General features: G+C 37.8%; 9 protein-coding genes across 9 annotated transcripts in view; 1 reads left to right on the forward strand and 8 right to left on the reverse strand.

Annotated features, from left to right (window-relative positions):
• The window catches only part of LOC116328921 (signal-regulatory protein beta-2-like), a 2414-nt gene extending 847 nt beyond the window's left edge, over positions 1–1567 (reverse strand). The window contains exons 1-3 of the mRNA XM_039620740.1: positions 1508–1567; positions 1065–1385; positions 627–986 (exon numbers count right to left, since the gene is read on the reverse strand). Coding sequence (XP_039476674.1) covers positions 627–986; positions 1065–1385; positions 1508–1550 — 724 coding nt within the window. The 5' untranslated portion in view covers positions 1551–1567. The remainder of the gene's footprint in view (positions 1–626; positions 987–1064; positions 1386–1507) is intronic.
• Positions 1568–5308: 3741 nt separating this feature from the next.
• On the reverse strand, positions 5309–9122 carry LOC116328915. The gene is made up of 6 exons (XM_031750810.2): positions 9056–9122; positions 8597–8926; positions 7986–8318; positions 7776–7901; positions 7450–7505; positions 5309–7358 (listed from the first exon to the last, which is right to left on the reverse strand). The coding sequence occupies exons 1-6, from the start codon at positions 9096–9098 to the stop codon at positions 7233–7235; spliced, it is 1014 nt and encodes a 337-aa protein (XP_031606670.2). The 5' UTR covers positions 9099–9122; the 3' UTR covers positions 5309–7232.
• Positions 9123–17882: 8760 nt separating this feature from the next.
• Positions 17883–19627, reverse strand: LOC116328927. Its single transcript, XM_031750821.2, has 6 exons — positions 19578–19627; positions 19167–19496; positions 18702–19055; positions 18461–18592; positions 18289–18326; positions 17883–18184 (listed from the first exon to the last, which is right to left on the reverse strand). The coding sequence occupies exons 1-6, from the start codon at positions 19618–19620 to the stop codon at positions 18059–18061; spliced, it is 1023 nt and encodes a 340-aa protein (XP_031606681.2). The 5' UTR covers positions 19621–19627; the 3' UTR covers positions 17883–18058.
• Positions 19628–24157: 4530 nt separating this feature from the next.
• Positions 24158–26239, reverse strand: LOC116328916. The gene is made up of 5 exons (XM_039598382.1): positions 26190–26239; positions 25767–26075; positions 25225–25576; positions 24792–25053; positions 24158–24706 (listed from the first exon to the last, which is right to left on the reverse strand). Exons 1-4 carry the CDS (start codon positions 26230–26232, stop codon positions 24933–24935), a joined length of 825 nt encoding a protein of 274 aa, XP_039454316.1. The 5' UTR covers positions 26233–26239; the 3' UTR covers positions 24158–24706; positions 24792–24932.
• Positions 26240–36085: 9846 nt separating this feature from the next.
• Positions 36086–37803, reverse strand: LOC116328922. Its single transcript, XM_031750816.2, has 6 exons — positions 37762–37803; positions 37346–37675; positions 36897–37253; positions 36651–36770; positions 36415–36458; positions 36086–36323 (listed from the first exon to the last, which is right to left on the reverse strand). Exons 2-6 carry the CDS (start codon positions 37575–37577, stop codon positions 36189–36191), a joined length of 888 nt encoding a protein of 295 aa, XP_031606676.2. The 5' UTR covers positions 37578–37675; positions 37762–37803; the 3' UTR covers positions 36086–36188.
• A 9639-nt stretch (positions 37804–47442) lies between these two features.
• Positions 47443–49968, forward strand: LOC116328926. The gene is made up of 6 exons (XM_031750820.2): positions 47443–47485; positions 47665–47988; positions 48286–48630; positions 48737–48859; positions 49185–49240; positions 49338–49968. Exons 1-6 carry the CDS (start codon positions 47443–47445, stop codon positions 49458–49460), a joined length of 1014 nt encoding a protein of 337 aa, XP_031606680.2. The 3' UTR covers positions 49461–49968.
• Positions 49969–57065: 7097 nt separating this feature from the next.
• LOC116328929 lies at positions 57066–59177 on the reverse strand. The gene is made up of 6 exons (XM_031750822.2): positions 59071–59177; positions 58622–58951; positions 58033–58371; positions 57810–57935; positions 57340–57395; positions 57066–57256 (listed from the first exon to the last, which is right to left on the reverse strand). The coding sequence occupies exons 1-6, from the start codon at positions 59138–59140 to the stop codon at positions 57125–57127; spliced, it is 1053 nt and encodes a 350-aa protein (XP_031606682.2). The 5' UTR covers positions 59141–59177; the 3' UTR covers positions 57066–57124.
• A 4656-nt stretch (positions 59178–63833) lies between these two features.
• On the reverse strand, positions 63834–66198 carry LOC116328923. Its single transcript, XM_039598175.1, has 6 exons — positions 66126–66198; positions 65674–65997; positions 65032–65376; positions 64738–64860; positions 64602–64645; positions 63834–64497 (listed from the first exon to the last, which is right to left on the reverse strand). Exons 1-6 carry the CDS (start codon positions 66196–66198, stop codon positions 64372–64374), a joined length of 1035 nt encoding a protein of 344 aa, XP_039454109.1. The 3' UTR covers positions 63834–64371.
• A 3077-nt stretch (positions 66199–69275) lies between these two features.
• LOC120443065 overlaps positions 69276–70210 on the reverse strand; it is a 1765-nt gene continuing 830 nt past the window's right edge. Inside the window, exons 3-6 of the mRNA XM_039620774.1 lie at positions 69972–70210; positions 69759–69881; positions 69581–69636; positions 69276–69492 (exon numbers count right to left, since the gene is read on the reverse strand). The exon at positions 69972–70210 is cut by the window's right edge and continues 106 nt beyond it. Coding sequence (XP_039476708.1) covers positions 69358–69492; positions 69581–69636; positions 69759–69881; positions 69972–70210 — 553 coding nt within the window. The 3' untranslated portion in view covers positions 69276–69357. The remainder of the gene's footprint in view (positions 69493–69580; positions 69637–69758; positions 69882–69971) is intronic.

Raw genomic sequence — 70210 nt, forward strand, 5'->3', positions numbered from 1 at the left:
AAAACAAACAGAAAAATAATTTTCAGCCTTGCTCCTGTTGTTCACAATCTGTCACATTATTACATTATAGAGGTCCCCAAATGCAAATGTGTGGAAAAACTAAACAAACAAAAGACATGCCTTTATTTTTGGGTGACAGAAATATATGTAAAAAAATAAATAAAAAGTCCACATACAAAAGGCAAACAGAACTCAAACAGACAGTTCGACAAAGGACAAGAGAAGACATCACTATTTTTACTCACAGACGCACCAAACACTAATCGGGGGAATGAGACACAGAAGGGGAAAACAAGGAACAGGTGAACGTAAGAAGACAGTAAATAACATTTAGTTATAACTACACGGAACACAAAGGGAACAAATAAACACTAACTATTAACAGAGAATATAAACAGAACATACAAAGAATAGACTAATAATGAAAAATTAAAAATATATACAATAAACACATCTCTTAAAAGTCAAAAATAAACAAAACATTAACAAATATTTACACATTACATTATCAACATATTTGGCATATAACTTCCAGTACTGAACAGCAATGTCACCCAATGATGACATTGCTGTGAATGTTCAATAAAAATTAGTAATAGTTAATTATGATTGATTGATAGAGCTACCTTGAATATCCAGTTTAGCTCCATTTCCAAATAATATCTCCCCACATGTGGCCACAGCACAGTAGTAAGTCCCAGCATCGGAGGAGCTGACATTCTTAGAGAAGCGATAAACACATGTCTTCTGATTGTCAGATCTTTTCTCACATTCATTACTTCTGTTTCTGTCAGTGTAGATGATGTTTGGTTGAGATTTATTTGATCCACCTCTGAACCAGAGAATATTGAGATCTTCTTGACATGTCTTGTTGAGTGGGTCAGAGAAGACTGAACACTGGAGCGTCATTGTGTCTCCTGGACGGACTGGATTTGATTCTATCAGCAACTTACTAACTGCATAGTTTGATGTCCTCTGAGTGTTTCCTGTGCAATTACAAAGACATTCTTCAAAACATGCTTGGACAAATTTTCAAAGTTTGTAAAGGTAGGTTGGCTTATTACCTTTTACTAACAAATACGTCCCACTCCATGTAGTTCCAATCCATTCTGTGTTTGCACAGTGATAGAGTCCCTCATCCTCTTGAACTGTCTTTAAAATGGTCAAGCTGGTAAAATTCTTACCATCGTATACTCCAAATCTTAAGCTCGAAAATCCAGGACCATAATCAGCTGTAGATTTATACAGTGTAACTATTAATTTAAGAGTATCCCCGACACTCTGCTTGTACCAGTTGACTCCTCTAATGCTTAGCTCATTGGGTATAGCACATGTCAAGGTTGCTGGTTCACCAAGCTGAACAGTTTTAACTGGAACTAGAGAATCTGAATTAAGGAAAAGAAAGAAAGTAAAACATTTTTTTACATGGTAACTGTCAATCGCAAATCTATTGGTGTGTAAACTGTTAACATATAAATTTTTTAGACAAAATAAAAAAAGCACTTACATCCTTCATGAAGACAAAACAATGTAACCCATAAGACGATCATCCTGACACTGCTTCTTGTCGTGGACCTTACTGGTATTTCAGTGAGTGAAGGAGGTGAGATGATCGTTTCAGGTCAGATGGAAAATTGTACCTGATTGGTTAAGCCAGAATACATTCAAATGTACACTTCCTGTCACATTTAACTCCTCCGGTGCTTTGTAAAATGTATTACCTCTCTTTCATCTTCTATTGCAATTGATTGTTCAATTATTACTTTTCACTCAATTTATGTCAATAAAATAAATATTATACTGGGTCTTATGTTACTAATACTTCAAATACATCATAGTTTGCATTTCAGAGAAAATCTTAATGCATTTCCATGACATTTTGTCTCCTGTAGAGCTCAAAGGCATCTTGAACCAATGCCCCTTACCCAAAGAAGATCAGAACTAATTAATATAGGTATTTTTCTGTAGCAAATTTAATCAGCATTAATGAGATATGTTAATAGAAATCACATATGTCAACTCCATAGTGGAGCTAGAGGTAAATCCAGAATGATGGCGAACTACAAAATTTTAGCCATGATTTGCTTTCTAAATAAAAATAGTCATTCTTTCGTTGCATCCGCTAGCTTGGCAAAACCTAAAATCCCAGTCAGGGATAATGGGTCATTTAATGGTCAAGACAGGCTTTCTTTATCTGACTTGTTGAAAAATTTCATGCATCGTTTTAAAATCTGAGTCACAGTGAAATGAAAGATTGAAATTTTGTTTTAAGATTTCTACATACAAAGAAAAGAGAAATGCCGTTTAAGCAGAGTGTGTAATATCTCACCGCTAGAGGTCAATAGACTGCAGTGAATTGAATGTTGTTTTCTTACTCCTATGAATTCAAGTGCATAATCAAAGCTACAGTGGCCACAATAGAACAAACACATTTTAGTGAGGCAATAGAGATCAAACTCTTAAACTGTTCTTCATAACACCCACACTTAGTGGGCCCTGTTCATGTTATAACCCCTGAGTCACCACAAAAACAAAAACTGGGCTAAGCTTACTCAGATCTAGACATGCTGGGTCTCCATGTCTGTAAAACTTTGTGAAAGGGCTTCAATATCCGTTGATAAGTCAGTAAAGCTCACTTTTATCCAAAGACTGGGATGTTGAGGCGAGTTGTTGAAGATATCCTGAGCTTTTCTGTTGGTAGGCTGCTGTTTCACCAGTCTCTAGCTACATACATAAAATGTGATTAGGCAGAATAGTGTTTTTAATTTCGGCCACTGTATTCAAGATGGTAAGGCAACAGGGCAGTTTCTAAAAATCCGCACTTAAATAATTCTAATCTATTTTCTACCTATGGAAATACATCAGTTTGCTGTAAGATCTATTAATACAGTTATGTTTTTTTGTTTAGAGTAGAATATTGTTTTTTCTTCTATGAAATAATTTTAAAAATGACACTATCAGTTTAATTATGAAAATAGAACAGTGGAGACCAAGTACGGTTGTAACACTTTTTGCTTCAGTAACTGTAACTTGATAAATTTTCACGCTGGAGTTCTCAAACTTTTACACAAAATACCCACTTTTGTTTCTTATAAATAGCATGTGTGAAAAAGATTTAGCTCTGTGTGATGGGGTGTGGTCTGTGGCGTGGCTGCAGGTTATGGGTGGACTAGTGGGTTTGTAGTGTCGTGGGAGACTGGCTGACACAGGTGGGTCCTGTCATTATAATCATGCATCCCCTATTTTTACAGTAGCTGCCAGGGAAGAGAGGAAACTGGGAGCTAAGCGTGAGTCGTACTTGCTACAGTCTTATTTCAAGCCTATATATTATTGGGGAAAAAAGAAAAAAAGTGTGCAAATTCACAATGTTGACAAATGTTGGTAGCCCTGGAATGCAGGCTTGGCGGGCCCAAAGACTGCACAGGATACATTTTACCCAAACTTCCTTTGGCTTTGATTTGCCAGATGGCTCCATACAGACAATGCAAATGTTTTCATCTGAGGTCTCAGAATCTTCAGCGTTAGTTTTCAACATTTTTTGGTAGGTTTCTCTTCTCTTTTTTTTGTGCTTGCCTTTCTTTTTTCCTCAGAAAAAAGAAGCAACAATGCGAAAATAATATCTGTTACTCTTCCATCAGCTTTTGCAGTGATTTGTAGTATCGGCTCAGTGTTACATGAGTTCATTTGCCACTGATCTGACTGATTCGTCCTTCTTTGAGACCCCATTGGATGCTCTTTTTTTAAATATCAGCAGGCATACCTCTAACAGTCTTTTTTTCCCATTATCTAGGCATGCTGTAAAAGTCCATGTATAAGTATATGTAAAAACAATAAACTATTCATACTTTAATGGGAAAGGAATGGTTGTAACACTTTTAAAATATTTGTTACAACCCACCCCACTCCTGTCAGGCATTGTTTAACTAACTGTATTAGCATAGTGGGTTAAAATCAGCAGGGAGGAAATGCATTGCAGTTTGCATAAGAAAGTACAATTTAATATACTGTGATATTATTTTATCTGCAGTTGTTTAAATACCAAACATTAAAAAGTCACCAGTTAGTTCTGCTCAAAAATTACAATTCTGACACATCAAAATCAGTTTTTTTCAGGGCAGCATATTTAAAAACCTTTTTCCTTTTTCTGTTCTGACTCTATCACGTGAGTTAGTTTTATGGTGTGTTGCTTTCAGCCATGATAAAACCAACCTGTGATGCGGGGCTCACAGGCCCATCATGCCAAAATGGGGCCATGTTCACTGAGGATGGGAACGCGTGGGGCACCGCCAGCCAGAGGTTTGGACCAGCTGCGGGTGCGCCTGCGGAGGAGGGGAACAGCCGGGTGAAGGGCTGCTCCTACCAGGAGGTTGAGGTGCCAGTTGGCCCTGCGCGACGGTTGCCAGCCCAGCCGCCTGTGAGGGCAGCCACCAGACTGGACACTGCCCTGTCACCTGGTCCGTGCTGACAGCTGATAGCCGAGAGCTGCAGCCAGAATAAATACAGTGGATCTAACATTGAATCTGTGGTCCCGCCATGTCTCAGTCACGCCACACATTTGTATAACGTTTTGAGAGCGTAGGCTATATTGGCCGTGGTTTTTACACATATAGACACACAGATAAGATGGAACTAGCCTAAGCAGAGATTTATAGATAAAAGCCAACTAACAGGAAAGTCTGCAGATATACAGAGAGGGCCATTTAGCAGCACCATACAGAGAACATAGATGCACATGATTTCCACAGCCGGCCATAAACCAGAAAGCACAATGAGTAGACAGTATCCAATCTCTGTAAGCACTGGCCAGGTGCAATTACACAGCAAAATAGATCACAGATCATAAAAAAGGATGTATAAATCAAGTGTTTCCTAACAGAGAAGAGAAACAAGATTTATTTCTAAAAAAGAAGCTTAGTTTAAGTCTTCGCTTGGACACAAGTATTTCACTTTTAGTTTTAAATGTAGATTACACCAGAATCCAAAGTTTTGCTTTTGCTATCAGCTCTCTATTAATATCAATATACACTGACCACAAATCACAAATCTCATGGTCTCCGTGTTTCCTTTGCTGACCTAGTTTCGGGCCACATGTTGTTTTGTCTGTATATAGTTTCACCTGGTGTTATTGTAAATAAACTTGTGACTTCTATTCTGACTTCAGCTTGTCTGCCCTGGGTCTGTTCTGCCCTTGTGACAACAAATTTTTGATTTGCAGTCACACAAATCCATCTCTCAGTGTCCCATTCCCCTTTTGCCCTTCTTGGAAACATCAGCAGATAGAAATACATTTCAAATTGATCTAGTTTTGTTTTATTTCCAGACATGTGGATACAAGATAGTAGTAAGTCTCATCATCAGAGGAGCTGAAATTCTTGCAATAAACACATTTCAGAATCAATAATTTTTATTCGGCCAAGGCCAAGTTTGTGCATACAAACAAGGAATTTGACAGCTCACTTTGCTCTCTGCGTGTGTGTGTGTGTGTTTAAGAAAACAAGTCACAGATGGTCTTTGACTAGTTCCATTAACTGCAACTAGGCTTGCCCCCTAGTTCCAGTTAATGGTGGAGTTAATGCTTCAGTTTACCAAGATATTTTGGACAATTTAATCCTCCCAATTTGTGGTAACAGGTTGAAGTTGGCTCCCTCGAACATGACAGCACACCAGTGGAAGAATTTGACGGACCTGCACAGAGTCCTGATCTCAACCCTATAGAACATTGTTAGGATGATCAAAGCAGAGGCTGCGAGCTGGAATGTCTTGTCCAACATCAAAGTCGGACCTCACAAATGCAGAGAAAAAAAATCCCCATAAACACACTCCTAAACATGTGGAAAACCTTCCCAAAAGAGTTGAAGCTGTTACAGCTGTAAAGCCTGACATTATATTAAATAATAATATAATAATAATAACTTTATTTATATAGCAGTCTTCACAGGATAAGTTCTTCACAATAATATAAATGTACGCAAAACAACACAATCATACAGCACAACTCTAGCTAAAAGCCAGTCTAAATAAATCAGTCTTTAGCTGCAACGTAAAGACGGAGGCAAAGCATTCCACAACCTGGGGGCCACCCTGTAAAAGATCCATCTGCTCTGGTCTTAAAACGTGTTTATGGTACTACCAAAAGCCTTTGATTAGATGATCTCAGGCTGCGAGAGGGAGCGTGGGGATCTAAAAGATCAGAGATGTAGGCAGGAGCATCACGATGCAGAGCTTTAGAAAGTCAGTACTAAGAACCCTGTAGATTAAAAATGACATGTCACTTCATATCTGTGTGAAAGCAGAAAAGTGAATGCTATTGGCAATTTAGTGTATGTAGTACAAGAAATATCTAATGTTAATTTTATGGAGCAAATCCTATGGCAAATCATTTAACAGACTGGGTTCATTTATTCAGAATCAAACATCTCAACCTCATGATTGTGCTCAGGGAGAAGTTAGATGGCAAATAGGCTGATTCGTATATAGCGCTTTTCTACTGTCCTGGAGCACTCAAAAACAATTATACAACATGCTTCATTCACCCATTCATACTCTAATGGATGGATCGGAGAACAACTTGGGGTTAGCACCTTGCCCAAGGATATTTGACATGCAGATTAGTAGATGTCCTGCTTTGCTTCCGGAGCTGCAGCCAGCCCCAAGTTAGAATAATACTTTACCAACTCAGTATGTAAATTTTCTATCTCAATCAACACCAATAGAAGGGCGAACTGCAAAGAATGTTCAACATATCCAGGATTACACCTGTACAAAGAGTTGCATCAGATAATGCAAACTAACAAGGACTATACAATCCATCTTTTTGTGGAAGTTAAATTGCTAAAAACTGAAATAAAAATTGTGAGCCTAAATAAATGTTGATAAGAGTAAAGTGTGAACGAAAGCTTATCCCAGCTCTTTTGTTATAGGCATTTGAATGTTGAGGTGGGGGGACTGATCGAACTATTAGGCTGAAATCACTGAATCACTGTGATGAAACCATCATGATAATATTGCACTACTGTAATACTATGTATACTCTGTATGTAATACAATGTAATACTATTCATTTGAATTGATTCATTATATTATAAACAAATAACCTGGAAAACAAGAACAGGAAAACACAATAGGAACAATGAATGTAAAGCATCATGTTTTTGGTAAAATTAGTAAAAAATTCTTTGTATTTGTTTATTTTCAATATAAAAGATCAGTGCTGTAACCCAACCGACACACTTTCACATTCTGCATTTTACTTGAGAGTACACACTTTCTTCAGTTTCCAGTTCACCCTTCTTCTTCTTTCCTCTTGTCGTTTTCCTTCCAGAGAATTGCAGTGCAGCATAGTTCAGTTCACCTTCAATCTATGTGAAATAATAAAATTCTTATAATCACATCAAGCTGTTAGAAATCATTTTAGTGAAGTAAAACATATGATGCCATCTTATTACTTACACTGTCATCCACAGCTTGGCTCAAGTCATCTTGCCTTGCTTGTGACGAGCTGTTTTCTGTGCATAATGGTGATGAAAGAGGAATATTATCTACTTGATTTTTATTTTTTAAAATTAGGTTTCTAACCTGGCTAAGTCAATAATAACTTATTGACCTTGATGGAGTCATATATAATGAGATGTGCATAATGTCAGCAATATTAATAAAAAAAAATGTATACAAAGATATGTAAATTTACTTTTACTAATCCTATTTCTTTGAAAGTTACTTTTAATGTTAAGAAGAGTGATATTATTATGATTTTTCATTTATTTTAAACCACTTACTTTTAATTTGTTCACATGCTGCTCCTGGAGTTCGGCAACAGATGAAAATAACATTAAGAACTAGAGAAATAACCAAGCAGATTATTGCTATCACCAGTGCAATAAATGCAGAACCTGCCGTTTGCGCTGCAAAACAAAGAAAACAAATTAAGAGTGATTCTAAAAGAGATTAATATTTATCTGATATGATATATTTCTATATAGTCATACCCATTTCTTGTTTAGTTCCATTTCCAAATAATATCAGCCCACATGTGGCCACAGCACAATAGTAAGTTGTAGCGTCAGAGGAGCTGACATTTTTAGAAGAGCGAAAAACACAACTCTGCTGAGCCTCAGATCTTTTCTCACATTCATGATGTCTGTTTCCTTCAGTGTAAATGATATCAGGATGAGATCCTTCTCTGAACCAGAACACATGGTGACCTCCTGGACATGTCTTATTTTCAGCGTCAGAAAATAGTGAACATTGAAGAGTCACTGAATTTCCTGCATGGACTGTCTTCTCCTGAACTACAGTGTAGTTTACTGTCTGGGTGTTTCCTGTTTAATACAAATGTGTTGACAAATGTGACAATAAAGCACCTTTTGAAAGCCTGAGAAAAATGGGTGTAATGCATGCTAGTCATAAAACTATTAAGAATATATTTCACTTAAAAGAATCATAAAGATCACTGCAAACATCTTAAATATAAATTGAAAGTTTAGTAGGTTTTCCAAAAATGCTTATTGGCATTTTAATTGTTTTTTTTTTTCACATATACAAGAGACAGCTTTAGCTGCTGAGAAAAAAAAATCACAAAAGAAGATCACATTATTACCTTTTACTAACAAATATGTTCCGGTCCATGTAGTATCTTGGAGCCACTCTGTGAACCCACAGTGATAGATTCCCTCGTCGTCTTGATTTGTTTTCAGAATGGTCAGGTTGCTGACATTTTTATCATAATTAGCTTTCCATCTTGAGTTATCAAACGCAGGTGCAAACTTAGGTGTTGCCGATTCTTTCAGTGTCCAGATAATTTTCAGTGTGTCACCAGCTCTCTGCTGGTACCAGTGGATATCTCTACGGCCGGTCTCAGTTTTGGGCAGAACACATGTAAAGGTGACAGGTCCCCCAAGTTGAGCTGTAGTTATTGGAATGAGTGCAGCTAAATTGAAACGAAAAATATAAAATCTAAAGCAGTCAACAACAATAAAAAAAAAAAAACTGAAAAAAGAAATGTAAGACCATCATACATATATGGAGAAAATACTTGATAGAATAAGAAAGCACTTACATACTCGATGAAGAAGAATCAGTGTAACCCAGAACAAAAGCATTTTGACAGTGTCCTCTGTTAGGGATCTAATAAGTATTTCTTTGAGTGTGTAGGAGGTGGAGGAGGTAACATGGACCCTCCATGTCATACTGTCACATACATCTGATTGGTTATCACAAAACATAGACTCAGAAGGCCACTTCCTGTGACATTGATCTTGCACAACAAGTCCTCAAACTAAGCTGATGCATCGCCCATTTCTTCCTATTATTGGAAACAATTCATTAAAATGCTCCTGAATTGCCAGATTGAGCAAAAATGTTTACTTTAGAAAGTGAATGTAGGATGGTGGCACAAACATGTATAACTACACCAGAGACGGGAGTTTGAGTCTTCTTTGAAGCAAATTTTATGCTTTAAACACATTTTCCACTTTCTAGGTCATTAGGTGTTCCACATTCTACACCATATCAAAGCAAAGACTCAATGTTTATTTCCAATGGCATTAGAGCGCATTAACTTTCAAACATAAATACAGCTCATAATAACCACTTGTCCAAGCAGACAAGCAAATAGTGACTCATCACACGCATTGCAAACAAACTAAAGTGACAAATTGGGATCTCTAACACGGGTAACTGGTTAAAACATTATTATGGAATTATTTCTAAAACTTTTAATATATTTACTATTTATATTATATTTTGGTGTGGTCTTGATTTGTGGAGATGTGTAGCGTTTCATTTGGTCTTGTTACCCCAAGAGTTAAGCTATTCCAGGTACTCACCCATGGCAGGTGTAAAAGAAGGTAGCTGATGAGTGTTGCTGTATTCATAAAGTCCTGCTGTAACAATTACGGATGCAAATAGGTAGATTAATTTTAGGTTACCCTTATATCTTTTTATTTAAACCTGATACCACCACCGGTCAAAGTGACATCTTGAAATGCAGTTTTTGGGAAAAGCTACAAATATTTTGCAGATTTGTCAAACACATCTTCAGCCCAGCAGGACAGAACATCTAAATAACTGCAGCAGGTTAGGTGGACTAGCTTAAAATTTGATCAAATCTGAACTTTGATTCCAATATCCTTTTGGATTTTTTAATTTTTGTCATTAAATAATGGGCACAAAAATATTTCTTAGACCTGTATACTTTAAATTGGCTCTTGAAATTTTTAGCATAAACTGTCATATCATCCTTTTATCCTATGAAACATTTGTGACACAGGGCAGGAAAAGCCAATCAAAGATGCAGACTGAGAGTTCCAGCTGTAATGCCATAAAGAACAGCCTGTTTGGCAATGGGCTTTTTATTTACTTACAATGAAATGTGCTATATAATGTCAATGTGCTTAACATAAAAGATGAAAACATTAAAATCTATTTAGGTCTACAACTCAACTCTTTAAAGCAATAAAAATAACCAAATAAACTTTACAAAGAAATAAAATTCAAGTTAACACACAAAATAAGTGTAAGCCTTTGGGAAAAAACAGGTTTTAAATAAGTTTTTGAAATTAGATCCATTAAAAAATACCCTCAACAGACTCTTGGAAAACATCTCCCTGTTCTCTAGGTGTGGCACTTTCTATTTTTCTCTGCTTCTTGCTACTCTGTCTTTCTTTTCCATTTCTGTGCAAGTGTTCAGCTGGGAGATATATGATTGGCTGGGTAGCTTTCTTTCATTAATGTAGCAGTGATGTCCATTTTCACATTTAAAATGAAGAAAACTGATATGATTGGTCATTATTATACAGAATAGATATATAAAATTGATTAGTAAACCAACACAGATGTACAACTAAATATGTTTTCATAACAACAGTGATCAGTGAGGTTTTACCATAAGGGTAATCATTTATGAATAACATACACTGTGAGTGGGAATTGATCTATATGCGTATTAAATGAAAACAATTCAAAAATCCAATACAGTTTGATGTCTTTACATTAAAAATTAAAATTAGCAAAGATAAATAAAAGAAATTATACTTGCATGTAAGTCTAAATGCTTTAACATTTAAGGAAACATAAAGTTACAAATGTAACTTTTGTGAATTTAGCTTGGTTTTTGCTGTGTCACATTTGTATTAAATTTGTCTGAAATTTTTGTTGAAAGAAGTTTTAACTTTTCAACCTTTGATTAAAAAAAAATCACATTTCAACTTCCTCTCAGCCAGTCTTATATTTTCAGTTTTTCCAGCTTCTTATAGTTCTTGAACTGCCTCTTTAAAGTTACTACTGCAATTCAGCCTCCAGCTGTCCATCAGAGAGGTACATCTCTAAGCTATACAGGATATCAAGCAATATATTTCAGCAGTTTTGTTCACTTGTTGTATGTCTTCTTTGATCTGACCCTGCCATCAGGTGCATGGCAGTCTTGGCCACAGAATCTTCACCCTGAATCACGTGTCTGTACCATCAGAGTCTGGCTTTGCACTTTGTGTATGAACCTGGATTCTGTGATACATAGGACTCTGGAAACTGTGGGTTTTATGAAAAAAGGGAACCTCAATTCAGAAGGGCCTGACTGGTATAAGTCACAAATGCACATCTCAAAACTGATAACCCATAAGCTGGACAGAAAATGGGGGAACACCAAGGCGTTTCCAGGCCAGCCGAGAGATATAATCTCTCCAGCATGTCCTGGGTCTGCCCCGGGGCCTCCTCCCGATGGGACATGCCCAGAACACCTCACCCAGGAGGCATCCTTAGATGTCCGAACCACCTTAATTGGCTCCTTTTGATGTGGAGGAGCAGCAGCTCTACTCTGAGCCCCTTCCGGATGCTGAACTTCTCACCCTATCTCTAAGGGAGAGGCCAGCCACCCTTCGGAGGAAGCCCATTTCCGCTGCTTGTATACGCGATCTCAATCTTTCACTACCCACAGCTCGTGACGATAGGTGAGGGTAGGGAGGGTAAATTGAGAGCTTTGCTTTTACTCTCAGCTCTCTCTTCACCACAACTGACCAGTACAGCGTCCGCATGATAGCAGCCACAGCACCAATCTGTTTGTCCATCTCCGACTCCCTTCTCCCATCACTCGTGAACAAGACCCCAAGATGCTTAAACTCCTCCACTTGGGGCAAGAACTCGTCCCCAACCCAGAGTGAGTTGTGATGACTTTTATGGGAAGTAATCAGAGTACTATAGAGTACAAGGGTGGGGCACCTGCAGGTCAGCCATTGCTGTATTGATGTGCAGAATGAACTGTAGATAAAATCAGGCTGTTCCTTGGTGCATGCCTATGATAATGGGGAAAGCCAGCAAGAGGAAATTTTACTGATTGGTAAAATAATTGAACTCACAGGATATTTAGTCATAGCTGAAATTATCAACACCCAGGAATTTTTCTAGAAAATGCACCTTTTCTGCCAGAAAATCGTTACAATTACAAATGTCTTCGTATATACATTTTTATTTCCTTTATGTGCAGTGTATCAACACAAAAACAGACAAAAAAAAAAGTTTCACACAGAAACTAAAAAACTGGGCTGGACAAAATTATTGGCACCCTCAACTTAATATTTGGTTGGGTGCTCTTTGGAAAAAAATAACTGCAATCAATCACTTCCAATAACCATCAACAAGCTTGCTCCATGTCTCAACTGGAATTTTCGACCATTCTTTTTTGCAAACTACTCAAGGTCTCTCAGATTTGAAGGGTGCCTTCTCCCAACAGCAAGTTTAAGATCTCTCCATAAGTGTTCAATTGGATTTAGATCTGAACTCATTGCTGGCCAGAACTCTTCAGTGCTTTGTCTTCAACCATTTCTGAGTGCTTTTAGAGGTAAGTTTGGGGTCATTGTCCTGCTGGAATACTTATGACCTTGAACCCAGCTTCCTGACACTGGGCCCTACATTGCACCCCAAGATTTCATGATGCCTTGCACACAGTCAAGGCATCCAGTAGCAGAGGCAGCAAAACATCCCCAAAACATCTGATCACCATCTTTGACTTTTCTTCATAGGCCTAATTCAATTTTCTGTAGACAGTAGAATGATGAGCTTTACCAGCTTTATCTGTCCAAAACTTGTTCTCCAAGACCGATTTTGGCATGTACATTTTGGCAAACTCCAGTCTGTCTTTTTTATGTTTCTGTCTCAGCAGTGTGGTCATTCCTTACAGATGTCAACAGATAGTTCAAGCTGACACAGTTGCACCCTGAGTCTGCAGAACAGCTTGAATTTATTTGGAAGTTAATTGAGGCTGTTTATCCATCATTCGAACTATCCTTTGTTGCAGTGTTTTATCAATTTTTCTCATCCGTCCACCTCCAGGGGGATTAGCTACAGTGGTATGTGTTGTGAACATCTTGATTATGTTGTGTACAGTGGACAAAGGGACATGAAGATCTCTGCAGATGGACTTGTAACCTTGAGATTGTTGATATTTTTTCACAATTTTTGTTCTCAAGCCCTCAGACAACTCTCTGTTCTTCTTTCTGTTTTCCGTGCTTAGTCTGGCACACTCAGGCACATTACAGAATGATAGAGTGAACTTTTCAACATTTTAACTGGCTTCAGGCCTGGTTGCTATATTGCCAGCTTCTTGAATGAAAAAAAAAAAAACTACTTTTTTTTTCATTCAAGAAGCTGGCATTTTTTTTTTTTTTACTTCAACCACAAAAGCATCAGGGAATATTGAACTACATCGTAAAAAGAAGACCCAAACCAAGATACAACAAATGGGTTTCGATTGTATTAATCAAGTTATTTACATTTCCAAGTTTGATAAAAGAATATTTATTAGTCATAGTTACTAGACATCGGTGTTAACTAGGCTGATAGCTGTCTACACCAAATAATAGAGGTACTGAACTTGACCTTTTGACTTTGACCTTTATATTTAATTCATTTATTCAAAATAGGTCTCTATGGCCTCTGGAATTGATTTTGATTAGAGCAATTTACACAACAGAAAAACATTGTTGGTATATTAAATCTAAACACTAGGTTGGAAGACATTCATATCCCCTGTAATCACAATACTATCATCATACTTGCTCTATTACTTGTCAGAGGAATGAAAGCAGCAGAATCCTAACACCAAAAAGTAATGCACTACATCTGAATTAAATGCATAGGTTTCCGAGAGACCTACTGTGCAAAAATAAAAAGGAACAAAAATCTAAAAATAAATAACTGGCACACGTGTTTACAGAACTTGAAATATTTTGCTTTGTGGCCTAATCACAGTCAACATATTCTGGACCACAAGCCATTGGTCTGACAATGAAGTTGTCACAAAAACCACAACATCACTTGTTCAACTTAAGCTGGAGGCAAGGCAGACGTTTGTGTGTTGGTTGCCACAGCCTGAGACCACGAGCCCTTTCTGCCCCTTCACTTCTTAAACTGACAAAGGAAAAAAGTTTATTTTTTTCATTATACAACCTGAACAAATGTAGAACTGATATGCGAATAAAAAAACATAATAAATCAAACAAATAAAGTGTTTAAAAACAAAACTATGCTCCCATCTCTCAAAAAGAAAGCAAGCAAAAACTGTCTTACTTTGTATAATCAGCTTTTTCTTTGCATGCAAAGCATTATTTGCAAAAAGAGACAAAGGAACATATATTCACAGTTACCAGTGATAAATGGTGGACACAAACACAGCTTTCGCTGAAAGGCCAACCGGAGAAATGCTTATGAGTACATACATACGTACATACAGTGGGATGCAAAAGTTTGGGCAACCTTGTTAATAGTCATTATTTTCCTGTATAAATCCTTGGTTGTTACATTTTAAAAAGTCAGTTAAATATATCATATAGGAGAGACACACAGTGATATTTGAGAAGTGAAATGAAGTTTATTGGATTTACAGAAAGTGTGCAATAATTGTTTAAACAAAATCAGGCAGGTGCATAAATTTGGGCACTGTTGTCATTGTATTGACTCCAAAACCTTTAGAACTAATTATTGGAACTCAAATTGGCTTGGTAAGCTCAGTGACCCCTGACCTACATACACAGGTGAATCCAATAATGAGAAAGAGTATTTAAGGGGGTCAATTGTAAGTTTCCCTCCTCTTTTAATTTTCTCTGAAGAGTAGCAACATGGGGGTCTCAAAACAACTCTCAAATGACCTGAAGACAAAGATTGTTCACCATCATGGTTTAGGGGAAGGATACAGAAAGCTGTCTCAGAGATTTAAGCTGTCTGTTTCCACAGTTAGGAACATATTGAGAAAATGGAAAACCACAGCCTCAGTTCAAGTTAAGGCTCGAAGTGGCAGACCAAGAAAAATCTCGGATAGACAGAAGCGACAAATGGTGAGAACAGCCAGTCAACCCACAGACCAGCACCAAAGACCTACAACATCATCTTGCAGCAGATGGAGTCACTGTGCATCGTTCAACCATTTGACGCACTTTACACAAGGAGATGCTGTATGCGAGAGTGATGCAGAGGAAGCCTTTTCTCCGCCCACAGCACAAACAGAGCCGCTTGAGGTCTGCTAAAGCACATTTGGACAAGCCAGCTTCATTCTGGAATAAGGTGCTGTGGACTGATGAAACTAAAATTGAGTTATTTGGGCATAACAAGGGGCGTTATGCATGGAGGAAAAAGAACACAGCATTCCAAGAAAAACACCTGCTACCTTTTTTGTGGTGCCCAAATTTATGCACCTACCTGATTTTGTTTAAACAATTATTGCACACTTTATGAAAATCCAATAAACTTCTTTTCACTTCTCAAATATCACTGTGTCTCCTATATGATATATTTAACTGACATTTTTTATTGTAACAACGAACGATTTATACAGGAAAATAATGACTATTAACAAGGTTGCCTAAACTTTTGCATCCTACTGTTTGTTTCTGTTTCACTCTCTTCTTTATTATCAGGAAGTTGGTCTTGCAGTACTTTTTTATCTACTTTAAAGAGGCAAGTGGAATAAAACTATAACTGTTGTAATAATATGTATAACTGAACAGCTTATAAGAGCTGTGAAACAGGAAGGAACAAGTGTACATCACACTGTGACAGTTTTTCCTTTTCTGTGGTTTTTGTTAGCTGCTGGTAGAAGAGGGGGGTGCTAATCATTTATCCCTTCCTGGTATCCATGGCAATGTCTTCAAATGTTTGCTATATTATTAACCATACTTTTGAAGTGTTATTTTCCTACACACCTCACTTGTATAGTTGGTGATAGGTGGTTGTAAATGCTTGTTGCTTAAAATCACAAAAAATAAACAATATTTGTGCTCTGCGTGGCATTAAAGTAAAACTAAATCATTTTGGTTGGTCTATATAAAGAGTCTTGTAGGTGCTTTGTCATGTCATATCCTGTTGAAGGGCACAGTGAGCTCTGTTCTCAGTAAACAGCTTCAGTGTTTGGTCAAAGAGTGGAGAAATGGCCCACCAAAGCCTTTGTCTGTCAGTGTAGTTGTTGCATGTGGCTTTGCTTGTTTTGTGTTTTTGTTAAGAGAACAATGCAGAGGGCCTTAGAAAGTGCTTTTAGATAGATAAAAGATACAATGTTATTCACTTGATTTTATATTTTTAAACATTTCTAAACAATGACAACCACATTAAATGTCAAACTCAAAAATGTTTCATGTGTGGAAAGTTGTGCTGGACCAAACACATTTGTCTGCCAGGAGCTGCATGCTGTTAGTTCAACACTGCCACTTCATCAGGTACACTTGTTCACTCTAGCTGAGCTCCAAAAGATATTTGGCATGCAGACTTAAGCAGCCAGGGATCTCATCACCAACCTATTGATTATTAGATCTCCTGACTACAACCACCTCTAACAATTCCCACTTTGTTATAAGGCTTTTGGATGGTGGCGTCAGAATTTGTCTTTAAAAAACAAGTGTGGATCCATCCTGCCTTGTATCATTGGTTCTGGTTGTTTAATGTTGTGAAGGATATTTTCTTAGAACTCCTAGTAATAACTGAGCATTGCTTAAACACCACACAGCCTACTTAAATATTGTTGCTGATCATGTCCACCTCTTTATGACCAGCGTATCCATTTTATGATGGATGCTTCTGGCAGAATAATCTGCTAGATTCAAACAATCTCAAACCTGTCTCTTGAAACTGTCAATGAGTTTACTGTGCTCAAATGGTCGTGACTGTCACCAGATCTTAATCCAATGAATACCTGTGGGATGGATATGGATGTACAGCTAACAAATCTCCAGTAACTGCTTCATGCTATCATGTTAATACCAAAGCACCAAAGTCTATGAGGAATGCCTGCAACAGCATCTATACGGGGTAATAAATAAGAATAACTGGAATAAAGACAGTTTGGAAAGCAACTTAGTGCTAGTAAGGTGTAACTAATTAAACCGCCAGTAAGTCCTTTGGCAAAACCACTGTCTGTCTGCAAGTTTCAGTTTCTGTTACGTTGTCTCTAACTGGACATGGTATGAAGCCAAAAATATAAAGGCTGTTCTCACAACAACTGTATCTCTTAAGCATCAGTTATTGCAGTGATATATCTCATGTGCTCTCTATACTATGACAAAAAAAATGCACAGGAGAAGTAGTAAAACTGCTAAGATTTATGTTAAGATTAAGAAGGCTCTACAACTTCCACTATTGGCCATGCTTAAAGCTGTGGTTGAGAGGAAGTCACTGAACAGTCTGCTCTACATCTTTAATAATACATAAAAATAAAATCAAAGAAATTAAAAGGGTGCTCTTTTAAGAGAGAGCATGAGAGAGAGAATGAAAAACATGGAGGACAATGTGGAAATGAACAGAAGGAGCATAGTTTTATTATTATTTATGTTATTATTAAAATGGCTGCCTAACTTTTCAGAGTTTTCTGAGATTAAAATGAAATTAAAATCACAATACTAAATACAAGGCAAAATCTGCATATTACACAATATATTGTTATAATATATTGTTCAAATATTACATTAGCATTTTCAGAAGTGAAACAGAGGCCCTGTGGTGTTTATGGTGCTACATTTTCCCACATATTTTCAGAAAAGCTCAGGTTTTAGTGATTAGCATTTTCCACAGGTGAATTGTTGATCTGCTACAAATCTCTCACACCAGTGTAGACTGTCTTTTCCTCTGCTTTCCTGGAACTCCTTTGCTCCACTTTGTCAGTTTTTCTCCAGGTGAAAGTTGTTGATGAATAAACCACTGAATCTTCAACTGTCTGTAGAAAAATTGAACATATATCAACACTAAATGTCTTGACTATAAATGTATAGAAGTATTTACCTATTAATTTCCCCATTACTTTTCTGACATACACCCTACCTGCTGACTCTGCTCCTCACCACTGACTGTTCCAACATCTGTTTGAAACACAGAAATTTTAGCTAAAAGATGCTTTAGGCTGACTGAAACAAACCAATAATATGAAACATATGACATTAGTTTTTGCTAAATACTTTTAGATCAGACTGACGAAAGGGGAAAGTTGTATTACCTTTGCAACAATTAAATTTTTTCTCCTTGATGGTATAAATGAGGAAGGCGATAACAACCAGACTTGTAACCAAAACAGCACATAACAGAAAGATGGCTGTATTGGCCTTCTGCAAATTCCATGTGGTGAGTGCTAGAAAAATACATGCACCGTGGAATATGAATTTCGGTAACATTAAAAGCTGATATCAGTGCATAATAATCTATTCAAAAATAATTAATAATAAAATTCTAAAATTTACCTGTAACGTCCAGTCTTATTCCATTACCAAAAATGATATGTCCACATGTGGCCACAGCACAGTAGTACGACCCGGCATCATCAGAGCTGACATTCTTGGAGAAGCTGTAGACACATTTCTGTGTGAAGGAAGCCTCTTGAATCTTCTCACATTTATCACTGTTTTCATTTGTATAAATTACATTAGGATGAGATTTATCAGATCTAACACTGAACCAAAACACACTGTGATTTCGAGGACATGTTTTGTTCTCAGAGTTAGAGAGAACTGAACACTGCAGAGTCACTGGGTCTCCTGGATGGACATGATCAGATGGAAACACTTGAATGGTATCATTGATAGTTGGTTCTAGTTCTGGAAAATATAAAAGAAGAAATAATTAACACATTCTACCCACTTTTTAACTAACAAAGAAAGAAAAACTAAAATTCACGTTGAAAAAAACCCCAAAGTAATTCAATTCACCTTTAATTCTCAGAAATGTTCCCTTTAAAAATGTCATAGCAAGCAGTTTAACTTTTATGCAGTAGTAAAGACCAGTATCACTTTGATTAACTTCAGTTATTTCCAGAATAAATGTTCCAGGTTCTTGTTTTGTTGTAATATGAGGAGTCTTGTTAACACCAACATAATCAAAGGCAAATGTTCCTCCCAAGAATTCAGGCCAGCTTCCAGAAACAATCCTGATCCAATACAAGGTTGCTTCATAATCAGATGTCGGGCGCGCACATGTCAGAGTCACATTTTCTCCAGCACCAATAGTCTTTGTTCCAAAGAACAGATCATCTGTGCACCCTGAAGATAAAATGAAGCAGATGAGTTAACAATAAATTTCTGGAGTTAAATTGGAAAAAAAAAAGCTGACTCTAAACTTACAACAAACTTTGAAGCTCAGTAGTATGCAAAATATGATCAGCATTTTCTGATTAATCCACTTCTAGTTCATTTCCATTTAAGCATACTATAGCAAGCGGTATCTTAATATAATCACATCAAATGGGAGGGAACAATTTCAGAACAATCCGATTGGCTGTTCGTCATGTTGGTGCTTTGCTGTACTACCACAGTGGAAATAATATCAACCATCTTTCCGGTCTAAACAACTGAAACAACACCAACAGCACAGTTTTCTTTATGGTGGGTTTCTGTAACTCACACGAAGTGAACATGAGAGATGATATAGTGACTAAAACATTATAAAACTGCCTGTAAATTTCCAAAATACTTTGACTTAATCCTAACTAATATGGTTAAGCTGTGTACCATAGATCACCTTTATTAACTTTGATAACATAAATTAGAGGCCGTAGTGTTCTAAGCTTCCAAAATGTATTTTAAGGTTGAGCCGTGATTAGCATTAAGGTTAAGCTTAAAGTTATAAAACTACTACTTACGGTACTTATACATTTATTATAATTTTATTATTTATCATTTTAAATGGTACTTCAGGACTTTAGTAATGCAAAATAAGTCATAGAAATAATTGTCAAAAACACTTCAAAAAAACATCTCAAATGCCAATTATGCTAATTTCTTTCATAAATTACATCAACATACGTATATATTTGAGTGCAATTAAGTTCAGTGTGAATGGATTACCAATGATGACCAGTTTAATTCCACTTACACATGTACTACAAAAGTAGATGTCCATGCTACAGTATTGCTTCATGCTGTTGTTAAAGCCATATGGTCAATCACAATGAGAAATGGCAAGAAATAGTGGTGGTGGATGGTCGTTATTTGATGAACATGAGTTACTCTAGCCATTTGCCAGGTGGCATGTATAATTTAAAATTATGGATATGAATGAGACTTTATCATTAAATAAAACTGACATGCTGTTTCATGAGGGGCATAAAGGCTGAAAACAGGTCAATTTTGCCCATTGGTAGGTGGTTTCCAAGCAAAGAGAGAGTTTCATAATATATCATGCATAATTTACCTTTAACAGTGACAAATCAGATGTTATTTTTGTGAAAGAAAAATGATAGCATGCTTTAAATGGTACTAAAGGTGCATAAATGCTAAAAAAAAAAAATGGTCATCTTAACAAGTTGCTAGGTAGTTGCTAGGCAACATAATGATATCATAATTTCTGATATAGTTAGGAATCTTCATGGGCAAAAGATGTACCACATTGTGAAGTTTAATTGCTGAACTCTGGATGGTCTGAAAGAAGTGGCTTACCACTTACCCAGTTCACTTTGATAAAAATACAAATAATTATTACCTATTACCTAAACTGCTATTTGATCTTTGGCACATACAGTTCAGTCAGTTAGCTCTCTGTAATTCTCTGAGACAATCCTGTGGTCACATCTTCTATGTACACATAGTCATGTGTATATTGACTGCTACAAACACAAAAGGTAATAACTTACAATTATAGATTGTGACTTTTTCATGCCTTACATCTTCTTTTTGCATGTTCTCACAACAGTACTTGCACCGGAAACACACAACGATACCAATAAACAGGAGTGCTGGTGAAACACTTCTGTGTCTGAGAGTTCAAACAAGGCCATGAATACAAAGGGGGTTTTCATCTCATCTCTGTTTGAGTCTCAAGTAACTGATCTTGTACCACTGGTGGAAGGTTGAATAAAACTGTATAATTAATATGAATAATTATTTCAAAACAACTCACAGGAGCTGCCAGGGGGTATGTGAGAAAGGGAAATACACAGAGACCTGCTCAGTCATGCTGTGATCTCTTTTAATCACATGTCACTGTGGGCAATGAGGGAAGGTGTTCATCATTCACTTGTCTTAACTTTGTGTTTCCTTTTCGTTCTTTTAGAAATTGACTTTTAATTGGTTGCCAAACTATAAACTATACAGTAAGTTTGGCAACTATAAAGCCTCACCAGAGATCATTGCAGTGTGCTTAACCCAGAGCTGTAACAGACATCCATCCAGTTTAAATCAATTATCAATTAAAAATAAAACACGAACTAACATCACGTTTGGACACACAGTTGAATGTGTTTTTTAAACAATGTTCCAAATCAGCAAACACGTACAACTGAAATGATCTATTCCAGCTGTTCAACTCAAACTGGCCTGCTGAAGAGCAGCTCTTCCCTCACTTCATGTCTTGTGAAAGATCATACTGAGATCTGTTCTGAGTAAACAACTTCAGTAGTTGGTCAAAGAGCACAGAAACAGCCCACCACAACTTTTGTCTGTCAGTGTAGCTGCTGACTGTGTATCTGCTCATTGTTCTCTGAACATGTAGGAGGGCAATCAAAGAAACCATAGCTAAACAATATTTAAATGGAAGATATCAGATAGTGGCATTATTATAGAATAGAATAAATAGAATAGAATAGCCCTTTATTGTCATTGTTAATGTACAACAAAATTGTGTGTGCAACTGTGCAAGAATAAAATATAAATAGTAAGCTGGCAGGAATGAATAACAAACGGGAGAAATCCATACAATCAAGAGGAATATATAGAAAACACACATTAGACAGCAGGTTGCAAAGTGCTTGGAAGTAGTGCAAAGGACTTGGTCTGACTAAAGTCTTTGTGTGAATGGCCTGAATGATGAGGTTACTTAGACCATGGCTCAGATTGGTCAGGTGGGTGGGAAGGGGTGGGGTGTATATGTGGAGGGAGGATGGGGTGGGTTGGGTGGATAGTGTTTGGTGGGTCCAAATGTTTGTAAATCTGGAGGTGTGGGACCTGATTGACCTGAGGTGCCTACCAAAAGGCACTAGGTCAAACAGGTGGTGAAGGATCGCCTGTGATGGCTCAGACAGATCTGAACGTGTCCTCCAGGGAGGCCAGTTCTCTTTTGAGCGGCGTTAATTACCTTCCGCCAGGCTTCCTGGTGTCAGTTGCAGCCCTGTGTACCAAGCACCCAGGCAGAGGGAGAGCACGCTCTCCACCAGCGACTTCTGGGCCAGGTTATTCTTCCACAGGACAGGGAGGATGAGCAGCTGCTGCTGGGCCTTCTTAATTAGAGCTTTGGTTGTTGTGGGTCCAGGTGAAATGATTGGAGATGTGGTTGGATTGGTGTACAGTCATTTGTGTACAACACGTAGAGGAGGGGGCAGAGAATAGAGCCGTGTGGTTATCCAGTGCTGAGTAACAGTGGGGTAAGAGATGTGGGGGCCTGGGAGTCTGACTGATTGAGACCAGTGATTAGGAAATCTTTGACCCAGGAGATGCAGGGACAATCTGAAACTGATCCAGTTTGGTGGTAAGGATGTCTGGGATTAAAGTGTTGAATGCTGAGCTGTCATCCATGAAGAGCATCCTTACATAGCTCTTCGTGTTCTCCAGATGGCTCAGTGATCTGTGAAGGGTGATGGAGACAGTGACAGCATCCTCTGTGGGCCGGTTTGCTCTATAAGCAAACTGGTGGGGGTCGAGGGAGGGGGCTAGGCAGGCTCTGATGTGCTGAGCAGTGTCGGTTCAAAACATTTCATAGCTAATCTTCTCCAGACTTCATGTTTGTAGAGGGAGGGTGGGTTGAGCTGAGGAAGAAGGTGTGTGTGTGTGTGTGTGTGTGTGTGTGTGTGTGTGTGTGTGTGTGTGTGTTGGATGCTTGGATGAATGTCTACACCTGATAGGGCTGCTTGTCTGATGCTCTGGAGCTACGTTCACATGCAGGTCTACACCTGATAGGACCCTATGCGACTCATTGATCATGGTGTGAGGAAGCACTCGATATTTTGCTCATCTCATATGTGGTCCTAGGATACCTCTGATGTTTTTTAGTTAATTTGAAAAAAAGTGCATTCACACTTTAAGTTGACAGTCAAAAAGCCTGCACTATTTGTGTATGTTGCATCGGTGAATCCGTTACCATTTTTACTACTCAGATTCTGAAATCTGCAACTATCCTTTGAAAATGCTCCTCTAAAACAGCAAAAGGATTTAAAAAATTAAATAACAAAGTTAAAGACGTAAACTCTGGACTTTATTTATCAGTCAAACAAAGAATGCTACTCTTAATCGCTTTGAGTGTAACGTTTGCTGGCATTTTAAGTGAACAACAACAAAAAATCAATGATCAAAAAATGTAATTGTAAATCATTTTTCTCCTGGCTTTGCCTCTTTTAGTTAATTTAAAAAAAAAATGCATCACACTTAAGTTGACTGTCAAAAGCCTGCAATTTGTGTATGTTTTATCCGTTACCATTACAGATTAAGACAATGTGTTAAAAATTCACAAAAGTTGACACTTGGAAAGCAGCAGAATGCTACATTGACTGAGACGGTTTCAAAAAGCCAATGTAAAACTTCATAGCATTAATTAACATAAAAAGTTTTTAATAAACAAACATCTATTTATCAACTTTTGAGAAAAAATGCAAACCAGCTAATCATAAAAAAAATAATATCTATATCAACTTTTAAAAAATTAACCACAATCAATATTAAGTAAAATCTTCAAGAATTAATTAGTGAGTTGAATCTTGGGTTTAATATGGCTTTAATATCATTGCATAACAGTATGTTTGTCTGTTAAGAAAGAATAGATCCTTTCTAGTCGCTAATTTCTAATCTGAAGAAGAAGCAGATTAGGAAAGACTTGTTTCCATGGGCAATAAGGAGATTAATCTGTGTCTGTGATTTTAACACCATGACTATTTATAACTGTTTATTACTTTGTACAAAAAAATGCATACATATACAAATGATTATTGTGAAACATCACAATAAAAACATTTTATTTTTCAAACTTTCTACAATGAAAAAACTTTCAGTTGTTTGCATCTGTTGTTTATTTATTATCTTTGAATGTAAGCTATGACAAAAACCTAAAAAATACATTTCATATTTTCTTTAAGTTTGTCCAAATGATAATTTATATTTATACAAAAACTTTGTATAAACATTTGTATTCACATTGATGAGTTTTGTCAATCCAGTACAAGGGCCCTGGCATCAGTGTAGATGCATTCTGCAGGTTTTGTATCCGTTGTCCGTGATTTGCTCACTTTTGTAAAAGTTGCTAGAGAATAAACCACCGAGTCCGAATCTACCTGAGGAAGCATCACATGTTAATATTTACACAGACAGACATTAAAATATTTTTATAGCTCAGAGTTATATTTTATGTACATTTACCTGCAGATTTTCCTGATCACCATTTGGAATTACATTTGTTTGCAGACCAACAGCAGCTATATTGTCACATAAAAAGAGCTTAGTTTACTTTTCCAAGTATTATTTGATACATTGATGTACAGTATGAGTGACTGCTTACCATTACAATCCACATATGATTGCCTCTTCAGGTTCTTGATTGAATAAATTAGAGAGGCTATAACAATCAGACTTATAGCCAAAGTAGCACATAAAAAATAGAGAACTATATTGTTCTTGTTGACTGCGGACACAAAATGAAAATAATTAACCTTAAACATTATTAAAATGGTTATTAAAAGTATTTTTCAGTTATTTGATTAATCATGTTTAGATTAATATTAGATTCAAAACTAAAATCAAATCAAATGTACAAATATTATAATTTTCTCCATTATATAAAAATATGATGCACTCGCCTTCAGTATCAGCTTTTGTTGTATCTTCAGAAAATGACTCCACACATGTGGCCGTGGCACAGTAATATGTCTGAGAATCGAAGGTGCTGAAGTTTCGCAAGTAGCTGGAGAAGCATTTCGTTGCTGATAGTCCATCCAAGTTTTTTTCATATTCAGCTCCACCATTTATATGAGTGTAATTTAAAGTGGAGTGAAATTTTTGCGATTTAGCATTCAAACAAAACACCGTATCAGCTGCTGGACATGCTTTATTCTGGCAGTCATGGAGGACTGAACACTGCAGAGTGAATATAGGTTTCTCATGGACAGGATCAGATGGAGGAGCTGTAGAGAAAGCTGGTTCTGGTCCTGAGAAACACATCAATCATTCATGTTTATTAAAAGACAAATTACAAATTAAATTATGTAAACAGTCCTTTTATTTACACATGTATAAATGTGTAAACACAAGCAAACACTTTATACATGTTTTTTAAATTAGTAAACTATGTAAAGTCCCAAATTTTTATAGGACCTAAAGATGTTTTTGTGTACTTACCTTCAACTTTCAGGAATATTCCACTCAAAATTTTAAAGTCTTCTTTTCCTGTTTTCATACAGAAGTAAACACCTGTATCACTTTGCCGAGCTTTTGTAATATACAGAACAAATGCTCCAGTTTCTGTTGCAGTTCTAATGCGCTCATCACCACGCTGGAAGGTAAATGACCTTCCTAAGATTTTAGGAAAGTCTCCAGAAACAAGCTTGATCCAAAACAAGGTTCCTACTTCCCTACGGGGGCATGTCAGTTTTATCTCCTTTCCAACACGAACAATCTTGGTCTCAAAAATCTGTTCATCTGAGCAACCTGAGAAAAAAATCATACCTGTCAGTATGACCCAACACACAGATTCACCCAAATCCTCTTCTAAGTTTTCTGACTGTAACACATTTTTAGTACAGGCAATCTACATACACTTACGTCCAATACTAAGCATCAGATATAAATAAAATATATTCCTCATTTCTGGTCTTTCCTCTTGGTACTGCTGTATTAAAAACCTAGTGAAATGATTTGTCTAAATATAATCACATGAAGTGGGAGGAAACTATTTCAGAGGAACCTGATTGGCTTCTCATTGTGTTGGTATTCCACTGCGTCGTGGAAACAACATCGACCATCTTTCCAACCTAAGCACATGAAACAACACCAATCGTTGGCTCTGTCATCTTATGTTTGGTTCTTGTTGCAGGTTTCGCAAACTGAAACTTATAGAAAGATAAGAGATAGCAGATTTGTTTATATTGTATCACCTGGAAAGAAATGTACAAAAAACATTTTTTTAGATCCTTTATGCTGATCTACACAGTGGTGGAAGTGTAATGTTGACAGGGGGAAGTAGACCCTGGCTTAAAGAACTATCTGTGTTCCCACCACAGGTACCCAGGTTTCCTCAGAGACAGGTATTTGATGTTCTTTGAAAGAGTAAAATGGTAAAATCACATACAAGTGATCATAAGGAACAGGGGTCATACAAAGGTGTGTATCCTGTCTGAGGGCACCTTGACAGAGACACAAAATCTGCACCTACAACCACACTGCACTGTAATGCAACAAAATAATCTAAAAACTATCCTAATGGCCTGATATTGATCCATGAGGCCTGGCTGGGCCTACACAACCTGGGCCCACAGCTTGCAGAGATGGTTAGGGGTTTGGTGCTTTGTAGATCAGGAAGGAGTCAAGGGTGGAGGACCTGGTGGTCCAATCCCCAGTTGACAAATCTGGCTATGCTGACAAGAAATATAGATAAGTTAGAATCCATTTATTCTAACTGCAGCCCTCTTCAACTCTGCTTCTTAGACCCGAAAGCCATTTCAGCTGCTCTGCTTCAGATTTGATTCTTTATTCATTTAGATTAACAAGTCACACTCTAGACTCTGCGCAACTTTGCTTTGAACAGCCAGGTAACTGCACTGTTTTGCATGTCCAGCCACAAGCTCTGCTATGCTCAGCCCTATTCTGTCCTGGATAAACATCACATCCAACACCAGCAGCCCAGTAGAAGTTATTATCGTTTATGTAACTGCAGTCTCCCTTTTATTTATCTGCAAGTGCATTCACAACATTTTCAGAAAACCTGACCCCCAACCTTGAGGTCGAGGTCACTGAGATTTGTCTGTGAAGGTTCTCAGTCATCCAGGTCATCGTAGTCTAAGGAGCTTAGAAAGAAAAGCGTCTGGACTTCTTTAAGTGTCTTCCAACTTAAAGAAGTATTTTCTTTCCAAGCTCCTTAGGTCACTGAGATTTGAAGTTGTCCAAGATTTGTAGTAGATAATTCTAAAGTATTAATTTGAATATCCTACATCACTTCATTGTCGAGTTATCACATTCTCAAGATTTTCAAAAAAAATTTGACCTCTGACCTTGAGGTTGAGGTCGAAATTTGAGCTCATCCAAGATTTTCAGTAGATACACCTATGTTATCTATTGGTTCATTATTGAATTATCACATTCTCAGACTTGGGTGTCCACATTGTCCACTTGGACAGCAGGGTAACGTCAATACCCCATCAGCCTTTTGCAGCTGAGGGGTGAAAACAAAAAATAAATTTTCCCTTATTTTTTTGCATAATTTGCCTTTTCTTTGTGTGACAAACACAATTCAAAGTCTTCACTGTCAAGCAATACATGGAAACTTAAGCATTTCTGTGGTTGGGCTTTCAAATAAAGGTGTGAATAGAAAAGCAGCTTTTCTTGTCTTTAATCTCAGGAAGCATAACAAACATCTTACAAGAGCATCAAAGAGGTAGAACAGGAAAGAAAACATCTCCTTGTCACATTCTTCACTGGTCTCTGTGGCAAGGTTTTAATTATTGCCAAAGAACTGGCTATGCTTTACTTAGCACAAATATGGATAGGAAGCTCAAAATTAATAATCAGTGGCCTAGTAATGCAGTTGCATGACTACTGCATGCAACTGCATTACTTTGTGACATATATTGGTAAAATAAACACCAGCGGTTTAAAAGAAGAAAAACAAATGTCTCCCTTAAATTGTAAGGGAGGCATTTTTTAAAAAATTTTTTTAACAGGGTTTGTAAGGAAGACTTTGACTTGGGAAATGGCGTTTGGGTGGATGTTTTTCATTTTTACTAAAATGCGCAAAGAATAATCACCTGACATTGGATGGAAGACCAGGGCCCCATACTATGAAGCTTGTTCAGCATACCCAAGATGCCTTTCTATCATCTGGATTCACTTATCCTAACACTGACAGTCATGATAAACGGTCACACAAAGCTGGTTATCAGCTCGCTAATTTAACCCAGGGTTTCCCTTGTGCATTCACGTGAAAGTGGTGGTGGTTCGATGCTGCCAATAATCTATCAAAAGGATGTTTCACAGATTATATGACTTTTTTTTTTTTTTACCACAGCAATTTATCCTAATGCTTGCCACCTACCCCAGAGACGTTATCAGATAGTGAGTAGCTGCAATCCATTAGAATAAAGTATAAGACAAATAAAGTATAATAACATTAATGGAATCTAAAATATCTTTGCTGATCTTTAATAATAATATATATCATATATATATAATATAATATATATCTGAATTTGTAAAACTTTTAAAACCTCCCAAACTTAATCTTAAATCCTTATTTTATGAAATCTTGTGGTTAGAAAACTGATAGCACTTTAAAATAATGTCACACTATTAGGTATTATTAAGGTATTAGTAAAGTATTAGCAAGTGCTACATTCATCATTTATGTAGTATTACCCCTCCTTACAGAAATTAGAAAACACTGGAATTATATATGAATACAAATGCATTATGACTATGATGACAGTAAATAAACTTCTACTCTTGACCTCCATAACTGTGCCTTTTCAATGTCACACTTAGCTTTTTTTTTAAGATGTCATTTTTATAATAAGTCCCATGTTTCCAGAGGGTGGAGGGCATGTTTTCTCTACAGAAACAGTTATGTGTGAAGGAATGCAGAGTGGTCAGTGGACATCTTCAAGATGGTGCGGGTTCTTGAGCTAAAATAAAAGTGAGCAGCTGAGTGATGGATTTGGAGTAGAAATGTCCCCAGCTTCTCACAGACAGTTTACAAAATGTGTGCATCAACAAACACTGTCGAGCTGTCCAGTTCATTCATACATACAAACTTGCACAAACCCTTGGTACTTTCTGTCACAACGTCTCTCAGAGCAGGCCATCGATCACAAACACATTCACTTCCTCCTACAAAGTTCTTCACAATAAAATAGGAAATCAACCTCACTAACATAAAAACAAACCACATATAATGCAAATGCTTTTTTAAACTTATTAAACACATCGCACTCCTTTTAACATGAATTTTAAAACTTTTTCTAAATATAACCATTGTTATTTTACATTTTAACATGGATTTCAATATTTTTAATATTTCAACAGGGGCGATTCTAGGATCAGAGCTTTGGGGGTGCTGAGCACCCAGAGAGCCTCGAGCCATCCAGGCAAGGTAAACTCCTCAGTTCCCACAATGAGGAAGGAGGCTGGAGCCTTGGGCAGGATAAAGACTGTTGCTGCGTGAAGAGAGACAGAGGTTAATAACAGATATGATTCAATGCAGAGAGGTCTATTAACACATAGTGAGTGAGAAAGGTGACTCATGAAAGGAAAAACTTCATGCATCATGGGATGCATCAGCCCACGTCTATTGCAGCATAACTAAGGGAGGATTCAGGGTCACCTGGTCCAGCCCTAACTGCTTTAGCAAAAGGAAAGTTTTAAGCCTAATCTTGAAAGTAGAGATAGTGTCTGTCTTCTGAATCCAAACTGGAAGCTGGTTCCACAGAAGAGGGGCCTGAAAACTGAAGGCTCTCCTCCCATTTTACTTTTTAAATACTCTAGGAACAACAAGTAGGCCTGCAGTGTGAGAGCGAAGTGCTCTAATAGGGTGATATGGTACTACAAGGTCATTAAGATAAGATGGGGCCTGATTATTTAAGACCTTGTATGTGATGATCAGAGCAGGATTTTGAATTCTGGATTTAACAGGAAGCCAATGAAGAGAAGCCAAAACAGGAGAAATATCTGCTCTCTTTCTAGTCCATGTCAGGACTCTTGCTGCAGCATTTTGGATTAGCTAACAGGCCTTTCAGCAAGTTTTAGGACATCCTCATATTAAAAATTACAGTAGTCCAGCCTGGAAGTAATAAATGCATGAACTAGTTTTCAGCATGATGCTCACTCTGAGACAGGATATTTCTAACTTTAGAGATGTTGTGCAAATGGAAGAAAGCAGTCTTCCATATTTGTTTAATATGTGCGTTGAAGGACATGTCCTGGTCAAAACTGACTCTAATTGGTGTGTGTTATCTGGCTTCATAGATAGATAGAGCTGCGTGTCATCTGCATAGCAGTGAAAATTTATGCTATGTCTTCAAATGATGCTGCCTTGGGGGAAGCATGTATAATGTAAACAGAATGTGGTCCTAGCACTGAAGTTCAATATGGTAATGCAGTGCCAGGGCCAGTGGCTGTCCTAGCCTGTTTTGCGCCCTGGTACTTTCTGTCACAACACTCTCCACTGAACAAACACACTTCCCCTACAAAGTTCTTCACACACACACACACATAAAACAAACCACATATTAAGGCATGTACATTAACATAAAACTGTTGTCGGAACCATACTGAATTTCACCACATATTTTTAATACACACACTAGGCAGAGCATATGCTGAGAGAGAGAGTATGCATTGTATGCAAACTTTACTACCAAACAGCCATCAAGGACAGTCATACAATCTCCAACAGGACAAGTCAACAATTGACAATGAATATTAACACATAGTGAGTGTGCCTCCGTCATTTTACTTTTTAAAGGTGACTGAAAGGAAAAACTTCATGCATCATAATGCATCATTAAAATCTATGCAGCATATTGTTTGGAGTTTAGTCTGTTACTGTTCCACAGAAGAGGGGCCTACTATTTTACCATTTCTTCTTGGAGCAACTGTAACCCACATAATTTCCTTAGGGATTAATAAAGTATTCTGATTCTGACTGTTTCAGGATGACCTGCCATTATCCAATGAGAACACATCTGCTTACCTGTATCTTTTGCTCACTTTCTCCTCCTTTGGATTAGCTCTTTTTTTCTAAACTGAGCACCTGATGGCTTTGATCTTTTCTTGTCCATCTTCCATTGGTTTGTTTAATTTTGCACTCCAGTTTGAACACTCCATCTGGCCCCAACCCGAGGATCACCACAACATAACCTAACAGATTTACACCTTAGTTCACAGATTCACTTAATGTAAACAGAATCTGTCTAGGGAAGCCTATGTAAACCTGGGTGTATTTCTGGGATTTCGCACAACCCAGGATTCAAATCATGAATACATAATGGGCTTGGACACACAACATTATGAATGAAATCTGCATTCTAAAACTGTTTGGAAGCATCCAGCCCCCACACACACGCTTTCGAGAGAGAGAGTTGTGTATGAGACTTTAAATCATCAAACAGGGGCAATCTAATTAATATTAAAATGGTAACATAAAGAGTTGGAGTTTAGTCTGTTACTGTTACTATCGGAAGGTTGCTGGTTGAACCCCCAGCTTGGACAGTATTCTGATTCTGATTGTTTCAGGTGTGCCATTGGGCAAGACACTTCTGTATCTTTTGCTCTACTGGTGGTGGTCAGACTGGGCACCTGGTGGTGCCAGTGTTGTCCATCTTCCATTGGCCTAATTGTCAGTGAACACCCACCCCAGGGTGGCTGTCACCACAACATAACCTATGTAGCTTGCCATCACCTTTGTGTAGGGTGTGTGTGTGAATGGGTGGATGTCTGGATTCAAATGTACATAAGCGCATTTTGGGGTCCTTAGGGAGCAGAAAGCCCGCTTTCCTATAAATGTGTGAGCCATTTACCAAACTGTAAATTATAAATTTTAAATTGTTATTGATCCCTTTGCCCTGAGTCCTAAAGTGTATATTTATTTTCTTACTCTTCTTATATTTATTGTTTGTTTACTTGCACTGCTGTAACTGGAGCCTCACCGTCTCGTCTCTCTATATAATGTACTGTATGTAGCGGAGATGACAATAAAGTTTACTTTGACTTCAGCAGCAAGCAGGCGCACCGAGGGCTCTCGCGCTCACTTTTCGCGTATAGAATTTCGAAAAAACATCGGTGCAAATTATAAGTCTGTATCATAATGTCTGGTGATTTCGTGTTTGTTGGTTTGTTTTTATTTTGTTTTATTTTGAGAGTTTGTTAGTAAATGCTGCTTCAGCCAGCCAGAGAATCCCCCGCCACCCCGCCCTCTCTCTGTGCCGCAAGCACCAGGCGCACCTCGCAAACGGAGGGCACCCTTACTCCCAGCAAATAGGCGATAGAAAACCGATCGGTGCCTATGACATTCCCAATATGCGCTGGCATTTTTTTTTTTTGATGATGCCGTGATGCCGCCCCCCACCACGATGCCGCCCCGGGCAACCGCCCGTGTCGCCCGTATCAAAAACCGCTACTGGCCAGGGCTGACCACCCAGTTTGTTTTGCAGATTCTGTATAGCAGCTTTAATATAGGGAGAACACAACTTCCAGATTGTACGAGTAAAATTAGTTGTTGTTTTTTTTCTTTGCCAGTTTAACTTTTTTTGTTTTGCCTGTTAGTATTCCCTGTCTGTTTTCTTACCTGGTTCTTCCTGATCTTGTACTTTCTCCTCATGTTCCCCTCTTTCCTCTCTCCCTCTATGGACTGACAATCATACACAAATAGATTGTATTCAATTAGATTAAAAAAATACTATTAAGATCACTAATAAAAAAGTCCTCTCTCAGTGTACTTTCAATCAAAAGGCAAATACTGGACTGCAAATACTGGATACTGGACTTCCTGAGCAACAGACCCCAGAACGTAAGAATGGGAGAGCACACCTCCTCCACCCTCATTCTGAATGTGGGTGTCCCACAGGGGTGTGTCCTCAGTCCCCTCTTATACTCACTTTTCACCCATGACTGTTCACCAATCCACACCAGTAACACCATTATAAAATTTGCTGATGGCACCACTGTCATAGGACTGATCGACAACAACGATGATTCAGCCTACAGAGAGGAGGTTCAGCATCTGAAGCAATGGTGTGACGACAGCAACCTGCATCTGAACACAACCAAGACCAAGGAGATGGTAATCGACTTCAGAAGAACAAAGCGATCTGAGCACTCTACCCTCTACATTGATGGGGAGGAGGTAGAAAGGGTAGAAAGCTTTAAGTTCCTCGGAGTCCACATCTCGGCCGACCTTACCTGGTCCACAAACATCTCCCACCAGGTAGGGAAAGCACAACAAAGGCTGTACTTCCTCAGGAAACTACGTCAGGCCCAATTACCCCAAAGACTGCTAGTAAACTTCTACCGCTCCACCATTGAGAGCCTTCTGACTTACTGCTGCACACTCTGGTTCAACTGCTGCACCGCGGAGGACAAGAGGAAACTGCAGCGGGTGGTGAGGGAAGCAGAGCAGGCAATCGGCACTTCACTAACTCCCCTCAGAGACATCTATACTGGCAGACTTCAGCAGAAAGCCAGCATCATCATTAAAGACCCCTCGCACCCTGGACACTCACTTTTTTCCCCCCTTCCCTCTGGTAAACGCTACAGGTCCATCAGGTCGAAGACAAACAGACTCAACAGAAGTTTTTACCCACAGGCTCTCAAACATGCCCTACCTCCACCCTGATTGGAGGATAACTGCACTGCCAACACTCATGGACATTACACCTTATTTATAAATCGTATTTCTGTTTATACTTCAATGCAAACAACACCCTTACCTCTTTAAACTGTATTTATTATAACATTATTTAGTATAGTTCCAACAGCACCCCCACCCACTCAATGTGCAATATCATCCCCCGCCACACACTCAATGTGCAATATCACTGATCACACTGCACCTCTCAATGCACCTGCTAGTTAGATGGCATGTATGTGTATGTATATAGATGTAAGCGTGTATGTGGAAATATGTGTGTATGTATGTACGGATGCAAATATGTATATATACATATATGTATGTATGTGCGTGTATGTTTGCAGGTGTATGTATAACTTGTACATATCTTTCTTGTGTAAATGTAAATTTGTCTGTTATTGTGTAAATACTTACGCTATTGTGTACTTCACACACATGGAGAGATGCCAAACTGCCTTTCACTGTTCTTGTAACAGTGACAATAAAAAGCTATTCTATTCTATTCTATTCTATTCTATTCAAATAACCAAACCACATGTACACCTAATAAAGGATGTAAATATTGAAACACTGATCCAACATTATCCTTTATTGATGGATCATTTGATCCTACACTTCTACCTGAATGTGGCTCCTGTTTTTGAAAAAACTTCCTCATATCCATTATGAACCTGCCTGTGTCTCTGTACACACACACAACGGGAGTTATAAGGTTAATGGGCATCCAGTCAGTTAGCTAGTTAGTACCTTGGGTTCAATATCTGCACATGCATATATGACAAAATAACCAGTTTCTCTCATTACATTTTAAACAGGACAGTGGTAATAACAATAGGCTATGGACAATGTTAAGTTTTAGATTTGAAATAGGCTGTATACATTTCAATGGGAGCAACAGGACGGTCAAATGTCGATGATTTTACTACAGAGCAGGACGGATTGTAGGGCAGCAAACATAGTCGGGAAACACGTTTTCAACACACCAGGTTACCTGGGTGTAATGTTTTTCAGCTAAAAAGAAACATGGTCTGACTCCTACCTAAATATATAATGAGTAACTGCAGGTTAAATGCAGCTAATATGTCCTGTTTTAAGCCAGGCACTTACACCTCCGCTCCGCTGCGTCTCAGCCACTATCGCTGTGGCACTGCAGTAACATGGCTCTATTAGCCAGGGTAGGGGAGAGCCGAGCTGGAACAAACCATTTTGGGAGGGGGTAACCCTTCCATCTCAATTAAGTACGGTATGCTTTTTTTTATTTTTAGTAGTGTGTCCCAAAAACAGAAAATATTGTCAAAAAAAGTAAGAAATCTTTCGGGGTGCTTTGATTCATAGCACCCCCAAAAATGGGCTAAAATCGCCCCTGTATTTCAACACAGTTTTCAGTTTTACCTGGTTTCAAACTAATAAGTTGATTAATTAAAATAAATAAACCAGTTACAGAAAATCAGGAAAATGTAAAATAACAAACAAAACAAAAAAATCCACATGTACTAAATAAACCAATAGGCTAATACAAAATAAACCATGTTTATTTATAAATAATCCATATTCATATATATCATTTTGATAACAACAATGCTGATATTTGTAAATAAAAAAACATTACATTTATTAATCATGTAAATTCCCTGCACCTCTCACGGGCGTCCACATGACGTCCAAAAAATGTACCCAGTCCAAGATTAAAATGTTGAACGTCAAATTGGGTCAAGGCTGGACGTCAAAATCATGGACCAAGTTCAGACGTAGTACAGATGTCCAGAAATGGTGATTGACTAATGGACCCAATATAGACATGATCTACTGGACATCTGTCTGACGTCCAATATTTTGTGGGTCACATAGGTCAGTTTTGTTGAAGTGTTTTAAATTGCACTGATGCATTACAGAATGGTTAAGATGATGAAATATGCATGTTAACAAAAGAAAGATGAAGAAGCCCCCTTTGCAAGGATGTAAGCATTTATTTAAATATATAGCATCATAGTATATCAGCAAAATTTACATTTTACACTTCTAAAAAAAGTATTAATAATACAAACTGGACAATAACATAATGTGATGTTAAAATCATAGATGTTATTATAATATAATTTGTGGGTTTCAAAAGTAAAATAGAAGACGTTGTATGTTGTATGACATTGTTGTTTGTCATACAAAACTTTGTAATTGGTAATATCACTTAAAATTCAGTTTGAAAATTGTTATTTTACTGCAGAAGCACTGATATCAGAGTAGACTGTTGCTTCCTCTTCTGTTTTTTCATTTCTTCTCACTAATTTGCCACTTTTCTTTATGGTGAAAGTTGCTGCTGAATAAACCATCGAGTTCTCACCTCTCTGAGGAAATACATACGATTTTTGGAGATAAATAAAGTGAAAAAAAATTCAAATGCCATTAATTTATCTTTGTTTCTGATATACACCTTACCTCCTGATTCTCGTGATTGCCACTGGTTGTTCCAAGATCTGTGTCTGAAACAAAATAATTAAGATGAAAGACACTCTTGGCTGATTTTAAAAAACAACTTTGTGAATCAATTCAATTCATTTTTGTCAGTCACCTGATTGCCAGTTTTATTTAAAATCACAACAACAGTCACCTCAAGGCGCTTAATCATGTGACATTTTTGCAAAATACTGTTAGATAGAGAAGGGAGAACTTACCAGGGCAGCAAACACTTAATTTCTTGATGAGGTAGGCTATAACAATTAGACTTGTAGCCAGTGCAGCAGATAACAGAAAGAGAACTGTATTGGCCTTCTGCAAGTCCCATGTGCTGGGCCCTGGAAAAATATAAGAATCCCGTCATTATGATTTTTTTTGTTGTTGTTACATTAGAAATTTGACACAAATGTATTCAGCTGATATTAATATATTCTAAATTATTGGATAAACATTGGAAAATTCACCCTTAATGTTCAGCTTTGTTCCATTTCCAAAAATGATCTGTCCACATGTGGCCACAGCACAGTAGTAAGACCCAGCATCAGCAGTGCTGACGTTCTTGGAGAAGCTATAGTCACATTTGTATTGGGAAGGATCCTCGGCACTCTTGTTACATTCATCACCAGTATTTCCATGAGCATAAATTAGACTGGGTTGAGACTCGTCTGTTCCAGCTCTGAACCAGTATACACTGTGATTTCCAGAACAAGTTTTCTTCTCAGTGTTAATGAGGAGTGAACACTGCAGAGCCACTGGATCTCCTTGATAGACATGATCAGATGGAGGCATTTGAAAAATGTCAGTGATATCAGGTTCTAGTTCTGGAAAATATAAAAGAAGAAATAGTTAAAATATTTCACTCTCTTCACTGAGAAAAAAAAAAGATTTTTTGAAAGAAAAAAAACATATTCACCTTCAATTGTAAGAAACGTTCCTTTTAAAAATGTCATAGCAAGCTGCCTGACTTTTATACAGTAGTAAAGGCCAATGTCACTTAGATTAACTTTACTTATTTCAAGAATAAAAGTTCCAGGCTCTTGTTTTGCTGTAATATGGGGAGTGTTGTTAACACCATTATAGTCAAAGGTAAATGTTCCTCCCAAGAATTCAGCCGAGCTTCCAGAAACTATCCTTATCCAGTACATGGTTTCTTTGTACTCAGCTGTTCGGCATGGACATTTCAGAGTCACATAATCTCCAACAACTAAACTCTTTGTTTCAAAGAATAGATCATCTGTGCATACTGAAAATAAAATGAGAAAAAAACAGTGAGAGATAGATTTGTAAATGCTAAATTGTACAAATATATGAATAAATAAATAAACTTACTACCAACTCTGACGCTCAGCAGTATGTAAAGTATTATCAGCATTTTCTGATTAATCCACTTGCAGCTCATTTCTATTAAAGCACACAGCATTTAAAACATATTATAAGATGATGCAACTTAATATAATCACATCAAGTGGGAGGGAACAATTTTAGAACAATCTGATTGGCTTTTTATTACGTTAGTGCTTCACTGCACTACCACAGTGGAAATAATATCAACCATCTTTCCAGTCTAAACATATGAAACAACACCATCAACATGCTTTTCTTTTATGGTGGGTTTCTTCATTTCTGAGGGCGTAAACGTAAGAGATGACACAGTAAACTAAAACACAAAAACAGAATTGTCTGGATATTTTCTAGAATATAGAGGCAACAGACTTTATCCTACCTAACATGGTCAAGCTATTTAGGACTCATAAAATTGTTACCATTATTAGCATGACCCACTATCATAACATAAATAAGTGAGGCACTTTTTAAAGCATTCATTGCTTTGAAAAGTATAATTTAACATTTAGGCTGGCCTTGGTTTATGGTTAACCTTAAGCTAAGGAGTACTTTCTTAAGGTTAGGAAACACATTGTAATGGTAAATTAACTGTTACAATATTGCTGTAACAATATCATTGATCTAATTCAACAATTTAATGTTGCAAAAAACATATGATATAAATAATTACATAAATTGAATTACTATGAGTCACACCCCCAAAACACTGGATCCCTCATTTTCCTTAATGCACCTGAAAGGCATTTTAGTAAAGTTTCCTTGACTAATCTGCCCAATACTCATGCTTTTATAATGTGATTTTACACTTTGCAGTTTTGAGATAGCATGGACAATTGTATAGCAAAGATGTCCAAAATGAATGTATCACCAGAGATTACCAGGCTCAACCGCTGCCACTTATCTATTTATTACATTTTTAAAAATACATTTACAAGTCTCAAAGCCTCAGCCTCAAAACCTTACACTACCAAGTCTGAAATACTTTGCTTAATGATGTCCAACCTTTCGCTACAATGATGCATAATCGGACAGTAGCTGCCCAAGATTTGATTCAGAAGTTTAGATTCAACTTTATTGTCCCTGTGCAAAATGCAGTTAATGACATGAACATTATTAATGATTACCAATACGGTCTGTTCCTAAAGAGGAGACACATGCACCAGCATATAGAGTTGAGGAGGTGGTTGTAGTTACAGCCTCCAAAACACAAACACATTGACGGGAGCTTCTGACTCAACTGAGATCCATGTACCTTGGGGGGGGGGGGACCACCAAATCCAGAAGATTTATACAGACAGCTGAAAGATTTTAATGTACTAATAAAAAAAAATGTTGGCCTTGAAATTTCAACTGCTGCTTCACCTGAAACACACAAAGAGACACAGAAGCATGGAAGCATTGTTGTGTTTAGGCTTTCAAGCAAGGGCATGGATACAAAGGACTTTGCACTTCCTGTCTCTGTTTTAATCTCAAGTAACTGGTCTGGCATCACTGTTTTTCAATCTATGCTAAAAAAGGAAAATGTAATAACACTATTATTAGTGTGACTAACATTTATATTTAAACAATTTACAAGAGCTGTTAAAGTGTATATGAGAAAGGGACACATATAGAGATCTGCTTAGATCTGGTGTGATCAGTAAAAGCTACAATTTACTGTGGTCTGGCATCTTTCATTGGTAGTTACAGAGAAACAACAGAAAGTACTTATCATTCGTCATCTTACTCTGATCTGTTTTTTTTCCTTTAAGGGCAGAATTTTAATTGGTTGTCAAACTATAAACTATAAAGTGGGTTAGACAAGCCACCAAAGACTGTTACAATGTGTTTCACTTAGCACAGTAAATATTTGGTGAAAGCACAAAATGAGATCTTTTCTGAGTCAGCAGCTTCAGTGGTTGGTCAAAGTGCAGAGAAACAGGCCACCACAACCTTCATCTGCCAGTTTAGTTGTTGAATGTGTGTTTGCTTTTTATTGTCTTGAGATACTGAAGGACACTCACTGAAACTTACAGTTTTTCTCAGTCGCTTTGGTGCGTTTCTCAGATCAGAATTGAAATTCTCATAACTATTAGTTCAACCTCCACAACACTCAGTCATTTGTGCACATCATAGTAGCAATTTCTCCCCTCTCTGAACAAACTGCAAATGATTTTGGACATGAATCAGTTGCTTCCATACATTTCCCTGCTGCTTTCTGACATTTCCATTTGCTTATGTCATGTCAGTCAAAAGTAATCATACCTATGGATGCTGAATAGTCGTTCCCAATAAAACTAATAGTCATACATCCATTGCTTGAGTCATCACACACAAAATTGTTGAACTAGTTATCACATGCCAAATATTGGCCATCTGTCGAGCAAATCCTATACCTTTCTGTATCATTTTTCCTGGAAATGGCTCCGAAATTGAACAATTGATCTCAGGTGAATCACACGGTATTTGGCAATATTGAATCTGTTTCAATTTCAACAATTGACAGAGTACTCAAGAAGAATGAAATCCACATGAAGCAATTGTATAAAGTGCCATTTGAACGAAACAGTGACAGGGTGAAGGAGATCCGTCACCAGTATGTGCAGGTAAAGCTGGTCTTCTATGTTCTGCACTGCAAACTGTTTTACAGTACTTCGTAGTTTCATGCAGTACACTTGCAATTCCACAGCACATACTCTACAATGTGTTTTACCAAATGCATGCATTACTGTTTGTTACTGTACACAGGCATATTGTGACATTGCATTTCTGTCTCTCTCTAAAGCGTGTACTGGAGCTGGAAGCCAGGGAAACACTGCACACATTCATATATGTTGATGAGGCAGGTTTCAATCTGGCCAAAGGCAGAAGGCGTGGAAGAAATCGCATTGGACAGAGGGCAACCACTGAAGTCCCTGGTCAGCTGGAGGAATATTACCATGTGTGCAGCCATCTCAGACAACGGCGTCCTCACCCATATCCCCTTCTTGGTCCATACAATACCCAACATCTCCTGACATTTTAGACACTCTTTACAGGGACCTAGTCCCTGAGAATGAGAGAGGTGGAGGCCAACTCAGCAAGTATGTTGTTGTCTGGGATAATGTCCGTTTTCACCACTCCCATCAGGTCAGAGAGTGGTTTGCAGCACATGACAGAATTCTGGTTGAATATCTCCTCCATATTCCCCATTCCTTAATCCAATAGAGGAGTTTTCTCTGCCTGGAGGTGGAAAGTTTATGACCGGCATCCACATGAGCAAATGGCCCTGCTAGCAGCCATGGATGCAGCATGTGACGACATCACAGCAGGGTCCTGCAGAGGATGGATTCGCCACTCCAGGAGATACTTTCCTCGCTGCATTGCGAGGGATAACATCTGTTGTGATGTAGATGAAAATATGTGGCCAGACAGACAGGAACGTCTGGATGTGCCAGAATGATTACTGTACTGTTACATGTGCTGTTTATTGTTCACATTAGTGCACAGCTCTACCAAATGGGTGATTTTATGTTTACATGTATTCTACAGTGAACAAGTGACTGTAGCATATTTTTCTTTTGCACAATTCTGTAGGATTACAAACACTTCTACACAATGGAAATGTGAAACGTACGTATTCAGTGTCTCAGTTACTCCCAAGACTCCCATAACATCTACAGTGACTTCACTGCACATTTCAGATGGCTGTACAGGTAGGCCATAGTGCTGTCGTCAGCATTTTCAGGTGTCACCAATTGTTTTTGCAACGGGAAACACTGAAATTATAAACTGTCATAGTGGAAACATGACAATGCCATTTGACTATCTTGTTCATAAAGATGGTGTCAAGACTTTTCATTTTGATGGCACTGGCAGTTTCATTGACATGGATACTTGCTTTTGCGGTATGGATAATCAATTCTGTGCATGTGACGTGCTTTTGCAGGCTATCCACTAGGTTTTGCAGTTTGCACTAATTGTTTTGGGAAATGCACTAACTGCTGTGCAAATGTTAATGGTGTTCTGAGAAACGCACCAAAGCGACTGAGAAAAACTGTAAGCTTAGCTGAAGAATCTTTTCATTGAAGACAGACCCTTACAGCCAATGTTCAATCAGTGGGTTTCATTTGCATTTGTATCACTCTGCTAAAAATGCTAAGCTCTACCTCAGTGGCTATCTCTTTTCTTCGTCTCTCTCTCTCTGTCAAAAGGAATTAGTAGTGAGTTTTCCCAAATTCATGAGGTTCTTTGTTTTTTGTTTTTGTTTTATGGATTCACAATGACTTGAAAAACTTATAAATGATGAATCTAGCTAATGTGATGCCATCCTTTAGTTTTTTATGTAGTTTATGATTGAGCTTAGCTACAGAAAAAATACTTGATGAGAAATGTTACTGTGTTTAACCATTCCATTGGTAACGTTTATATATGATTTAGTCAACAGTATATTTTTTAAACAAACAAACATGAAGCAAATATCAGCCTGTGAATAAAACAGTTTCTTTCAGAACCTGTATGTATAGAAAACCTACAGTTTAGAGCTTAACAGGTGTGTGTCAAAAACACAACAGGAATGAATGTAGATGTGAAAAGGAGATTTGTCTACATTGTATCTAAAATGCTGTGACATGCTACTGTGCTGTGGTCACTTATCAGGAGACGCTGTTTGGTGAAGGAACTAAAGTGCTGACAAGTTTGTATTTGAATTGTTAATTCATCTTGCATTAAAGTATAAGAGTTTGAATATGAGTGAAAACATCAAACCAAGCACTGTGATACAGTTAGTAAATATTTAAGTACAACATAGGATTGCTACTGAGCGACATTTGAAATGTTGTGTAAAACTGTGAATACGGAACTGATAAACAAATAAAAATCAAGATTTGCCATTGTCACAGAAGCAGAATTTTTCATACATTTCTAGTAACTGCCTAATTCCATATTTCTAAAAAGCCTCTCCAACTCATTTATTTATTTATTTTTTTCAGAATTAGGCCTTTCTGTAATTGTTTTTAGAGTACCGGTGTCCTGCTGAGCTGTGATTTTCCTTCTATTAGCCACTTCATTAGTTACATGTTGCTTTTGGTTTGTTGGACAGTTGCTAACATATATTCAACAAGGTGCTGGAAAGATTCCTCAGAGACTTTGATCCACATTGACACCATGACATCAGATATTTGATGCAATGCAGGATGGATCCATGACTTCATGCTGCTCATGCCAAATTCTAGTCTGAACTCACAGCAGAAAGGGAGAATCTTCAGACAGACACATCTTGATGTTGATGATGTTGCTGACATTACCTATCTGTCATTTGAGATTACGAACTGAAATGCAAAATATTTTCACTAAATATCATTTATCATCAGCTAAAAAATGTAGAATAAAAACAAAAAAAAAATGTAGTAGTTTAAAATACATAATTTACGCTTTAATTACTATCAGCATTGAAATGAAACATGTTACCGATTTCTTCCATAAAGTATGAATAGAACCATGAAGGCTGTCCACTTTAACCTTTAGAGGACATTTGCAGGGCGTTTGAAACACAGCTGAAAGGTTTGCATGTTTTCTGCAGGATGTGGTGGGCTGTGAGACAAAAGGTGCAGTTGGCTGAACTTGTTGATGTGAAAACTCCAATGGCCAGCCTGTTGTGGACAGTAATAAGTCACTATGGAAGAATCTGTGCTGTCATGTGCTGTCCATCTCTCTTGGAGGAGATGGAGGAGGAGTTGTACCTTCTTAAAGCAAACAATTTTACAACTTTTTGTTCTATAAGCAATAATATCTAATCCTAAAACTGGACACCTGCACTGTACTTGCTGACCTCATCTTTGCTCTCAAATTCTAAAAGAGCACAGAGTCTAACTAAAACTTTTGGGAACAGGTTGAGTTCTGAGATTCAGTTTAAAACTGGCTCGGAGTGCCATTTTCATTTATTTACAGCATGTAAAGTGTATTATAGATTCGCTGCAGGTAGAATATGTTTTCTATGTGACGTTTGTTAAGCTGTACCTTATCAAAACCACTAAATGAAGTGCAAACTGTGGGTCGCCTTGTCCTGGGACTGTCATTGTATTAATTTGATGACACAGAAAGTGTAAAAATGTTGTTATATGTGATTCTAGTTTGCTCTCTTTTACTCTGGTGCTACCTGAGGTAGAACACATCAAGAATCCCCATTCAATCAATCAAATTATTTTCACTTTGATTTGCATCAAACTGAAGCAATTTCTATGTTTCCTTCATTAGGCTGTGGGACACGAACATTTATTGTTCAAATAAATCCAATTTAAAGTTTCAGAGCGTTAATGTGCAGTCTTCACCTAGGATATCTGATAGGTTTGTAGCATAAACCTATTCGCTGGAACGTTCAGGACAATTTGCTACACAGCAAAAACAAGACACAAGTAGGCAAAGTTCTTTGTAGTACTCATGCATGAGGGAGGCCTGCCTGGAGCCAAGTGTCGTTCCACCCACTTGACCTCCGTCAGACTCTCAGCCAGGTTCCCCATAGCACTCCTTTTATTGTGGTTACATGAATATGCATAGGTTCATTAACATATGACATCTTATATAGGTATGCATGTGAACAAAGAATACCCTGTGTGTGTGTGTGTGTGTGTATCTGTGTGTGTGTATCTGTGTGTGTATGGGGTCAAGATGTAACCCCAGGAAGACTCCCCAAAGCTGGTGCCAGGAGTCTAGCGGTACATCTGAACAAAAGGCTCTTAGACTCAAACAGATATACATGTGTTTGCTATACCATATATCAGCAGGAGAAGATACGACCTCTCCTAGGAGGTGTGTGATCTATGCCAGAACACTCTGAAGAGGAGTGAACGCACTCCCCTCTTCATGCTACACAGAGTTGTTACAGACCTCCTAGGATGAGACATTCTTTCAATCTACAAATGATTATATACTTCTAAGCATATATGAGTAAATATTTCTAAGCATAAATGACAATCAACAATACAAATCTAACAATATCAACAGCTGCACTTAGAGGATTCTCAGTGATAAATAAATGAACTGGAATTAAAATGTTTATTTTACCAATCAGCGCGATTAACCATGAGATTAAGGATTAATTACCTATTGTCCTTTTTACAACAGTGTTGCATTTTACTGATATATATATATATATATATATATATATATATATATATATATATATATATATATATATATATATATATATATATATATATATATATATAGAACTGAAGGTAGTCAGAACTGAGGGATTGAACTACCAGAAGGCAACATTGCAGACATAGAAGACAGTTACAAGTACCTGGGGTTCCCATGAGGCGAATGGGAACCATGAAGAGGCCGCTAGAAAGGCTGCAACCACCAAATACCTGCAGAGGGTCAGGCAAGTCCTGAGGAGTCAGCTGAACGGTAAGAACAAGATCCGGGCCATCAACACCTACGCCCTGCCCGTGATCAGGTACCCTGCTGGGGTAATAGGCTGGCCAAAGGAGGCGCTAGAAGCCACTGACATCAAGACAAGAAAGCTCCTGACCATGCATGGAGGGTTTCACCCCAAGTCCAGCATCCTGAGGCTGTACGCTAAGCGGAAGGAAGGGGGCCGGGGACTGGTGAGTGTCAGCACCACAGTCCAGGATGAGACAACGGATGGCCCCAACTGACCGAGTGCTCAGTGAATACCTCAGGCAGCAGAAACCCAAGAAAGAGGAGGGAGACGAGGAACCATCATGGAAGGACAGGCCCCTGCACGGTATGTACCACCGGCAGATAGAGGAGGTGGCTGATATCCAGAAATCCTACCAGTGGCTGGACAAAGCTGGACTGAAAGACAGCACAGAGGCACTAATCATGGCAGCACAAGAACAAGCTCTGAGTACAAGATCCATAGAGGCTGGGGTCTATCACACCAGGCAAGACCCCAGGTGCAGGCTGTGTAAAGATGCCCCAGAGACAATCCAGCACATAACAGCAGGGTGCAAGATGCTAGCAGGCAAGGCATACATGGAGCGCCATAACCAAGTGGCCGGCATAGTGTACAGGAACATCTGTGCCGAGTATAACCTGGAAGTCCTAAGGTCAAAATGGGAGATGCCCCAAGGGTGATGGAGAATGACCGAGCTAAGATCCTGTGGGACTTCCAGATACAGACGGACAAAATGGTGGTGGCTAACCAACCGGACATAGTGGTGGTAGACAAACAGAAGAAGACGGCCGTAGTGATCGATGTAGCAGTTCGAATGACAGCAATATCAGGAAGAAGGAACACGAGAAGCTGGAGAAATACCAAGGGCTCAGAGAAGAGCTCGAGAGGATGTGGAGGGTGAAGGTAACGGTGGTCCCAGTGGTAATCGGAGCACTAGGTGCAGTGACTCTCAAGCTAGGCGAGTGGCTCCAGCAGATCCGGGAACAACATCGGACATCTCTGTCCAGAAGAGCGCAGTCCTGGGAACAGCTAAGATACTGCATGAGGACCCTCAAGCTCCCAGGCCTCTGGTAGAGGACCCGAGCTTGAAGGATAAACCGCCCATGAGGGGCGTGCTGGGTTTTTTATATACATATATATATATATATATATATATATTTACAGATGTTTAAGCGCCATTTGATAATATTTCTGTTGTAGGGATCATTGTCTTTGGAAGAAGAGTCATAATTTGTGAAATGTCCCTCTTCGATTGGTCAGATGCTGCCAACACCACCCCTTTTGTATAAATGTGTAGGGGAAAGCCTGGGTTAACTTTGCGAGTTGACAACCAGCATTGTTTGACCATTTATTGTGATCGACAATGTTAGGGTAAGTGAGTTCACACAACAGAAAGTTAACCTAGGTATGCTGATTAGGTTTTGTGGTATATTCCCCAGGTTAAACTAGTGCAGCTCGTAAAGTGAGATGGTGTAGCCTGTTAAAAAAAACCAAAATCTGAATGTGCAGTTTTTGGACGAAATTCCATCATTCATTACATCATTTATAGCAATTTTTCTCATAATCACACTTCTTAACCCCACGGTGGTGCTAGAGGAAAAGTTAGAATATTGATCACCATCATTTTGCTATCTCAATCAGCCCCTCAGAAATGTGTAGAATACAAAGCATGTTTGACATATCCAAGGACTGTTTGATTTTGCTGCCCCGAGTAAACTTCCATCAGAGATAATGCTTAGTACAGCAGTGGTAACTGACTGTTTTGTGTAATCACATGTTTTTAGGCTTTTCTTTCTTCCATATGAAAGATGATATTTCCCTTATTCATAATATTTATGAAAGATTGTTTTGTAGTTCGAGCAGTTGAGTGATTTGATTTTGTGATTTGCACTTACCATAACTACAATTTTAGTTTTCCTCCTATGGGAATGATGAATGTGCAATTTTTTTGGAAAGAAGAATAGTTAAATAGTTTGACCTCCTTATAGCATCAGGCGAAACTACTAAATAAACAAAGTTTATAAGTTTCATCTGTTTTTCATTAGTTTATCTAAGTCTGTTTCAGTCTACCGAACCACAAAGAAAAAAAAATGTCTTGATTAGCATAAAACAGACTAACAAATGCATTTGAATAGAGGCAACACTTTTCACACAAAGCAGGACGATTCCAGGAAATGCATGTTGACTGTAAAGACTGTGATAACCAATCAGATGTTGACCTTGATTACATCATCCTCCTAAGTCACTGAAATATCAACAAGTTTCCTAGTAAAGGCATTGTCACGATGATGCTGTTATTGGTAACATTTCTTCTACTTCACCATGGACGTAAGTTTTATCTAACTTTATAACCTACTATTTATTTATTTTTGCCACAATCTGCAACCAAAGTAAACATGTGACGGTTAATAAGGAGTTTTGTGTGTCCCGGTTATTTATATTCTAGACAAATTTCCCAGTTTTTTTTCCCTATAGTGTTTCACATGTTTTGTTTAAACTCACTGCAGATACGCTGGATCAAGTGACCACAGTTCAACTTGGTGAACCTGTAACTTTGACATGTGTTTTACCTCCTGGTGATTTAACCAGTAAAATTCACTGGTACAAGCAGAGAGCAGGGGAAACTCTAAAACTGATTGCGACACTGCGACAAACTACACAACCTCAGTATGGACAAGGGTTTAATGTCTCAAGATTTGAAGTAAAAGACAATAAGAACATCAGCAGTCTGACCATATTCAGGACAATCCCAGAAGATGAAGGAATGTATCACTGTGCAGTCATGGAATGGAATGTGAATACTTGGAGTGCGACATATTTGTTATTAAAAGGTAATTATGTGATTGCAGCCTTTTGGATTCACTGTAAATACTCAACCACCTAAAACAATGTAAAGGTAATAAATCTTAGTGAAAATAACTTTTTCACATGGTGGGGAAAATAACTGTGGATTATATATGAATTTAAAATTTCAAGTTTAAACATCATATTAGGTATTTTAATGTGTTTGCAAATGGATTTCAATTTTTTCTCTTTGAGATACTTCTTTATCATTAATTTTTGTATTGTAGTATATATAGGAACTGTGTTTGGAGGTCATTTTTAAACACAGTTTTTTTATTACACAGGGAACACCCAGAGAAACGTTACTGTTCGTCAGTGGCCAACGGTATTAGATCCAGTCCGTGCAGGGGATTCTGTGACTCTCAACTGTTCAGTCCTCTCAGACTCTGATAACAAGATGTGTCCTGGAGATCTCAATGTCCTCTGGTTCAGAGGACAAAACTCTCATCCAAATATCATCTATGTTGATGGAAAGAACCAAACTGAATGTAAGAAGCAATCAGACACTCAGAAGAGCTGCATTTATCGCTTCTCTAAGAACCTCAGCTCCTCTGATGTTGGGACTTACTACTGTGCTGTTGTCACATGTGGAACGATATTATTTGGAGATGGAACTCAACTGCAAATTGGTAACACAAAAGTACAAATGCGCATAACATGTTAACGCCATCATGGCTTCTTCTTTTTTATATATATTCTTCACGAAGTAATGACATACTTTTTTTTGTTTTTTAGAAGAAACAGGTTGGGATCTCATTGCGCTGGTAATAGCAATAATCTGCCTGGTCATTTCAGTGATTGTAAATATTGTTTTCACCTGTTTCGGAAGACCAAGACTAGCATGTAATAAATTTAAAGGCAAGTGTCATTCATTGAGTGAAATGTAGCAACAGAACAAATGTCAAACTTCAAGCTTCTGCTTATTCTGCATTAGTTTATGTTTCATTAAACAAGTGTCGAGTTTGAGTATCCATATTGATATTTGTGCCTTCAAAAGCTTTAAATTTTAAGGGCACAATGTTAAAAACTCATCAAAGAAATGTATTATCTTAAATTTATTGAAACTTTAAATTAAAACTGATGAACTAGCAGGTCTAATTATTATTAGAGCATTATTGAGCACTGTAATGAAAAATCTGCTACATTTCATAATATATGTGTATTTGTTCATCATTACCAATAGACAGCACATCTTCACAAGGAAGAAATGACAACTTGACTCAACCACTGGATGATATTGTAAGTAATTATGTTAACTCGTATTGTTTTTTGTTAATTCATTACTATGAATCTCTGCAGCAGCTACAATATTTTATGATCTTTTAATTTCAAACAGAATGAGGGAGAGCAGGATCTGAACTATGCAGCAATACATTTCCCTGGAAGGAAAGCTACAAAAGGAAGCAATAAAAGAGAACAGAAGACTGAAGAATGTGTTTATTCTCAAGTTAAGCGCTGATGTGAATGTGTTAACCAACCCTCTTACAAAGTGAACAAAATCATGTTGTGGGTTATTCCACTGAAGATAACTTTAATAATGCTTTGTGATGCAAATAAATCAGGATTTACAACTGCAATTAGTTCTATGTGGCTTATACTTCTTGTTACATTAATTCCAGTAGAGTTTCAGGCTTCACTTAAATAAGTTATTGCACTACATATTTTGGTCTTAATTAAGATGTGAAAATTACCACATTAATGTATGTTGCTTAACAAACTGTTCGATACTTGTTCCTATTAATTCAAACTTTAGTTCCTGCTTTTGTTTACGGTGGGTCTCATTAGAGTGTGACAAGTTTAAAGCTATATGAGGCCAAGTGAAGTGAGTAAAGTTTAGTGCACACTGTCCAAAATTTCTGTAATTATTAAAGAATATAATTTTAACTGAAGGTGTAACAAGGCTTTTATCAACATCACGGAGAGTCTGGAGACCACTAACAGGCAAGATAACTGCATTGTCAAAGTGACACTAAATAAAGTTTGCCCAACCTTATAAGTTGTACATTTGTGCAATTACCAAAACTAGCACCACCGATTAGCAATGAGCTGTGCTGTCAGTTTCTTAATCATTAATATGCAAATTACATCAGTATAATGCTATTTTTTTCTCAGGCTGGTATATGTTATATTGCAGTTGATTAACTACTACATCTCCATAGAAATGAGGCAAATTTCCATCAAATAAACTTGGATACTGTGCATAGGGACCTCAGGAGCAGCGCTTTATCTTTTAAGTAAAACATTTGTCATATCTATGCAAACAGCTGATAAACAAACCAACAAATAATGCACACCTACAGGGGTTAAAGGGGTTAGCTCTGGAATGTCCTTGCCTTTCTCACAAAACTCTCACATTTCTTCTCAGCTCGCATGCTTTTTATAGCGTTTTGCCCAGCTTGAGCTACCTGACAGATGTGTGATGTCACCATGTTCAGTCTCATGCTCTTCAAAGTAATATAAATGATTTTAGTTACAACATCAAGAACACGGTTAGTTTTCAGCACTACTTACAAGACTCCCTATTGTTTTCTATTTTACTAAATTGCTGTGAGCTCACCTTTAAAGTGTACAAGAAACACTACATATATAAAGGCTAATTTACACCTGTCCCGCTCTAAACATGTATTTCTTAAATCCAGAGACAGAGTTAAATCTATGTTTTTTTAGCCCATTAAACCCATTTTAATTCAAATTTTTAGGTCAAATGACCACAACCCTTGAATCAATGGCGTATTTGACAAATTCCAATGGCTCCTAAAACCATCAACTCTGTGCTTTTTCAGTGATATAAGGGTAATCCCATGCAGGGTGCCACATCCAAACAGTGTTGGGAAGGTTACTTTTAAAATGTATTCCACTACAGATTACAGAATTGTTAAATACCCCAATTCTTTGATCTTTGGGCTGAAGGAAGAACAACACTCGGTGTATAAATGCTCAATCAACAATCTCTTTAATCTCTCTACAATTTAATCTCAACAGAATACATGCCCCAAAATGTATTTTGTAATGTATTGCGTGTCCAGTGAGAGTAACGTATTCTGAATACTTTGGATTACTTAACATATTATCAAGCTTTTTACAACTACATGAATGTACTATTGCTGTGTGATTTATTTCTATTACTGAAGGCTACTTGCCATACCAATACCAACTAGATTTCTAAATCTTAATATAAAATGAGTAGCAGTAGGGTGCACATTAGGTAAGGCTGCACTTTTTTCAGCGATCTCCTATAGAAAACTATTCCACGCGTATATAAAACAGGTCCGCGGCTCTGAACCGTAGGGACCTCTGGCTAATACGGCGGGTTCCGTGTCAGGTTCGTAGCCGAAAACTAGCTTTACTTTGTTGTCTGGGTCAACTTTGCTAGTGAGAGACAGAGGGAGGCATTGAAAGGCTGCTCCAACGAAACTTATTGTTTCAGAGGAAAACAACAAACACAGTGTACAGTCGAGTCGTAACAGCTTACTTACAACTGGGCTACACTGCCCATGAGGCTACATTCTTTAGGGCTATGCCTGTAACACTCTGCCTATTGCTTTCATATTAATTAATTTTTTTGAATAATAATTTTTTAAAAATATTTCTTCATGTCATTATGTGGGCTCCAAGTAGAGGTGACATGGGCCGCGAGATTGAGACACAGGCATTAGAGCCTCTTAATGCGTGTTTTGTTTAGGTTTCCACCGGTGTGGAATTACCAAAAATAGAGAGGGGACATCTTAACATATGAAACAGGAAAAGACCGCCATGTAATCCCTTATTTCTACAAAGTAACTGTATTCTGAATACCACCTTACCTTATTCCGGTAACTGTAACGGAATAAAGTTACTCATATTTTGTGTTTTAAATACGTAACGCTGGTACATGTATTCCGTTACTCCCCAACACTGCATCCAAATAACGAATCGCACAGAAAGCAACACAGCAAACAGCATTAACAAAACTATAGACAAAAACCATGGTAAAAATAGCCCTAATGCCTGATAAAATATCTGTTTTCTGTGGTGCTTCATCACACTGTTGTGAATCAACGACCCTGATATGACTAAGAAGCACAGAATTCTTGCTTTATACAGACATTACAGATTTAAAAAGAAAAACATTACAAAACACCTGTCTGATGCCAGTGACAGGTTAGGCCTTAGAGCAGTGTTTCCCAACCTTTAGCAGCGATGGCACATATTTCATTCAGCAAACACCAAACAAAAATGTTACAAAAAGCATATTGATCATTTTCCCCCGTGCACCAGGCATAGCGGAATTGGCTCAGTTTGTCCCCAGTATACCATTTTTGCTTTCTTCTACCCACTACTCATACTAGGGCCTTTATCTGGGTTGGAATTTTTACTCCAGGACCCAGGTCAGATTGACTACTTTTTCCTTTCAGATATTTTTCTATTGCTATTGCGCGCTGCCTTGTCGCATGACTATGTAATTTCTTCTTTGTCTTCTTCTGTTTTACTGGCAGTTGGCAACCCATTTAATTGGAGCAATAAGTTGTACTGCCCTCTAGTGGAAGAGAATGTAATTATTCTGCCTGATACTCATGCCGGTCGCTTAAAGTACCAATCAGGTGAAACCAGATAATCTTCCACGGCACACCTGATCATTTCTCACAGCACACCTAGGTGCCGCAACACAGTGGTTGGGAAACAGCGCTTTAGGAGGTTAAAGTTTTTAGACTATGTTTAGTGCCATCTTGTGCCCTTACAGAACATGACATGACTGGATTGGCTGGTTAGTTTCTCGTAATAGACTTCCAATAGCTTATGTTAACTAACTAGTGACAGAAGTGATAATTCAGTAGAAAAAACTGAAAAACAGTCTAAGGTCAAGGTCAAGGTCAAATTTATTTATATAGCACATTTCAAACAGCCGATGCTGCACAAAGTGCTTAACAATATAAAAATGGCATTAAAAAGCAACAATGTAATACAATAATAACAATAAAAAACAATAATAGGACAATAAAAGAATTAAAAAAATAACTAAAACTAATTCAAATAAGACCAAAATGCTTGGATCATAGTGTGTTAAAAGCCAGGGCATAAAAATGTGTCTTCAGTAATGATTTAAATTGCTCAAGTGTTTGTGCAGATCTAATATTTAAGGGGAGACTATTCCAGAGTCTGGGACCTGCCACAGAGAAGGATCTATCACCACGGGATTTGAGATAAGTCCGTGGGATGGACAGCATTAATTTTGAGCTAGACCTCATGGTTTTTCCTGGAGCATAGGCAGAGAGGAGCTCAGACAGGTAAGGAGGGGCTCGGGCATTAAGTGACTTAAAAACAAAAAGTAAAACTTTAAATTGGATCCTGTAGGAGACAGGAAGCCAGTGTAAAGAAGCTAAAACTGGGGTTAAATGCTCTCTCCGTTTGGTACCAGTTAGCAGGCGAGCAGCTGCATTTTGAACCATCTGAAGACGATGGATGGTGGCCTGATCTAGACCATAATACAATGAATTGCAGTAGTCTAATCTGCAAGTAAGAAAAAGGTGAATAACACGCTCAAAGACGTTAGCCGGGAGGTATGGCTTTACCTTGGCTAGCTGTCTTAGCTGAAAAAAGCAGGACTGAACTACTGCACTCACCTGCTTATTCAATTTAAAAGAACCATCAATGTAGACACCGAGGTTTTTTACATGTGTTTTACAATACAAGGAAAGGGCGCCCAGAGTGCTGTCGATATGATTAAAGTTGCCAAAAATGACAACCTCAGTTTTATTTTGGGTGAATGGGTGTTAGTTGGGTGAATGACTGAATGTAGTGTAAAGCGCTTTGGGGTCCTTAGGGACTGAGTAAAGCGCTATACAAAATGCAGGCCATTTATTTTCATTTAGCTTTAAAAAATTTAATGACAACCACTGTTGGACATCGTCAAGACAGCGTAATAAGAGCTGGGGATGGTCTGACCCTGCTTTTAAAGGTAGATAAATCTGCAAATCATCAGCAAAACAGTGAAATGAAATGCTGTACCGCGAGAAGATGGAGCCCAATGGCAACAAATAGAGTGCGAACAGGGCAGGACCCAAAATAGAGCCTTGAGGTACACCGTATTTAAGAGGGGCTATTTTGGAGTTGTGGGGGCCCATATTGACATGAAAAGACCTTTCTGACAAATAGGACCGAAACCACTGTAGGGCAGATCCTTTTAGGCCAGCATGAAATTCTAGCCGTGATAACAGGATGTCATGGTCGACCGTGTCAAAAGCTGCTGACAAGTCCAACAATAAAAGGGCAGCAGGGCTGCCAGAGTCCAGAGTTAAAAGAATATCGTTAAAAATCCTTAAAAGTGCCGTCTCAGTGCTATGTAGTGATTTAAAACCAGATTGAAATTTTTCAGAGATCATATTAAAATCAAGGTGGGCCTGCAACTGTAGGTAGACCACTTTCTCCAAGACTTTAGATAGAAAAGGAAGCTTTGAGATAGGCCTGTAGTTGGACAGAACAGTTGGGTCCAGGTTTTGTTTTTTAAGAAGAGGCTGAACTATAGCTTGTTTAAAGCATGATGGAACGCAGCCTGTAGCAAGGGACATATTAATTAATCTCAGGATAAAAGGCCCAACAGTATTAAAAGTGCTTTTAAGCAAGCTTGGAGGGAGACGATCAGAGGGGCAGTGTGATGATCTTAGGTTACTAACTACCGCAGTCAAGTCATTAAGGGAGACGGGATCAAACTGCTCAAAGACAGCTGAGCAAACAGGAGAAAGACTCGGATCTGAAGCAGCAGACGACGAGACAAGAGCCCTAATCGATAGAATCTTGTCATTAAAAAATGCTAAAAAATCATCGAACATACTTGGTGAAGAAATGACTCCAGCATTATCACGTGAACTAAGAAAGCGATTAAGGACATTAAAAAGTACCTGAGGCCTGTGACTGTTTACTGACACTAAGTTTGAGACAAACTTTGTCTTTGCAGTTTTTACAGCTTCTTGGTAACCAGAAAGACGAGTCCTTAAAATCTGTAGGGAAACGTGCAATCTGCCCTTTTTCCATCTCCTTTCGGCGCGTCTGTAGTCACGTCTGAGGGAGCGCATATGTTCGTTCAACCATGGCTCTGATAAATGTTTAGCACGCACAGTCCTGAGCGGAGCAATAGAGTCCAAGATATCAGTGCAGGTAGAATGAAGAATGTCCGAAAGGTCCTCATCACTTTTACAGTTGGAGTTCATTATTCCAGAATCCATAAAGGCAGCAGAAAAAGCAGGCGCTGTTAGAGCATTAAGCGCTCGCTTTTTGCGCGCTGGAGCGTACAGCTTATCTACCGAGCAGCGCAGCGTTAGAGTGAACAACACAGGAAGATGATCGGAGACGCGCAACTCGGATATTTCCGTGATGCACACATCCAGCCCATGGGAGAGCACCAAGTCCAGTGTGTGACCTTTTTCATGCGTGGGACCGGTAACCCACTGGGTCAAGTTAAAAGAGTCAATAATATTTAAAAAGTCCTTGACCAAAGGTTTAGAGTCACAGCAGACATGGATGTTAAAATCACCAAGGATTAAAAAACTGTCGAAATTAAGAACAATTCCAGCCATAAAACCTGAAAACTCTTTGATAAAATCCTTATTAAACTTGGGAGGACGGTATAGGAGGGCACACAGCAAAAGCGCAGCAGAGTTTAGGTGTAACTCAAACAGCTGGAGTTCAAAACTAGAAAATGAGTCATGCTGTAATGTTTGATGGCAATGAAATCGAGCGTTGAACACGGTGGCTAAGCCTCCCCCCTACCAGAGGGCCGAGGGAGACTGAAGAATGAGAAATTAGGAGGAACCAGTTCCGAAAAAGCTACAGACTCACCGGGTTGAAGCCATGTTTCTGTCAGAAACAGAACTGTCCAACTGTTGTGACTTTAGGAAGTCATTTAATACAAACGTCTTGTTTGCTAATGATCTTACATTTAGTAAAGCCATTTGGAGTGTGTAGATCCTAACATCAGATGTTCCAGCTCGGTTAAGTGTGCGAAGATTTCTGTGGTCCACACCGCATCCACGGGTCCGAGGCCGCTTAGGGAAATAGAAAGCTGAGAGCGGGGGATCAAGTGTCGTGGGAGCTCCAGGGACAACAGGCAGGATCCATCTAAAGATGCACTCTGCTGGTCCAGTAGTTCCACGAGAAGCACGGAGAAGAGCTCGGACTTTGATGAGTGTACCAGCCCGCTTTCCTCGTTTCCTCGGGCGCTTCTTCCAGGAAGTGGTGTAGGAGTATTGGCACAGATAAACCGGAATATAGGGCTCAAAAAGTGGTGGAGGAGGCCCATAATCATCTCCTGTCTCCGTTTGTTTAAGAGCCAGGTCAAACGATGCTTTGATTTCTAAGAGTAACTGGCGATTGTACACATGCAGAGCGAGGGCATTTTGGGATAAAATAGAAAAGGATAAGGCTAGCGAAAGCCAAAGCAAAGCTAGCAGAATTGACTGACGTGTCGCCGTGCATACTGCTGGCGCCATCTTCGGTCCGTGGGGTCACTTTTGCACTACCCCTGGCTGCAACAATGTTGCAGCTATGTTGTCCACTTTTACTGAGTCTCTTAGCAGTCAGTGATTGTCTGTTGTTTGGCTAGCTGAACTGAAGCAAGAAAATCCCCCTGTTAGTTGTAATGTCAGTGTTTGGAGAGCACTTAATAAATGTGGACAGTGTGTACATTAATCACAAAAAATCACCAAGCCTTTGATGGGGAGGTTATTAAAGAGTTTTGGTGGCTGAAATAGGACAAACACTGGTCATGTTTACTTATTTGTGTTTGAATCTTAATTTTCCATTGTCCTCATGCAAGCTGATCAGGGACGTTGAAATGGCTGTACAATACCCAGGTCTGAACGGAAACCTTACGTCCTTTGTCGCAGACATGTGAAAGCTAAGGTAGACTGAAGTTACTCACAATTAATGTTGTGAGGCCATCACAGTAATACTGTTCTATCTAATACTGTTCGATTTGAAAATTCATTAACTCATACATGAATGAATACAAAAACAAGAATGAGGTAACAGAATATATAAAGAACAACCTGATACATCATGTTTTCAGTAAAATTAAAAACAAGTTCTTTATTAGTTTATTTTCAGTGAATGAGATACTCAAAGTCAACCCACAGTTTTTCATACACACTTTCACATTCTGCATTTAACTTGAGAATACACACTTTCTTCAGTTTCCAATTCATTCTTCCTCTTCTTTCCTCTTGTAGCTTTGCTTCCAGAGAAATGCAGTGCAGCGTAGTTCAGATCATATTCACCTTCAGGCTATGCAAAAAACACCATTAGTTCCGTAAAATAAAGGGATGGGAAATCATTTAAATCAATTAACAATATGTCTTATTACTTACACTACTGTCCACTGTTTGACTCAAGTCATCTTGTCTTTCCTGTGAAGAGCTTTTTTCTGTGCATAATGGTGATAAAAAGGATTGCTATTATTATCTGTTTTTTTAGATTTTTTATTAATGTTTTAATCAGCAGTTAAACTGTTGACGGTGATGTGTCAAGGTCAATAAGAGATGTATATATACATAAGCAACTAATATTGAGACTTAAAATATTTAAACAATTTTAGATTGATGAATTAATATATAACCTGCAAAGATCTGTTTAATTTGGGGGAAAATTAAAGTGTGATATATACACAACACATGGTCAAATGGAATGAGGTGTACAAGGAGCAAGCAAAATCAAGACTAATATATCCAAAAAATACTTGATTTTACACAAATTAATAAAATTCTTTCTGAAAACATGTTTTGAACGTGAGGAAAACTAAAGTGTTATTATAATTGTTAATTCAGTGAACAACACTTACTTTGAAATTGTTCACATGCTGCTCTTGGAGTTCGGCAGCAGATGAAAATAATATTGAGAATCACAGAAATTATCAAGCAGATTATTGCTATCACCAAAGAAATAAATTCCAAACCTGCTGTTTGCTCTACAAAAACAAGAAAAGAAAGTTTCTCAAACACACTGACACTGACATAATATTATTAACATAATATTTTTAACATAATATATTTTTTAAATCGTACCCATTTGTTGTTTAGTTGCATTTCCAAATAATATTTCTCCACATGTCGCCACAGCACAGTAGTAAGTCCCAGAATCAGAGGCGCTGGTGTTCTTAGACAAGCGATAAACACAACTCTGCTCAGTATCGGATCTTTTCTCACATTCATGATGTCTGTTTCCATCAGTGTATATGATGCTAGGATGAGATGTATTTGCTTCCCTGAACCAGAACACATTGTGGCCTCCTGGACATGTCTTTCTGTTAGAGCTGGAGAGGACTGAACATTGAAGAGTCACAGAGTCTCCTGGATGGACTTTCTCCTTAACAAAAGTGTAGTTTGACGTTCTCTGGGTGTTTCCTGTTTAATATAAATGTGTTAACAAAGCACATTGTGAAGAATTCATGTACTGCATCTATAAAATGTGTCTTTAAAATTAAATAGAGGCAAATGAAATTTAAATTCAAATACATTAGAATTATTATATTAACTTAATCTGTTTTTTAATCATGCTTTTGACAATTAACAAGCTTTTGTTCAAATTCATACTGTACAATTTTATAGACTGAAGCATGTGGCAAAACTCCATGAAAGTAGAACACATCATTACCTTTAACTAACAAATACGTCCCGGTCCACTCAGTATTCTTACGCCACTCTGTGAATCCACAGTGATAGATTCCCTCGTCCTCTTGATTTGTCTTCAAAATGGTCAGGTTGGTAAAATGTTTATCGTGATTGACCTTCAATCTAGAGTTATTAAACTCAGGTGCAAACTCAGGTGTTGCAGATTCCCTCATTGTCCAAATTACTTTCAGAATGTCCCCGACACTCTGCTTGTACCAATGGACTTCTTTACGAATGATCTCAATCGCTGGCAGATGACATGGGATGGTTACAGTCTCCCCAAGTTGAACTGTAGTTACTGGAACAAGTGTATCTAATTTCATAGAAAACATATACACATACACAAATATAAAGGAGTAAGTCACAAGGAAAACCACCACGCAAACAACAAACACGTATGAGAAAACTTACACAGAATAAGTAGATACTTACATCCTCGGTGAAGAACAAGCAGTGTAACCCATAACACGATCATCTTGCGAATGTCTTTTCTTATGTACATTGTAGGTTTTTCACTGACTGTAGGAGGTATTATGACATGGGACTTTTATGTCACACTGTCAAATGGACCTGATTGGTTATGAAGTGCACTTCCTGTTATACTGGTTCCTTCCAGGTCTTTGAGGAGTATGTTGCCTCTTCCTTATCCAGTCACTCACTCTATTATTTAATTTTTCTAATGCTCAGCTTGAAGTTTTTCATCCTTGCTAAAAACATCCACTTTCTGCTCTTATTATCATCTGTCAGCAAGTTTTCCAACTAAATGATTTCATTGTTTATTTGTTCTATGACTGGCAACAACTCATTGCAGTATTTCTGAATTTGTTGGATTCTTTCAACTTGAAAATAATAATAATTATAATAATAATTATTTTAAAATGTAGTTATAATTTTGGGTTTAAGTCCTATCTTGGAACTTGTTTAAGCTTTTTTTTTAACTCACTGATTACTTTCATTTTCACTTCCTGAATGGCTCGATTTAGCCAGTAAAACTAGGTTAGGTCACAGGTTAAATTAGATAACATCAACAAGTATAAAGACATCTTAGAAAGTTCTGTTTTATATTTACCTGGGTTTCCATGCACTGCCTTATCTAAAAGTGAAGACACTGGCATACACTGTCAATGCATTTTTTACACAACCATTGGCAGTCACTTGATTCTAAAAAATGACCATAATTACCAAAAATTACTTGTCATTTTCTCAGAGCATCTTTTAGATATAGTCTTAAATTTTATGTCTCCACAAGCCAGTGAAGTTGCAGTTTATAGTTTTTTATGTTCAGACTTTTATAATAAATATACACGCAACACAGCTCTAAGCTATACAGTATAAGTAGCAATTACTCAGATTTTGGTTACAAAAGGTGACCAATCACCTTTTACAAAAGGTGATTAAAGGAGCATCTACACGGAAAGCAGCTAGCACTGATGTGGCAAGTGTCATAGAACTGACAATGAGTTCATCATCTCTCAAATTTAAGTCCAGTGACTGAAGAAGTGTCATGGTCCATGGGAGTGTCTGGGATTTTCCAGCTGGAGGCGATGAGTTTCCTGTGTTCATCTACTTGAGCAGAGTGCCCGGGTGCCTCACCAGAGTTCCATTCCAAGGCTAATCAGCAGGAGTGTTCTTAAAACCAGCACTTGCTAGCTTCCTGTAGTTGCCGCCAGTTTGTCTGCCAACTCTCAGTGGTAACTAGGCCTTCTAATAATTTTGCTTTTGTGATTTATTCCCTGTGTAAAAACTTGTTTCCTTGTGTCTCAGTTCCCGGTCATGTCCTCCAAGATCCGTCCACTGCTGCATTTGCACTCAGCCACTGGTTTCACCTGCAATACTACCTATGCCTGCCTTTGTCTCCACTGTGCACCACCGGAACTCCTCCAGAACCGAGATATGGATTCCCTGCTACCTCCAGTGCTCGCTCCCTGCATAGACACTCCCTTAGTTACCCTTCCCAAAGGGTCTTGGCTGCAACCTGCAAGTAAGCAAACATTCCTCAGCCCCATACTCACCTATAGAGCCCCTCCTCTACTATTTTAGTCAGTAACCACAATCTCCTCTGTTTGAAAACTGCTTATCAGAGATCCCACTTCGCTCCCCTCTCCACTGGTGTTTCTCACACATGTTTACAGATAATCCTGGTTTTGGTGTGTAAAAAAAGTCTGGTCACGAAGTGAATCAGCTCTTGAGTCTGTTTTTGGGTCTGCTTTTCATACGAACCCTCTGGGTTCATCACAAGACGTTAACAATGAAATCTGAGAAAGTCATTTAATGACATATGATAGGATAGTAAATACATTACAGGATTACTTAGGTAACAGTAATCGGGAATGTCTGCTAGCAACAATCAGTGGAATCAGCATGGAAAAATTCCTGTGTGGATGCAACTCAAGATTTATCCGTTTTGTAAATACAAGATGTAGAGACTTGTTTCAGGGAACTATAAAGACTGATAATACTGACTAAAAAAAGCAGAACACACTTGTGTATTTAGTGAATGAAAATGATGCAGCAGTTCACCCATGCCCTAGTTTCCAATGGGATAATATTTTTACAGCTGCTGCTATAAAGTCCAGATATAAGAGAACGAAAAAGCATTTACTTAAGAGGGGGAGGTGAAATGAAGTAATTGGGTGTCATTGTCATTGCTTTGCACAAATAGGTAGTAAGCTAAGGGTTGGCTCAGACTGGAGGAGCAAACAGGATAAATTATTAGAACATATAATTCCAAATCTTTGTTACAAATCTTTGTGATATTTTATGTTTTTATAAAATGAAAAAGCTGTGACAAGGGTGTCATTTTGCATTCTCTTATGAAATTATATTTATTTCTCAACAAGACCAGTGCTGTCCATTTCTGGGTAAGTTGTCAGCACAATTTCAGGTCATTCGATCTACAGAAATAGTGATGGGTAGGAGGAGTTAAGTCTGAAATGCCTTGCAGCGTTTTTTTTTTTTCTTTTTCTTTTGATTACTTTCTGTGTACAAAGGACATGATGAAAACCATAATTGATTGTTTTCAACTTCATTGTTATTTGATTATTGTCATTGTGCAAAGCATAATTACAAACTCCACATTATCAGTGAAGACCCACCCAGTCAGCTTGTCATTCACCTAAGCAGGAAGAAACATATGTACCAGCATACAGATCTCACAAGGTAGTTGTGGTCACACGCTCCATCCTCTACGCTCACTTCAGAGCACCACTCAGTGTCAGAAAAAACACAGTGACCTGAGAAGAACACCTGACAGTTCTGACTCAACTGCGATACATACACCAAAGTGATAGAAAAGTCTTATGTACTTAAGAGAAAGAAGTTGTTGGAAACTTAAAGACTGCTTTGGTTGAGCCTTCAAACAAGGCATAAATACAAAAGGTCTAAAAGATCGCATGTTTAGTATGGTTAATTGTTATCGGTCACATTTTATGATATGAACAAATGTAGATTTCTGATGCTGAATGTTTTTAACACGTGACTTGTGATTTTACTTAAATGTCATGTCATTCCTGGCTCATAGTGAGATCTGTTCTGAGTAAACAGCTTCAGTGGTTGATAAAAGCATGGAGAAAGCACTCACAACAACCTTCATCCATGGATGTAGCTGTTTGGCTTTACCTGTTCTTCTGACAGTGAGAGTCACCTCTCACTCATGACACTGTCGCGGTCCTGGGTCTTCGACACAGTGTTTTGAGTTTTGTTTTGGATTCATGATTAACTGTATTTCGGTTCAGGCTTTGTACATTCTGGTCTTCAGTTTAGTTCTTCCTAGTGTCTCTGAGTTTGTTATCTATATTTCCCATTCATAGTTTCTTGTTTGATATTGTTAGTTTCCTTTTGTGGCCTTGCTTCGTCTCCGTATTTTTGTGAGCATCTTCCGTTGAAGCGAGTTCTGTCTATATGTTTATATATCTGTTTCCCCATTTCTGTTCCTATGTCTGTCTACTCTCTCTATGCTCTGTCTGTGGTTGTCTGGTCTCCCTGTTGTGTTTAGTGAGTCTTGATCTCACCAGTTAGTGACGTCTCTGTGTTTAAATAGCCTGGCTATTGATTGTTTGAGTACAGGCACTACACTGTGCTAAAGTCTTTAGCCAAGCTTTATTTCTTTAGATTTTGCTAGCAAAGTGGGATATAAGTAAAATGGTTTGTCAAGATGTGCAAACATACATGTAAATACAGTATAGGTGTCATAAACTAAGTCTTGACAATTCTCACAAGCTTGACAGATAATATTTGGATGAACTTTCTGAGATATTTAAATTGTCTTCAGGAATAGTTCTCAGGTCTTTTGAATGACATTCAAAGCTCTTCTTTGGATCTTAGCTGTCTTTTTCATTTTCTGTCCAAATGACCCCACATTGCTTCAGTAATGTTGACGAAAAGGCTTGTAGAAGGTCAATTCATGACCATCAGGTTTGCTTTAACTGCATTGAGTGTTTAGGATCATTGCCATGCTGAAAAATGAGGCCACCAGAAATCAAATGTTTTCAGATGGTATTGCGTGGGGGGGGGGGTCAAAACCTGATGGTACTTCTCTGCATTCATAATTCCAACAGTTTTGAAAAGATCCCTCTCCGTTTTTAGGCCATCCTTATTTGTCGATTGCTCCAAGAGTGGCATAAAAAGAAAAAGAGGAGAGTCACACCAACTGTGTGAACACTGCTGTTAGATCAGACTCCCACAACTGACCGCAACAACCTGTATAGCTCATGATGGTCAGGAGGAGACAAGCTTTAAAGGAGGCTCACTGTTAATCTCTGTGTTTTATTGGGTTGTTTTAATTTTGATAATAATGATTTCCAGCTATATCTGCCTATAAAGGGAGCTGTAGCTGGGTATGATATTTGAAATTATTTTCAGACATTTTCCATTGTTGAGGACAAAAGGTTTATAATACAGAAAGTAATTAAGCATTAAGGCCAGTTAAAATATGAAACTTCTTTATGCTGACAGAACAGCGAGTTCCACTGCTCCTGCCCACTGGGCTGTATGTAGCCCATGATGTAAAATGAGTTCGACACCCCTGCTCTAGGCTTTTGCCTGCTGTGGTGATTTGGTGCTAAACAAATTTGAGTTGAACTGAAAATTTTGAGATATTCATAAATCATGACAAACACAATAACAAGAAAAGTCTTAAGACATTTTAATACAAGAAGAATACAACAATAATAAAGCTATGGAATAAAGCTCTTTTTAACAACTTATTGCTGTACATTTATTTGTCTTTTTCTGACATGTAGTTCCTCTGATTGAATACATCATCTTGTCCATCTTTAGTTCTATAACAGATCATTAAAGTACAGTTAGTAGCAATACAAAACCAAATTAAGCCATGTAATAAAACTGCATAAATGTAAGCCGATCATTTTTTTAAAGTTAATATCAATGAGAATCTCAACAGAAAGCTTGGTTAAACAATAAACAAACAACAACAACAAAAAAATCTACTATTTTCAAATTTTTTAAAGTTGGACAGAGAGAAAAACGACCAAGAAAAGCAATAAATGTTCCCAACCAGACTAGACTGGCAGTATTGAGGGTCAGGGTTTATCCTGAGGCATATGTATGTGCGCACATCTATATTAAAATGCAGTTAATCTCAATACATTTAAACCCACCACTATGATAGGCAGTGACATGTGTCATGACAACATGATATATAAAGAAAGATAAGATATAAAAACCAATTAACTCTAAACAAACATCCGCTAGATAATTTCATAAGGAGGGTAACTAATCCAATCCAAAAGCCTTGGCCATGTAGATCTGCTTCTCAACTGCCTTTACATCCTCTATTTTCCCTCTGTCAGCTTTCATCATTGTAAAGACAACAGCAGAAAACATAGACGTGTCCTTATTCTGGGGAAATAGGGTACATAGAAATATTAGAAATATCAAAATGTAAACAATCTTAAAAAATCACTTTAGATTTATGAAAATAATCCGACAAATAAATACTTTACCTTTTGTCTTTTCTGATTGCTACATTTTTTCTGCAGGACAGTTGCTTGATTATACAACATACACATTACAATTAATTCAAATGTAAGATTAATTAACATTTGTTTTTCATAGAGAACTGTGAGTAACTTCAGTTACCTTTGCAATGTTTACTGCTGTTTTTTCTGATGGAATAAGTGAGGACAGCAGTAACAATGAGAACGAATACAGCGCACAGCAGAAAAATAACTATACTGGGCATCAGAGAGCAAATGCTGGTTTCTGGAATGACAAAGATAGAAATGACCAAAAATAAATGATGTTTTATTTCTCCTTATGATGAAATTACAGTGAGCATGAAATAAAATTTTGTAATGCCTATTTAATGAATTAATAATCACTTTTAATTAAACATACTCGCATTATGTCATGATTTTTTTTTAGAAATCATACCTATTTGCAGTTCAGTTCCATCTCCAAATAATATCGTTCCACATGTGACAACAGCACAGTAGTAAGTCCCAGCATCAGAGGAGCTGACCTTCTTAGAGAAGTGATAAATGCAGCTCTTCTGAGTGTCTGATTGCTTCTTACATTCAGTTTGGTTCTTTCCATCAACATAGATGATATTTGGATGAGAGTTTTGTCCTCTGAACCAGAGGACATTGAGATCTCCAGGACACATCTTGTTATCAGAGTCTGAGAGGACTGAACAGTTGAGAGTCACAGGATCTCCTGCACGGACTGGATCTAATACTGTTGGCCACTGACGAACAGTAACATTTCTCTGGGTGTTCCCTGTGTAATAAAAAAACTGTGTTTAAAAATGACCTCCAAACACAGTTCCTATATATACTACAATACAAAAATTAATGATAAAGAAGTATCTCAAAGAGAAAAAATTGAAATCCATTTGCAAACACATTAAAATACCTAATATGATGTTTAAACTTGAAATTTTAAATTCATATATAATCCACAGTTATTTTCCCCACCATGTGAAAAAATTATTTTCACTAAGATTTATTACCTTTACATTGTTTTAGGTGGTTGAGTATTTACAGTGAATCCAAAAGGCTGCAATCACATAATTACCTTTTAATAACAAATATGTCGCACTCCAAGTATTCACATTCCATTCCATGACTGCACAGTGATACATTCCTTCATCTTCTGGGATTGTCCTGAATATGGTCAGACTGCTGATGTTCTTATTGTCTTTTACTTCCAATCTTGAGGCATTAAACCCTTGTCCATACTGAGGTCGTACAGTTTGTCGCAGTGTCGCAATCAGTTTCAGAGTTTCCCCTGCTCTCTGCTTGTACCAGTGAATTTTACTGCTTAAATCATCAGGAGGTAAAACACATGTCAAGGTTACAGGCTCACCAAGTTGAACTGTGGTCACTTGATCCAGCGTATCTGCAGTGAGTTTAAACAAAACATGTGAAACACTATAGGGAAAAAAAACATTAACCATTACACATCTAGATGCATTGCAGATTCCTAAATGACAAAACAAAAATAGCTCATAATTAGACAGAACTCACCTCCTTGGTGAAGAAGAAAAATGAGTGTTACCCAAACCAGAGTCATCATGGCACTGTCTTTACTTGAAAACATTTCGATATTTCAGTGACAGAGGGAGATGATGCGACCCAGACCATCACTTTCTGATTGGTTATTGCAGTCTTTACAGTCAAAGCTTATTTCCTGCCACACGGGTATTGTCCTGCATTGTGTGAAAAGACGGAGAGACTAAAAATCTGTGACAGCACAAAACTGTTTATTACTATTGTGGTAACACATTTTCTTTGATTCAAGTTTTGCAGAGCCAACTAACCACTAAATGTAGCAGACCACTCTGGGGGGTTTCAGTGTAACATGAAAATCTTTCATTTTGAGTTTGTCATTATTTTAACTTTTAACTTATAATCCAAGATGAGCCAAATGTCATTTTTTAAACCAAGGAGAGGTGTTTAAAGTCTTATCTAATACCATCATTTCACCTCTTTCACACAGTGAAATGCCGATAAGGTGTCACATCGGCTGCAGCAGATGGTAGAGAATGGAGAGTGAGTGGAGACCCAATTGCAGACAATGGAGATTGAATTGAATATAAACAAAAGTGAGCCTTTATTTCTGGCTGCACAAAAATAGAAAAAAAAAAACAACAAAAGGAGACTAAGATTAAACTAACAAAACCTAAACTGGGAAAAGCTAAACCAAAAACTAGGTGCATAAAGAAAAGTACAAAAACCTTAACACTTGGGAAACATGAAGAAAGATGAGCAGACAGTTCAACAAAAGGCAGCAGAAAACAGAGGACTAAATATACAGAGGATAAAAAAGGGAATGGGAAACAGGAGGGAATCACAGCTTGAACTAATCTGACACAACGAGACAGGGAGGAAGTGTGTTCGCACATTTTGAAGCCATCCTGATAATCTTATCCCACCAATGATGTGGAGATCCAACTTTTTTAGATCCAATTAAAATCAAGGCACTCAAAAAGATGCTCTGGAAAAGAGTAGAGTTTAATACACTGAATCAGATGAACAGCAAGAAAACACATACAGAGTATAGCAAGCTGATACATAGCAGAAAGCATGCAATGCAACAACCTTAAGCACAGACAGCATAGCGACACAGAGATGGACAGAAAGTAGCAGCAGGAAAAAAGAGTGCCGGGGTGTCCTCTGGTCCCTAATATATAGGAACCAGTATCCCCACCCCCTCCTGCTGGGTAATTTTCCCACGCACCCAAAAGCAGCAGGTGCAGGGTAAAGTACGAGCCAAGGCCATTTCCCAGAGGGGCACCCTTAGTTTAAACCTTTGCTTCGCCTTCTCATAGTAGGTCACAACATGGTCAAAAGTCACACATTAAGCCTAATTATTAAATCTTACAACAAGCAGTCACCAAGTGGCATAATCTGATATTAAACATGTACATAACACTTGACCTAACTACAAAGGTTACATGCTTAACATGATGACAATCATATATAAAAACACTCCAGTGTAGGTTTATAATGTGTGTGTTTGTGTGTGTGTGTGTGTGTGTGTGTGTGTGTTATATTGTATGATTCTTAAGGTGATTTTATCGTGATGTGTTCAGTATCTCTGTTACAATATTACTGTTTTGGTTGTGCTGCATGAAAGACATTAATTGCCCTGTTATTGTACAACCTTAATAAACCATGTTGAAGCAAAATGTCTTTATTGCATCTTTGTGAAAGTTCACACTAATGTTCAGTGAAGATAGATATATGTGTATATAGTTATATATGTCATCCAAAAAATTACAAAAGGACAGATAAACACAAGAGACTATCAAAATCCATGATGTGAATTAGCCACACAAGTGATCTATTCAATTGCAATATGGTGACTGTGGAGGCCATTTGAATACAGTGTACTCATTGCTCAAAAAACAGTTTAAGATGATCTGAGATTCACGACATTATAGAAAATTGGTACATAGTGGTCAAAACAACATCTACATTGTCAGCAACTCAGGTAGACTATGAGCTTTAAGTGATGCATAAACACTAGTTCCACAGACCCAGGACCATAACATATAGTACCACTAACAGTCAGACGTTGCTGCTCATGTGCTTTTTCTTCATCAAGGATGTGAGAGAACAATTTTGGGGAAGGTGTATATACTGTATGTCATATGAATTTGTATTTTGGATTCTAAAACATTTTGCAGTTAAAATCACACTGTGGATATTCTAGATATGTATGTCTAGAGATGTTTCTTGCATAAACACATGTTGATCACATTATGTGTTTATCTAAACTTAGTATTTTATGCGTGTTTTTACAATGAACAAAACCTTCCACGGACAGAAAAAAAACTAAAGCAAATCAAATACATCTGTTTTGAAGGAGATGGTCATAGACTTCAGGAGGAAGTCACCCCCTACACCACTGGTGAACATCCAAGGAAAAGACATTGAGACAGTGGACTCCTACGAGTATCTGGGTGTTCACCTCAAAATAAACTGGACTGGACTACAAATACAGACGTCCTGTATAAGAAGGGCCAGAGTTGACTCCACCTGCTGAGGCAACCAAGGTGCTTTGGAGTCTGCAGGACTCTGTTGAGGACATTCTATGACACTGTGGTACCATCCACCTTTTTCTATGCAGTGGCCTCCTGGGTGAGCGGATGCACGAACAGGGCAAAGGCCCAGGACCAAGACAAAAGTGTTTATATGTGACTGTGTTGAAAACAATGAGGTAAAATCCACACTCAGGATAAGCGTATGTAGAATGTTTATTGCAAAAAGAATAAATCACAAAATAGTTTATTCTTTTGTTTTATGTTGCATGTGCTTTCCACGGACAGAAAAAAATAAACAAATCAAATACATCTGTTTTTTAAATTGTGCTAGGAGGAAGTCACCCCTTATTTCCAAGGAAAAGAGGTATCTGTCACTTACAAGTAGGTGGTGGTTCACTGAAATAAAACAGACTAGTTCTGTCATGGAACCTGCTGAGGCAACCGAGGTGCTTCGGAGTCTGCAGGACTGAATCATGACACTGTGGTAGCATCAACCACGGCAACTATTAATTTGAAGTAATTCACAATCAGTGAGATGAAATCATCATAATATACTACATAATACCACTCATTTAATAAATCATAATATTATACATAAATAATGAGGACAAACAAGCAAACAGGAAACACCATGTTTTCAGTTTTGATATTAGTTTACTTTTAGATAAAGATTACTATAAACCAACCCACAGACACTCATAGATACACTTTTACATTTTGCATTTAACTTGAGAATAAACACTTTCTTCAGTTTCCAGTTCATTCTTCTTCTTTCCTCTTGTACAGGTAGCTTTCCTTCCAGAGAAGTGAAGAGCAGCATAGTTCAGATCATGTCCACTTTCAGCCTATACAAAATAATATAATACATTTTTTTTTTACTTCATAGAATCATTTTAATAAAGTTAAAAAAAAAGATTTGGTCATAGTACTTACACTGTTGTCCACTGTTTGGCATAAATCACTTTGCCTTGCTTGTGAAGAGCTGTTATCTGTGTGTTACAGTGACAAAAATAGGCATATTATCTATTTTGTCTGATTTAGAATTTTAAATTAAAGGAGTATTTTGTTTTTCTCACATTAAAGGAAAACTTGCTCCTACAACAACACTTACTTTTAAATTGTTCGCATGATGCTCTTGGGTTTCGGCAACAGATCAAAATAATATTGACAATCACAGAAATGACCAAGCAGGCTATTGTTATCACCAGTGCAGAAAATTCAGAACCTCTTTGTTCTAGAAAACCAATAAGAGAAACAATTAGTAATTCTGACAATAACAAGGAATCTTATATGTCATGGTTTATTTTTATAAATAAAATCATACCTATTTGCAGTTTAGTTCCTTTTCCTATCAATATCTTCCCACATGTGGCCACAGCACAATAGTAAGTGCCTTCTTCTGAGGAGCTAATACTTTTATTGAATTGATAAACACAACTCTGCTGAGTCGCAGAGCTATTCCCACATTTATGATGTCTGTTTCCGTCAGTGTAGATGATGCTAGGATGAGATGGATTTGATCCTTCTCTAAACCAGAACATACTGAGACCTCCTGAACATGTC

The sequence above is a fragment of the Oreochromis aureus genome, linkage group 2 (assembly GCF_013358895.1).
Source record: "Oreochromis aureus strain Israel breed Guangdong linkage group 2, ZZ_aureus, whole genome shotgun sequence".
Lineage (NCBI taxonomy): Eukaryota > Metazoa > Chordata > Actinopteri > Cichliformes > Cichlidae > Oreochromis > Oreochromis aureus.

Coding starts and splice junctions, on each gene's coding strand:
- LOC116328926 (XM_031750820.2), top strand. CDS start 47,443: ATGATGCTGTTATTGGTAACATTTCTTCTACTTCACCATGGAC. Junction 48,631..48,736: donor TGGAACTCAACTGCAAATTG/GTAACACAAAAG, acceptor TTTGTTTTTTAG/AAGAAACAGGTTGGGATCTC. Junction 49,241..49,337: donor CTCAACCACTGGATGATATT/GTAAGTAATTAT, acceptor AATTTCAAACAG/AATGAGGGAGAGCAGGATCT.
- LOC116328915 (XM_031750810.2), bottom strand. CDS start 9,098: ATGCTTTTGTTCTGGGTTACACTGATTCTTCTTCATCGAGTAT. Junction 8,319..8,596: donor AACATATTTGTTAGTAAAAG/GTAATAATGTGA, acceptor TGTATTAAACAG/GAAACACCCAGACAGTAAAC. Junction 7,902..7,985: donor TGGAACTAAACAAGAAATGG/GTATGACTATAT, acceptor TTTGTTTTGCAG/CGCAAACGGCAGGTTCTGCA.
- LOC116328922 (XM_031750816.2), bottom strand. CDS start 37,577: ATGTACTGGATAAGGATAGTTTCTGGAAGCTCGGCTGAATTCTTGGGA. Junction 36,771..36,896: donor AACAAAGCTGAACATTAAGG/GTGAATTTTCCA, acceptor ATATTTTTCCAG/GGCCCAGCACATGGGACTTG. Junction 36,459..36,650: donor ATTAAGTGTTTGCTGCCCTG/GTAAGTTCTCCC, acceptor ATTTTGTTTCAG/ACACAGATCTTGGAACAACC.
- LOC116328916 (XM_039598382.1), bottom strand. CDS start 26,232: ATGAGGAATATATTTTATTTATATCTGATGCTTAGTATTGGAC. Junction 25,577..25,766: donor AATATTCCTGAAAGTTGAAG/GTAAGTACACAA, acceptor TGTGTTTCTCAG/GACCAGAACCAGCTTTCTCT. Junction 25,054..25,224: donor AAAGCTGATACTGAAGGCGA/GTGCATCATATT, acceptor TTGTGTCCGCAG/TCAACAAGAACAATATAGTT.
- LOC116328923 (XM_039598175.1), bottom strand. CDS start 66,198: ATGTTTTCAAGTAAAGACAGTGCCATGATGACTCTGGTTTGGGTAACA. Junction 65,377..65,673: donor GACATATTTGTTATTAAAAG/GTAATTATGTGA, acceptor TTTATTACACAG/GGAACACCCAGAGAAATGTT. Junction 64,646..64,737: donor CAGCAGTAAACATTGCAAAG/GTAACTGAAGTT, acceptor TGTATAATCAAG/CAACTGTCCTGCAGAAAAAA.
- LOC116328929 (XM_031750822.2), bottom strand. CDS start 59,140: ATGTACATAAGAAAAGACATTCGCAAGATGATCGTGTTATGGGTTACA. Junction 58,952..59,070: donor GCTTGTTCTTCACCGAGGAT/GTAAGTATCTAC, acceptor CTATGAAATTAG/ATACACTTGTTCCAGTAACT. Junction 57,936..58,032: donor TGCAACTAAACAACAAATGG/GTACGATTTAAA, acceptor TTGTTTTTGTAG/AGCAAACAGCAGGTTTGGAA.
- LOC116328927 (XM_031750821.2), bottom strand. CDS start 19,620: ATGCTGATCATATTTTGCATACTACTGAGCTTCAAAGTTTGTT. Junction 19,497..19,577: donor ACTGAGCTTCAAAGTTTGTT/GTAAGTTTAGAG, acceptor TTTTATCTTCAG/GGTGCACAGATGATCTGTTC. Junction 18,327..18,460: donor AAAATTTAATTGTTGCAAAG/GTAATACAACTT, acceptor TGTTTCAAACAG/ATGTTGGAACAGTCAGTGGT.